The 72,089-nt window shown below is 34.3% G+C and overlaps 1 protein-coding gene across 1 annotated transcript; it reads left to right on the plus strand.

Annotated features, from left to right (window-relative positions):
* Nucleotides 1-4,789: 4,789 nt before the first annotated feature.
* C5H6orf58 (chromosome 5 C6orf58 homolog) lies at nt 4,790-19,547 on the plus strand. Its single transcript, XM_002817342.4, has 6 exons — nt 4,790-5,186; nt 6,392-6,478; nt 7,982-8,166; nt 8,899-8,999; nt 17,791-18,029; nt 19,270-19,547. Exons 1-6 carry the CDS (start codon nt 4,886-4,888, stop codon nt 19,347-19,349), a joined length of 993 nt encoding a protein of 330 aa, XP_002817388.2. The 5' UTR covers nt 4,790-4,885; the 3' UTR covers nt 19,350-19,547.
* Nucleotides 19,548-72,089: the final 52,542 nt, after the last annotated feature.

A 72,089-nucleotide genomic window follows, 5' to 3' on the forward strand; every position in this document is an offset into this window, starting at 1 on the left:
TAAGTTGTTAAATTTTGATTGTCTTACTTCCCCATTTTCCCCAAAAATATCTTTTAAGGATTTTTTTTCATTTTATTAATATATATTTTCCAATTTCTATTATGACATATCATTGCTTGCTAAGATTATGGTTATCTTGAATGGGGTCAGTTTAGGAATATCTGAAGAAAGGACAGAGGAAGAATGAACTAGTAAAGCCTACAGCATTGATTAAACACAGTTGCCCTAATAAATCTCTGTCAAATCTGTACTTATTTTTTCCACAATCTTGTCTCTCCTTAACTGTCTGAATCGATATATTTTGAATTTTGTCTGGGTAATTATCAGGATCCAGGTGTTTGGGGCAGCACACAGTAAAAGCCCTCATCTCATCAGCTCTTAGTTGTATTATGTGGTGACTTTCCCTTCTTTTCCCTTCTTTACCAAGTTGCACATCTGACAGTGTCCTCTCTCAAAGGGGAAAAATTACAGATAATCAGAGTCACACGTTGGCCTGATTTATCTTTCAATGAAGATTTTAAATCATATCTCTAGTATGATATTTTAAAATCACTTGTCTAGTTATATTCCATGTTGTGACTCTAGACCTGACAAAAAGGTAATGCATAACCTGTATTACATCAAGGAATTCAGTAAGTATCTTTGTCTTCATGTGTAGTATATTTTATATTATTTGATAAATATGCTTCATAGCCTGCGATTTTCAAATATATTCATATCCTTGTTCCAAGGAAGATGTCATCTTGGTGGTTTCTTTTTTGCTTTCATTCTCGATATTTCATCATAAAGAAAAGTGTGAAAATCCTTTTACACTGGAGTAAATAGGAACCACTTTCAGAGAAAAAGTATACCCATAGGATATTTAATCAGGAAAAATATAATTCCTCTAATATACTAAAATGTTTGTGTAAATACAGGTACTATAAATTCCCAAATTAACTGTAAGATAATACTGCTTCTTAAGTTTTAGCCAGTTAAGTATTTTGGAATATTTACCAAGAATTTTATTTTTATGTTAGGAAAGTTAACCATAGCTTTTCTTTTTGTCAATTTTTAAAAAAGTTTTTGATTCTTACCACTCTACATGTGTGGCCATGAGCTGTGTGTTTTGCATACAAAAGAATCTAAGCTTTTCTACTGTTACTGAGGATGGGAAAAGGAAGAGGATGATGACTGCCCTGAACTAATTCAATAATATAACCAAATCATTGATAAGTCAAGGCGCATATTTAAAAGAATATAGAAATGGATCAAACATATTCCAGAGTGGTTGTTTAATTTTAATGAAAAGCCTTTAAAATTTTTACATAGTTTTATACTATTTTACTCCTTCTGCCTACATCTTCTTATTTAGGTTTTTCCATTCCTCTGTGTAATAAGAAGGAATGGTTTTACTATTATCTTTTTGTAGAGGAGCAAATTTAGAGTCCTCAAATTCACGTTGCTAGTAACAAGCTTAAGTTGACATTACAGATCCCCTGTCTTCAATCTCCTGACAGTTGCCTCAACATGGCCATCTAAATATACACTTGCAATCAGCATTCTAGGAAAATGAATAAAATATCTTCAAGTGCCATAAAATGCAGATTTTTTTGAACACAATTTCTTCTCTTAAATAAATTAAAATTTCCCTGTAATATTATTTGCATCATTATTTTGTGGCACAATACAACATAGCCTACAAGTGCCCTAGCTTTGATATCAGGCAGGCCTGGGATCAAAATTAGGCTTTCTCATCTGGGACCTGTATATGATTTTTGGTAAGTCCTTAACCCTGATAAGTCTTAGTTTTATTATTGGTAAATTAGGATATTAGTATTTATTTCACATTGATCTTTTCAAGTTTGAGTAATTGTATGTGTGTGACTCAAACATATAATTGTCTATCCAATATCTAATGCTAATTATCTTCCCAAATATCACAAACTTACCTTGAAAAGAAGTTATAATTAGTGGATTTAGGAGCACGTCAAACTATTTCTAGTTTATAGTTAAGAAAAAATGAGGCACAGAAATGTTAAAAGACAAAATTAGAATGTCTGTTCAGATTAGGTTCTCCAAGAAATACAAATCCAGCAAAAAATATATTGCCTTAAGTTAAAATTTTATTTCTTTCATAGAGACAGCAATCAGAAGTAGACAATATAGGGCTGTAGAGACTAGAAACCAAAAGTCTTCTATTTTATTGCTCTCCTACCTTTTCTTGCTCCTTCATAATCTAAGACAGCATCAGTCTCTAGTTACATTTACATTCCAGCCAGCAGAGGAAGAAATAACAAAGAATAAAGGACAAGGCATAAAGGAGATTCCTTGAAAGCTGCAACTTAACAATTTGGCCACAGCTTTATCACGTAGCTACATCTAGCAGTGAGACTAAATAATATAATCTCTATTCCAGGAAGACTCTGTTGTGCTAAGGATTAAGGGTGTTCTTACAAAGAAATAAGAGAAGAGTGAATATCACGTTATCTAACTATCAGTGCATGCCATTATATGTTTTGTGTTCATTTGAGGTTTATTTTTAAGCGTCTAACTTATTTCCTCTTCTATTAATAATTTTTGCATGAGAAGATCCAGATTCTACTATTGACATTATTTCTTTTATATCTTTAACAAATATCTTTCCATCAAGATGTACTCTTACTTTTTTCCCACTGTATATGGGATTCCAATAACTACCCCACCAGTATATAGAAGCAGTCTAGATCTAGTTCCAGTATAGCTCCTCTTTAAATTCTCATTTGTATTTTGGTCTTCGTTTAAAATCTTTCTCTAATATAGTTCAATATTTCAGTTTTATTTAATGTGTAACTGGTCACACTATTACATCAATGACTGTGGTGTGTTACTTTCATTTTTGAGGGCTTGTGATAATCTTCTAATATCTGTTATGGAAAGTTTCCTTTCACTATTATTATCCATCATTATTAGAGTTTTTCTATTTTCTTCATAATTTATTTTTTAGGCAAATTTTAGCCTCAGTTCTAAAAATCTTTCCAGAAAGTACGTCTAAAAATCCTGTTAATATTTCTCATTTATTGTACAAATTTATAAATTAACGTGGATAATGTTGAGTCTATTGAGAAACATTAAATGACTTTAAAACTGTTCAATTTTTTTTGTAGTCTTAAAGATTTTTCCAAACAGATCTACCATAATTATACACATATGTTGGCCCTTTTGTTGACATTAAAATGAGGACTTTTCTTCCATTTTCACCTATTATATTTCCCAATTGCTTTTATATATAAAAGCTATTGATTTATATATAGTAATTTAGTTCTTAACCACTTTAGTAAATTTTTTCTTTGTAGTTACCCTTCTAGTTTATTCTCATGTTTTCTGAACATTGTCATATCATCTATAAAAGAAAGTACTAGCACATCTTCATTCTTAATTTTATACCTCTAATTTATTTATCTTTATTATTTGGTATCCTCAAAGAAAAGTTAAATGATTATAATGCTAGTGGTCATTTTTATTTTATTTCTGACCTTAAAGGGAGTGCTCTTAAGATTTCTCCATTAAGAACAATCTGGCATTTGGTTTTAAAGTAACACATCTTACAGTATATATTCACGTATTTATTCTTATAAACATTTAATATACTTTTAAAATTTCCAGAATGATTGTGTTCTTGATCTATAATAGCAATTCCTACCATTCCCTTTTATATTAATATATCTGGAAAATTTATTAATTATCAAATGGCTATTGGGTAAATAATATGACAGGAAAAAAGAGTGGAATCATGCTGTAGGATGTTTAATGTGGACCATGCCAGGAACAAGCAGTACCATTGACCTACTACTATGAAGCATATGGATCTAATTGTGTAAATAATTGAGATTTTCAGACGCATTACCTATTAATAAGGCAAGAATTTTTACTATGTGTGAATAAAACTTCAATAACAGTGGTTGAAACAAGAGAGCAGGGTGTTTCTTGGTCAGGTAAAACTCAGATATAGGAATTCAAGGACATCTCATGGCTCCACAGCCCTCTGGGACTCAAGCCACCTCCAGCTTTGCATTCTGTCATCCCTATGATAGTGCCTTGCGTTTAGGGGTCAGAATTGAATTTCAATCATCACATCAATAATCCAAGCCACAACATGGAGGAAGGGAAGAGGAATTGACATGTGCCCTTCATTTTAGGACATGTTCCAGAAATTGTGGATACTATTTCTGTATGTCTCTGTGGTCCACACTTAGTCACATGGTTGCTTGTGCAAAGCAAATTGGAAATTTAGCCTTAATTCTGGGAGACCATATTCCCAGCTAAAATTCTACGATTCTTTTACTAATAAAGAATGAAAAATAGATATTAAGAATTAACTAGCAGGTTTTTTCCAGCAGGCTGACTTTCATTATTGAATTGAGCTAATTAGATATTCTTTAAGCTTCTTTCTTGAAGCAGAACATTGTATTACAACTGTATCACACATATTTTTTAGTACACATTTGCAGATTATTATAAATCCTAGTATTTCCATCTCCAGCTACTTAATATTTTCCATGAAATATGTTAAGGTATTTTCATGAGAGGGAAGCATTCTAAAGCCATTTGTGATGTATTTTGTAATCACAATGTAGCCTGGGAAACTTCTGGAAGGTTTTTGTTGATAAATAGTTTTATCTAATACATTATAAACAAGCCTAACCTTGTATTTAGGTTCTGACACAGTATTCTGACACTGAAGAGGCTGGAAAATTTAATTGTCCTAAATGTTAGCTAATACATCAATTTCTTCTACATTTTCACCCTATCCAGGAAAACAAAAAAGCAAAGTGTTGATATGCTGTGAGGTAAGCAAATATCATGACTTCCTCTTCCATTCTCCAATAAAAGCCCTGCTACAATCGCAATCCCCAGCTCTGGCACAATGGCTTTTCTTCCTTCCTGGGTTTGTGTACTAGTTGGTTCCTTTTCTGCTTCCTTAGCAGGGACTTCCAATCTCTCAGAGACAGAGCCCCCTCTGTGGAAGGAGAGTCCTGGTCAGCTCAGTGACTACAGGGTGGAGAACAGCATGTACATTATTAATCCATGGGTATACCTTGAGAGAATGGGGATGTATAAAATCATATTGAACCAGACAGCCAGGTATTTTGCAAAATTTGCACCAGACAATGAACAAAATATTTTATGGGGATTGCCTCTGCAGTATGGCTGGCAATATAGGACAGGTAAGAATGACTCTTGTTTTCATTGTAATGATCTACCAATAGACCTATGAAGTATTTGGGAAATTGGACTTTGTATATACCCTACTATGTTTTAAAAAATTGATTCTTTATCTTGTTCTCTTTTCCCTTATAATCATTGTTTTTCTACCTATCCTTCTCCTTATCCACAAATCCTTCTTTTGTGGGTTGTGTGTTATTATTAGAAGGTTCAATGAGGCATAAGACATAGTTATCAACTGTGAAAAGACATCACATCTCATCTATCGAGCATTTCACAAATATTTGTTGAAATTATACTAAGTGCCACACTCCTTTCTAGCAATGAGATGAACAAAACAGTCAAGGGGATATACAAAGCGATGTCAAATTAGTTTGAATTTCTTAAAGTTCTAATTATGATATGAGGTTATAAAGAAGCATCACATTGTTCATGAAGATCTTTCTCTGTAAAATGTTTGCTTCCTCTTGGAAATAAGGTACCTTACAGTGTATAGACAGAAGTTACATTTTGGGATAAAACATACATGAATTGAAAGATACTTTTGTTCTGGTTGATAGAAGATCATGAGAAAGAGTGGTGTCTGTTGCCCACTCCCCGCTGATAACACAGCCAATAAAGAAATTATTTTGTGTGAGAGAGAGGTTAAGAAAAGAGCAATTTCATTTGGAAGAAAAACAATGATTATTTTCTAATATTTACATAATGCATATTACAGGTGAAACACTTTTGGTGCTTTTTCTCACCTCACATCACAACCTTATAATGTAGTTAATATTATTATCCCCATGTCATAGATGAGAAAACTAAGGCATTAGAGGTTATTTAGATAAAGTCAAGCTAGTAAGCGGTAGAGCAGGGGTTTGTTTTGACTCTCGACCATCTCTTTTCATCTGTATGCATATTGCTTCATAGTTTCGATTAGGAGGTAGAGGAGGAAATAGAAGAGAGAATCCTTACAAAAGCAAATAATATTTAGGACCTATAATTCAAAAGTAGAAAACTGTGTTGGTGTTAAGGAAAAGAAAAGATATTTATTAGAAACTAAAAAATAAAAGATAAAAAAAGAATGATGGGAATACAAACACATATCATTCAGAAATAAATGCTTTTGTACCTACAAACAAAATCTATGTGGTTAAGCAATAGTTACAGCCAGTTTCAAAATGTGTATAATAAATACAACTGTGCATCCTCTCTCTTCCAGGCAGATTAGCTGATCCAACCCGAAGGACAAACTGTGGCTATGAATCTGGAGATCATATGTGCATCTCTGTGGACAGTTGGTGGGCTGGTATGTTTGTTTAAGTGGCAAAATAGATATTAACCTTTCCTGAAAGAAAGCATTCAAACCTAAAATCTTAGGGACAGAGACAGAACTAAAACAATCCTGTTCCTATTTTAAAAAGGAGTCTATTTCACCTCGTACCTTAAGGCCTTTAGGTCACATTAAGGGATTTAACAGCCACAATGTCAATAATGATTCCTTAGGTCATATCCAGCTTTTCACAGAAGGACGAAAACAAGGTTCTGCAAAAGCAGTGGCCTCTGAGGGGCCAGCTCTGGCAGTCAGGTGGGAGGTCCAACTGATGACAAAGAATCTCCAGAATAAGGAACGATGAGAAGTGAGACACCAAGACAAATGAAGCTTTTTCATTTTGCTCAGACCAGATGTGGTTAATATTGAAACCCATAAACATGCCAGAGATTAATACCTACTGCAATTCATTATACCAATCAGTAATCTCAGGCTTTAATCATATGCTTAATGCTCAAATAACCAGAAAGTATTTTCTAATTCTTTCATTTAGTTTTATGCTTTAATAATGAAAACAATTTATACCACAAATCCTTAGAGGTATTTCCCGATAGTTAGAAACACGACCACATTAAATTTCACTTTTTCAGAGCAACACACATCATATGTATCCTTAAGCATTTTCGTCTTACTACCCTTAGTTGTTCTTTTAAAAGACTCACAAATAGTAGTGGCCACAGATCTAGAATTCAGAGTTTGTTATTCTTAGATTGGTTTAGTAGTTTGGAGGATTAGCCTGCTACACTGCGGCATGGGATTCCATTCACAAATGCCTGTCTAGGATGAAATATTCTACATCACTGATTTCTAGTGGAAATCAGTATAAGCCTAATATCCAACTAATGAAAATGTCTGAGTCTGCTGCAATAGGTTATATATAGGCAAAATTTTTTAAAATGTGAAAATAGTCTTGTTTGATTGTCAGTCCAATTATCCAATGATCTATTGTCAAAACTTACCCAAAATTTGTGCTTTAAAGGATAAAATAAGATAAAAATTTAGTGATACCATGGTTACAAATTAAACTTATGTGTATAAAACAGAAAACATTCATTTACCAAAGCTATGATCATGTTAAAATATTTTAGAGAAAAATACAAGTACAATTCACAATAAAACCATAATGAGAAGTTTTGTACCATTTTGTGGAAAAGTTGATAGCTTTCTTCCATTTTTACTTAATGCTTTGAAAAAATGAATATTATGATATCCATTAAAATTACTTTTTGTTTTAAAATATAGTCAACTACTTTAGCCAATATGTTATATATTTATGACTATAGGGTTATTAACAGAAATGCAATCAAAGTTATATATTTGACCCTTAGGGGGATTTTTGTTCAATATTTTTTTCCTAATGTTTAGCTTTTATCATGTTTCTGGGTCTGTGAATTTTTTTATTACTTATGCCTTCCTTAAAAATATCCTCTTTGAAATTTGTTAGTGCTTGTAGTAATAATAAATCTTTTGTTCTTACAGATTTGAATTATTTTCTGTCTTCATTACCCTTTCTTGCTGCGGTTGATTCTGGTATAATGGGGATATCATCAGACCAAGTCAGGCTTTCGCCCCCACCCAAGAATGAGGGGAAGTTTTGTTATGATGTTTCTAGCTGTCGTTCATCATTCCCTGAGACAATGAACAAGTGGAACACCTTTTACCAGGTTCCTTCTTTATACTCTTAGGAGATAGGAAGAGAGTTTATTTTGTCATATAATTTCGTCTAGGATTTTTTTGTGTATTGCATAATATTTTCCTTAGTATGCAAATGTAAATTGCTATGCATGATATATTAATAGTATGTTGTAGAGTGTTATGAGTCATTAACACCTACTGCCTCAATACAGTATTAACATAAATCTATCCATTCTTCTTGCTTCAAATACATTATACAAAAATAGTGAGCATACAGGATATTTTGCTGAATGGTTAATAAGCTATTCTGATTAATTGAATCTTCATGTCCACTAGGATATTGGAAGAAATTTGACTAAAATCAGTGAAGAAAAGATATATTTACTAGTACTTTAGTAGATTATTGCATTAGTTTAGATCTAATGAAACATTTTAAGAAGATATTTTTGTTACTCACGATTTTATGGTAATTTTAACAGTGTTAATAGGAAAAAATAAAGACCTGATCAGTATAAAATATAAACTCTGAAAATACTTGAAGTTCAATACTTATAGATGCATATGCTATTATTAAAACTAATGAATATTTTTGTGTTCTTTAAAGAGTGTTAGGCATTAAGGCCATATACATACTTTTTCTTAGAAATAAAATTCTTCTTTTATGTACAATATTGCTAAAATATATCTGAACTTGACTAAATTTCAGGGAGAAGGATTGTATAGTTGCTCAAATATTAATAAATTTTACCTCTTTACCTTAGTATTTGCAGTCACCTTTTAGTAAGTTTGATGAACTGTTGAAGTACTTATGGGCTGCACACACTTCAACCTTGGCAGATAATATCAAAAGTTTTGAAGACAGGTAAGAATGAATCTTTAAAGTATCTTTATTTAATATGATAAATAATTTTGGGCATTATTTATATGTTTTTCTTCTTCTTCTAGAGCGTTTTTCAATCTTTATATTAAATAATAAGCCTAACCATTGGAGATTATAGTGAGGATGTGTAAATATTTTAACATGATCAGGCTTAAAAAAGTGTTTTATGAAGAAGGGGAAAATTTTGAGAAAAAAAAGCCTTGCATGAAAAAACAAACAAACAAGCAACAGGCAATACATTTCCCTAAATGTAGAAAACAAAATATAATATAAATATGTAGATGACCTTTATTATTTAATCATAGACACTGTTACAAGAAAAACTATAGATAAGATAAATGTAGCAGAATTCGCTTAAGCAATGAGTGATTCATTAATCAGCATCATCCTGAACCAGTAGAGGTTCAGAGAGCTTCACCCAGTGATGCCGGCAGGCAGTATTTATAGACAGAAAAAGAAAGTGACATATAGAAACACCTTGATTGGTTACAGCTCAGATTTGCCTTATTTGGACATAGTGTGGTGAGAAATTTGCCTTATATAGGCACGGTTTGATCAGTTGGCAGCCTGTGATTGGCTGAAGCTCAGCTGCCATGATTGGCTGAGACTCATATTTGTTACAAGAAAATACTCAAGTTTGGTTGCAGTTTGTTTACAAACTACATTAAGTTGCAGTTTGCTACATATCGTGGCAATTTTAGGCCAAACTTAATTGAACAATTCCTCACCTTTTGGTCTGCCTCTCAATTTTGAGAGGTTGACCAAAACCTTGGGCATTGACACCACTCTCTGTCACTTTCATCATTGACTTACTTGGTATCAGTATGGAATTCACAGTTCACAAATCAGGACAGTTGACTGATTATTTATGTTCTCTTTATATTTTCGTTATTCTAATTTTAATGAGACCATTTGACATAGAATGAATAGCTGCATAAGAGGATTTAAGACTCTGGGGAGGTTAAGGTGCACCAGGGAGACTATTGTGATGGCTGTCAGGAGGCTGATACTAAAAGACAGAAGGAACCTCCATGAATTGAACCAACATAAATCAAATATATAAATAATAAGCCAGAAGAAAAATCTACTTGTTTTAACCAATTAGCTTGTTTGTTGATTTCTTACAACTGAGCTTCTACCCTACCTGATGAATTTACTTAAGTACAGCAGAGAGTGTTAGCTAGCGCACATATTCCTCCCTAAAGGTAGTCCAAAGCAATCCGGTTACCTAATATACCTTTAGCAAGAAAATCTAAAGAAGTTTGCTGGACAATTATAGCCTCTGCAGTAGAGTCAGCTGTAGTAACTAATATATGAAACATATTTCTAAGCATAACCTCCTTTACGTTTATACAAAGCCAGGGAAGGAATTTTCTACCCAACAATACCCATTAAGAAGAATTCATACTTGCTGGTAAATTCCTCTTTATTCCATAGTTCAAATTAAGAGTTGCAGACCAATATCCAGTTTCCAATTAGTTATGGAGTGACAGGAGTACTCTTGGAATCCCTTAATTGCCAATGGCTCCTTATTTTGTAATTATTGAGACATGGATTTGCCCACATATATGGTTGGTTGTTAAATCCTCCACCAATAAAAATATATTCTGGAAGAACCCTACAGATAGTCTCCTGTGTGAGATGCCTTGTGCATTATTAGTCAGCATTATGAGTCAGCAGTAGTAATATTTGTCTAAGGCCTCATTTTTTAATCATTGTATGGTTACTAACAACTAAAGGATTAGGGTTATAAATTTGCCTACAAATGTTGAATTATCTTACTTTTGTTTTTCAAATTCAATTCTGGCTTAATTTAATTACCAAACTCTCATTATAGGTTTTGCCTACTGTTAGATTTAAACAGGCAATCTGAATATTTGAGTCTAAAAGTCTAGCTGTTTAGAAAGAACTAGATATTGCACATGGAATATCAGTGAAATTTCTTACAGGGTGAACCAGAGTATCTCTAAGATCATGTGAGGATTTAGGTTTAACATGACATAGGCAATACTCAGTTACGTTCCATGCAGAAGTAATTGAGTATGAAATCTTCATTATCACATTATATTGCCATGTATAAACAGAAAAGAAACATGGGCCAAAAAGGAAAAGGAGAAAAGACTTCATGTTGACAGAGGAGAAAAGACTTTATTCATGATCTTGGGAAAGCTGTCTACATCAAGGATGCCATCTTCTTCTGGGGAAAAAAACGTTCCTAGTAAGCTTTACCTGGAGATCTCCAATGGGTGTACAGTCCCAGGGGTCTGGAGGGGCTCTCTCGAGTTGAGAAATGTGGATCCAAGACTCAAATGCCTGAAGTTGTGCTGCAGAAAAGAGCTTGATATGGTCCCTTCTGATGGAGTTCAAGGGCAGTCTTTCTTTGGTGTCGTTTCCACAAGAACTGATCTCTAAGTTCTAGATCATGGAAGATCTGGTTGTTATCAGCTGGTGGGCTACAAAGGGCTTCTTTTATCTGGTGAAAATATGATTTGGCAAAATGCATTGAAGCCTCACAATTTTGAGTCATATCAGAGTTTAGAAGAACATGAGATATATGAGATTTTATTATTAGAGACATAGGCCTTCCAAAAACTATTTCATAAAGAGTCAATCTGTCTTTTCCTATAGGAGTGGATTTGATTGCTATCAATCAGTAGGACCTTTGACCAATGCAATCCAACAAATTCTATTAACTTTGTCTAATGCCATTGTGTTTGTAATACCTTTTTAAACTGTTTTACAACTTTTCTGGTAAAATGAGTGCCTATATTGCTAGAGATATTTCCAGGAAGGCTCTATAAGGACATTTTCTAATAATCTTTTCACTATTGTCATAGCATTTGCCTTCCCGCATAGAAAAGCACTTATAAAACCAGGAAATATGCACTGAAGGTGGCAATTGAATTAAATATGTCTGTAGGTGTTCAAATGATCCAGCATGTGCCAAAAATGTATCACTTGAGGTTTTTATTGCCTTACCAGCATTATCAGTTTAACAAACCAAATATTAGTGATAAGGCATTTCAGAATAGTCACTCCACCAATATTTTCCTCATAATTTGGATTATTTTATCTCTTCCATGATGAGTATAGAGCTTTTAATAATAGAAGCTTTTAGGACCCAGGAATGACTAGGAGGCCTTCTGTGCTTTCCATGAGTCCATATTTAACATTGAATTTATATTTTTTAAACGTCAGTTTTGGCTGGCACACCCAGCACTTTGGGATGCCAACGCAGGCAGATCACGAGGTCAGGAGTTCAAGACCAGCCTGGCCAATATGGAAAACCCCGTCTCTAGTAAAAATACAGAAATTAGCCAGGCGTGGTGGTGCGGGCCTGTAGTACCAGCTACTTGGGAGGCTGAGGCAGAAGAATTGCTTGAACCCGGAAGGCAGAGGTTGCTGTGAGCTGAGATTGCACCACTGCACTCCAGAGACTGGGGACTGGGTGACAGAGTGAGACTCCATCTCCAAAAAAAAAAAAAAGTCAGTTTTGTATTTCCAAATAAGATCAATAGCTTGCTTATTAAATAGGTTAGCATAGGTAATTTGACTTGAGTCAATCTCATGATATTTGTTCAAACTGCTTATCTAAACAATTTCAGTTCTGGCTGACATAGCATGAAAATCTGCCAAAGCATTTTCTCAGTAATCAAGTAATTCTTGTTCTACTTGATGTTGGGTTAGAAGTTTTATGAATCAATCAGTCTCTTCCTAACAGTTCTGGGAATTCTCATTTGGTCCAATGGGAAGATCAGATTTATAGGAATTTCATAACATTTCTGGAACATATATTAATAACACATCCATACAAATACAACTTAAAGAAGGTTTAACATTACTTATTATTTGACAATGCTTTCCATATTATTTATCAAATAGGCCCAATTACTTTAACATCTCTCTTTTTATAAGGATGGATATCCTTTTGAGATGTCCCAAAGGCCCATCTGCAAAGCCCCCAAATTAATTTGAGGTCAATAAAAATACTTGATTTAGAATTTGATTTTTTGGAAGCTTGCCAAAAATATCAAAGGTTTAAAATACTGATCAAAACAGGATTACAGATCACTTGGAAATAATGGTCATCCATTTTAATCAGAGTGATAATTTAAAGACTTTAAAGGCAAATACAGAAAAATTACATAGTTATAGAAAAAGCTTCGATCTTTTATAGAGAGGACTCAGTTGTTTAAATGATCGAAAAACCTAATGAAGACAACACGAAGCACAGGAAATTATCTTAGTAAAATGCGGAATCTTTGTTTTCTAGGACAATTACTTCAAGGGTAAAGAAAAACTTTTCACAATGTCCTACTAAGAACAGACTAATACTCCAAGAAAACCTTGGCTTAACACAGGGAAACAAATTCTAGTTTTGCATCAGTGTACCTTTGATATTAATGCTCGATTTTTAGAAAAACGTATAAACAATTCTCTTCTAATTTTAGCCAACTTGATCAACACAAAATTTTTCTTTTCACAAGGTTTATCTTTCACACACCTTTTATAACTTTCTTATACATTCAGGTTTTGTCCTATACTTCTTCTCTTCTCATTTTAGAACAACCTGTCATTCTATACCCAGATAAAATTTGCTCTTCTGTTTCTTGAACAAAACAAAACATCCTCATATATTATAGCTTTTCTTACCAAAAGCACATTTTACCTGTCTGCTTGCATATAGCTTTGTTTTCCTTATTTCTAGTGATTTCAATTATATATAATTAAGAATCTTAACTCTTATTAACCTTAATTTCCAGTGAACAATAGGAAACAAGCAATTGTGAACTGTTGTACCAGTAATCTGTAGACTGATAAATCTATGAATTATACTTTCTAGAAGCATGTGTTTTCTCATGGTAAATTTGTCAGTGTGGCACAAAATATGTTTATTAACAGTCCCAAAAAGCAAAGGAAAAGTCAGGCACACAGACTTTCAGTCAGGCACACTGACAGGAAAAGTCAGGCACACAGACACTTCAAAGGGTGAGGGGAATGGAATTCATGGGGCAAAAAGGAAAAAGGAAAAATAATTCTCAGCAAACCAAGAGAGTCCTGCTAGCAGGTTTCTTACCTCACGGTTTGAACACCAGGCCACCACTCGAGCTGAAGAGAGCAGGCTCGTCCGGTGTGTAAGGTGCAAATTCCCTGTGGCTCCACCCCATGCTGCCAGTGAGCATGAGGGCATGCTTAGACAAGGCCCTGGGCAGGTTTCCTCATCTGCACAAAAGCATCTGATGTAAACACTTGTGGGGAAGGTTGGAGGATCTCTGGGGACCCCTTTTTATCTGCCTAGGCATTTGGCTGTCTCAACACTATGGTTCCAATAACTTCAAGTCTTTTCTTTTGAGCTCACCCAGTTTCCAGAAGAGACACTTTCAGTCACCTGCTTCAGAAGTGAAGGCTTGGCTGTTAGTATTATTGAAGTCAAGAGAGAAGGAAGAAGCAAGGGGAGAGTGTCTTTGCATTCAGTGTATCATTTACACTTATATCCCATTTCCAAGGTGGTGTTCCTACCTTCAACCATGTTTAGTTCACACAGTTCAAGGACCCTCTGTTCTACCCTTTCCAGGGCGAGGAGTGGCAGTTACCTACTATTTGAAATCTGGAAGGAAATCTTTGTATATGATTGCTTCTTTAAAGTCTTTTAATCTCCCTGATTTTAGCAATCTCCATTTACCCAGAAGGTATTACTCAGACTTAAATCGAGGAGAATTCTACAAATTATATCAGCATTATTTTTCTATTTTCCTCTCTGTTTACTTAGAATTTAATTTTCTTGATTATATTAAATCTTTTCAACTAGTTCTTTTCAATTTTCAGCTTCGAAAATCTTGTTGTTCCCCGCGTGTTCTGATTTTATTTCTTCTGTCATTTTTATGGAGATTTGGTAGGTTGCAAAAGTACAAGTATTTGTTAAAAACAGCATTTTTACTAAAAAACTCTTATACCTAAAAAATTCCCTTCTATTGTCTCTTTAATTGGGATCAATTCAGAATATAATAAAATATTGTGTTATGGGTAAATTTATATATAGGCACACTATTAAGAAAGCTAAAAATACATGTTTTCTATTAATTCACCTCACTGAAAGTTTAATAATAGTTCCTCAGGCAATTTGAATATTTTCAAAGCCTTATATTGGTGAAAGGTAAAGCTTTTAATATGATTATTATGGAAGATTTCAAATGCCTGCTTATGTGCTCTGATTTGTTAATCTACCTGTTTATGAGGTCTCTGGTTTGTCAAGGTCTATGAATTCGTATTACAAGATTCAAGGCTAATGGTTGTTTCTTGAAATGAAGTAATAATGTACAAATTAAGATGTTTTGCTTTGAAGTTCCACAGACCTGAGTTTTAAATCCTGGCTCATTTGACCTAGGAGTTCAAACAAGGAGAAACTCAATTTTCTTATTTTTAAAATAGCAATAACAATAGTACATGCCACATAGGGCAATTTTGAGGATTAATTAAGAAATCCATAAGTTATGCTTAACATACTGCTGGCATATGAGAAATATTCAATATAAAGTAACTATTATCATCACAACAAAAAGCAGTAGTAAAGAACATGGGTTTTAAAGGCAGATTGACAGGGTTTAAAACAGGGCCCTGCAATTTACTGTGTGTGTGGCCCTGAGTTAAGTTAGCTTTGTTTGAAAGAAAGCAGCAGCCCAATCAACAATCACTAAACTTCAGTGTTGTACAACTGTGTTTATTGCTCAGATGTCTGGGGTTTAGATATGCAGCTCTGGGGATCTTTCCTGGGTTCACTTTCATGTTGGCTGATTTTGATTGGCTCCAGCAGGGATGACTGGGGAAGCTCAGCTCTGTTCCCCGTCTCATTCTACATCAGACAAGCCTGGTTGTTTTCCATAGTGATGGCAGAATTGCAAGAAAGAATAACCAAATTGTGAAAATGCATTTCAAGTTTATGCTATGTCAAAATAGTTAATATTGTATTTTTTAAGTCAAGTTACATGACTGAGTCAGGAGTGGGAATTTCTGCCTATCACTTAGTATAGGAAGAACTGGTAATGAAAGTTACATAGCAGAAGACAGAATTGTAGGGATTGGTGAAGAACGGGGGCCATGGTTACAATCCATTACATGCTGTGAAACAACCCTAAAAGCTCATCAGTTACTTTCTTTGGGCAAATATATATTAAGGAGTATTTACTTGAGACAATACTGTATATTTTGTAGCTTGCATATACTCAAAACTCTGTGGCTCTGTATCCTCAGATTGGCTGATTTACGTATACCTGTGTTTCAACTTTATGTGAATCATTTCAAGTGTACTTTAATTCTTTCTTTGGTGACCGCATTCTATCTGATCATTAGGTGAACTGACCAACAAATCATTCAACTGATGCATTTGAAGAGTTTATTATTGAATTTCTTCACTGCTCTTGTGATTTCTGTGTATCGAACTGGTACACTCATCTCTTCTCTCCCAGTGATTCTGACTTACTTCCAATTTGTTTAGTACGTTGTTACTAGAGCTCTGTGGCCCTTGCTCAAAATCTTTATGACTTCACATTTCCTTTCATCTTTGCTTGGTAGGTGACTGTAATGTATTAAGGGGCATTGAATCCAGACCAAACACTTCTGTCATCAACAATCCAACTCTGCCTACCCTACCACTTCCAAGTATAGGGCAGGGAGGATCCCACAAGCATAGGAGTCAAACAGACAACAGGTATTATCTGGGTTATGTTATAGTTTATTTAATCTCAACAAGCATAATGCAAGCACCCTCTGTTTAATGTATCTTTTCTATGTTGCTGTCAAAATAAAATCAGATAATCGAATTTCTAGACATTATAATAGAATATAACTAGAGAAAAAAATCTTCAAATATGTGGATGATATGGTGTTACGGGAATATAGAAGAGAAGAAAGTGGTAGATTCCACCTCAGGTGGGCTGGAATGCCCTTCACCTTTGTGAAGAAGGTAATATCTATGATGAGACTTGAAACAGAATGTACCCGGTGAACCACATGGTGAGTATACAATGTCTCAGGGAGAACAAGTCTGTTTGCAAAACTACAAGTTATTTAGCATGCTTAGACAGCTCATAGAAACAGAAGAGATGACTTTTATAGTTCTAAAACTACTGAATATAACTTTAATCTTTCCATTGTAATTATTTGTCCCCATTTCTTAGGAGAAACTAAACTTTCTCACCTATTATGGGGACAAATAGTTACAAAGGCTTTTCTAAAAATTACAGAGTCTTTTCTAACAATTACAGAGGCTTTCTTTCTACCCGAGGCTTCCTGTGGTAGAAAAATGCCAATTATTTACAATTTAGATATTAAAAATCAGACATCTATTTTTCTAGAAATCTCAATGTTTCTGGGATCCCCTGGCTTTAAGAAATCAACAGTTTCATGAAGGATATTTGAGTCTAGCAAAAATTTTGCTTTAGACCTTTGATATTTATCTGTACGTTGGCAAAGAGTATGATTTAAAAATGCCTTACTTTCGGTTATTAGGTGGTATTCAAGTATAATGTGCTGAATTAAAGAAGATAAAATGCAATGTAAAATCAAACAATTAGTGAGATGATTCTTCCCAGATTTAGAATTTTAATGAGCTGTCTTCACACCTCCTGAGGGATGGAATAAAGTCATCAAAACTATTTTCTAAATTATAAAATTATGAATTGAGTTTGTTGGCAAGAACCAATATTTTCTGAAGGCAATGAGCTTGAAATTCTGAGGTGACTAATTATAATTAAATACTTTTCCGTTTGTCTTTTAGATATGGTTATTATTCTAAAGCAGAAGCGCATTTTGAGAGAAATTGGGTACTGGCTGTGGATCATTTAGCTGCAGTCCTCTTTCCTACAACCTTGATTAGATCATATAAGTTCCAGAAGGGCATGCCACCACGAATTCTTCTTAATACTGATGTAGCCCCTTTCATCAGTGACTTTACTGCTTTTCAGAATGTAGTCCTGGTACTTCTAAATATGCTTGGCAATGTGGATAAATCTATAGGTAAGAACCTTAAAAGGATACTTTTAAAAATCAGTATTATGTTGAACAAATAGAGGAAGAAATAATAATTAAATCAGTGATATAAACATTACAGCACTCCAAAAATAAAGTTAAGATTTCCCTGTGGGTATCCATTCTATTCCTTTAGCAATAATCACTCTTGATATATAGAACCATTTAATGAGCACACAGTTTAATCTTCTTACTCATGGTCTGTCCTTTCATCTGGAGACCATGTTGAAACTTGAAGTTGGCAAACCAACTGAAACACTTTTGTTTTGTTCTACATACCAATATATATTCCTTATTTTGCTCATCAGATCATTAAAAAAAAAAAAACCTTTCTACTTTGCTCTTAAATTTAAAGAAAATGAAGACATTTCAAAAGAAAACCTGCCATGATCAATGAAATTACTAGCAATTTGGCTTGCTTGAGTTCCCTTGATCCAATACTATTAGTCATGGAAGAAGGGTTTTATTCTAGCCCTTCAAATGCTGGATCTTCTAGTGAGGTAAAAAAAACAGAGGATTCTTTATCTACCAGTTTGAAAGTGACTATGTCATTCCAATTTGCCATACATGCACTGAAGCATTGAGCCAAACTTAAAACATAATTATATTATTAATGTTTTTCAAAGCAAAAACATCAAATCTGAAAGATAAAAATGGAGTAAATTAAACATGAATAAATTAAACCTATGTTTAAAAAAAATGTCTGCATCAGTTAGAGTAACAAAAACATCCAAACACCTTATAGACTTCATACAATTGAAGTTTTTCCTTTGGTTCTAGTGCAGCATTCTCTGTCAGTAGGCAGCTTCCCTTCACACAATGAGTAGCAGACCAAGTCTTCTTCATTCTGTGAAAATTTTTCTTGGAGCTTTTTCCCAAAAATGAGTTGATCCAACTTATTCTGTTTAATAGATGTATAGTGTTATTATTAGTTATTGCCAATAATATAACAATGACATTTTATATATATTTTCTTGCATAATTTATTATTTTACCACCAAATTCATAGAAAGAACATGAAGTAAAGTTGGTAAGTCAGATATTGCCAAATGGTATTGCCAATAATGCAATGAATGGCATGCCATGCTTACTTTTCTTTGTATAATCTATGATTTTACCACTAAATTAGTAGAAAGGAAAATAAATAAAATTATGAGCCATATATTGCCAAAAGGTACTTTAAAAAATTTGCAAGAGATTACATGTAATCATTTTGTATCTTTTACAGGTTATCTTTGTACAGAAAAATCTAATGTATATAGAGGTCATTCGGAATCTAGCTCTAGAAGTTATGGAAATAACTCCTGAAACATTTAACTTGAAACTTCAGGAAATGAGTAAGGAATTAAAGATTAAAAACTCGAACTTGACAATCAGTAATTTCAAAAAATTAACGTCATCATAACCATGTAGTTTATTCTTTCTGATGTTTTTGATTTATGCTTATTTGTTAAGATCTTGTACGTGTATTAAAAACTTAAATTAAATGCATTCAAATGAAAATAATGATTATTTTGCTCATGATTTTAAAATTCATTAATAATTAAAATGTTTAAGATAAAAGGATATTGCATTATGCTACCAAAAAATAACTGAGAAATTAACAAACATATTAAACTTGTGTAGCTCTTTTGTTGTTATCTTATCATCAAATTTCATGACATTTAGACTAATATATATTGCTGACTTATAACCAAAATCCAGATCATTTTGAAATAAAATACTGACAGGCAGTTCAAATTTTTAAAATTCATAAAACTGAACTGGAAAATAGAATACACTAACTCATGTGTCAGTTTTCTCTGTGTTTTTGCTGACCACAAGTTTACAGCAATTACACGATAGAGTTCCCCTCCTTTCACCCACACTTGATAATGAATTCATTATATATAAAATATATAATTAATAAGTGAGAATACACTGGCCAGGAGGTGGTGATTTCTAGAGCTGACATGAAGCTTTCATATGAAGGTTTTCCGGGTCCTCATTCACAGACTAAATCTACCCACTAACTGTTGGAAAATGAAATTGGACAAATTGGTTTGAATATACGGGTACTGGATTAGGAAAGATGTAGTTTAAATCTCAGCAATGGCTGGGTGTGGTGGTTCATGCATGTAATCCCAGCACTTTGGGAGGCTAAGGTGGGCAGATTACTTGAGGTCAGGAGTTTGAGACCAGCCTGGCCAACATGGTGAAACTCCATCTCTACTAAAAATACAAAAATTAGCTGGGCATGGTGGTGTGTACCTATAATCCCAGCTACTTGGGAGGTTGAGGGAGAAGAATCGCTTGAGCCCTGGAGGCAGAGGTTCCAGTGAGCCGAGATTGCACCACTGCACTCCAGCCTGGGCAACAGAGTGACTCTGTCTCAAAAACAAACAAACAGACAAACAAACACGAAACTCAAATCTGGTTTGCCAGTTGAGTTGACCTTGGGCCATTTTTCTAGCACTGTCTGTGCTTCAGTTTACTTATTTTTAGAATTAAGATTATAAAACCTACATTGCTAGATTATTTTGGGGAGTCAATAAAAACATAAATACAATGGTGGCTCGAGTTGCAGAAAAAACTGGGTTCCTGTCACATGACCAGGAAAGATTAAGCTTGCAGACACTTTGAAGGGGGAGGGGGAATGGAATTTACTGGGTGAAAAGGAAAAAACTCAGCAAAACAGAGGGGTTCCTGTTAACAGACCCCCATCTCACAGATTGAATCCCAGGTTACCACACAGGAAAAGGAGAGGCCAGGCTCCTACCCCCTGCAAACAGCATGAACTTCCCAAGGCTCCACCCTGTCACCCTAGAGCTCAGGACTATTGGAGATTCTCCGGAACCAGCAGTCTGGTTTTTCAGCCTTTGAGCTGTTTTAGGCTTGAGGATGGGGCTTCACCAGGGAAACCTTTGGCCGCTTCCATCTCTATCATTCCCCTCTCTACAAAAGTAAGTCTAACTGCCCTTAGAATAAGGATAAGGAAAAGGTTAAGGATAAAGATAAGAGAAGGATAAAGACAGATCTTCACTGCTTCCTGCTGACAGGGGGCGCTATTTTAGGGAAATGGCAGTCAGAGCTCCCTCAGAGGCCTATCTAAGGGTTCCTGGCAAAAGGAGCCATAGACAAAGGCTTTGCAAAGTTGCATGATGGTTTGGAGTTTGATGGCCTGAAGGTGAGAAGAGACAAACTGGGTTATTAGAAAACATATACAGAAATGGAATAAGGGAGGGGTAAGGACAGCTGAAAAATCCTGAGGCCTTTTACCAGTTTGCACAAGGAGAGGGATGCCAAAATCCTGACCAGTAAAAAAAAAAACTTTTAACCTTTTGTCAGCATGTTAGGTTTCTGGGTTCTCTTCCCCAGAGCCTAATTCTAAGCCAACCAGTTTAAGGTTTGGGAAATTAACTCTTCCCATTTTGGAGGATGCATCTGAGGGGAGTATCCTGTAGTTTGGAGACACAATTATCTATCAGCGAAAGGGATAGATGAAAATAAAGGAAAGAAGAAGGAATTTTTTCAGAGGAGTCCCAGGGGTTCAGGATGTATTCAAAAGGGGTACAGACTAAAGATTAATGGCTACTCTCTAGAAGGAGGGGAGCAGGTGTCCCTGGTTCCTTTCCTTTCCTAGCAAATGCCCAGGGCACATGGAGAGGGAAAATGAGACTTTCCTCTTTCTTTCCTCTGTCGTTGTGTTCCCGAGTCTTGGTGACCACAACAGGCTGCCACCCATGGGTGTTAAAGTGGCTTTCAACCATGTTAACAGGGGGGCCTAGGGGATGGGAGTATCTGCTCTTACCCATGTATGCCCTATCATCCCTGCTGTCAGTAGCCTTGAATTCCCTAGACCTCATTTATGCCATGGATATTAGTGTGATCTTTATCCATGGAATGAGAAGCTAGGCTTAATTGGCGGGAATCAGTCATGCTCACCTGTGTTGTGCCTTTTGACCTCTGTTATCATCTGTTTCTGGATCCCTTAGATCCACTTTTCTATTCTAGGGCTTTGATCCAAAGCTTGGAATTGAGTTTGGGACAAAAATGTGTCTTGTGGGGGTTGCAAGGACTCCTTATCATAAGCCAAATGCTAAAGTGAAGCTGTGGAATTGAGTCTTCCTCCAGCAAGGGAGAGAAAGGGATATCTTGTGACATGCCCAGATAACTGGTGGCTAAAGTTGTGCTTGCTAAGATTTCAGTGCATTGTGCTTGGCTTTGGTTAGCTCCCTTTGTCTTACTTTCCCAAAAAGGAATCCTCTGGGTAACGGGCACCCTATTTATTCCCATCACCTGGGAGGATTTGCAGGATAATTGCTCATAACTAGAATATTGATCCAGATTTTTATATTACCCATTCCCTTTTGTTTCTTCTGAGCTGCAGCTGGAGATCACTGGTTGGTTCACAAGAACAAGCAGGGTTAGTCTAAAATGTAGGTGAAAACTTAAAAAAACTAATGAGCTAATGAGTTTAGAATTTAATGACAAATATATGATGTTTCGAAACATAATTTCTCTCTCTCCAGTCCTCATTTTTGTTAAAAAAAATCATGAAAGGACTGAGTTGTTTGCAAAATAGTCTTTAGTCTTACACTTGGCCTGACTATTTGCCCAAAGTGCAGCAAGAATAATTATCTCTAAATAGGCATTTTAGATTGGCTTTGATGGGACTCTGTTCCACAAGGAATGTCAGATACGACCTTTTAAAGTGAAGCACAGCCATGGATTTGTATCTTCAAATACCTGTGATTTGGGTGATCTTCTTCCCTTAAGGTCCCAAGATAAACTTGGTACTCCTGGGTCTGTTAGAAAGTGACATTCTTTACTGACTGCAGGTCAGGAACCCTATACAGGGACTGTGTAGAGAAGAGTATGAGGCCAGTTTTTCCCAAGGGGCTTTTATCAGCTCTGCAAGTTAAGCTTGACTCTTTAAAGGGAAGCATACCCTTCCAGTCAAAACCTTAGTAAAACAACCAGTTTCTCCAATTGCATCCTGTTGCAAAAGAAAATGAATTCTTATTGCACTGATACAAACAACTATATTGCTATGAGTTAAGAATATTCACAACTAGTTTCCAGATTATAGAGGAAAAAGGCAGAGAGAAATGAACATGCTCCAAGTTTTGTTCACAGGACCATACTGGACTCTGAAAAACAAAACAAGGATCAGCAGTATCACAAGAAAATGTCAGAGAAATTGCTTCAGTTTTCTGAGTTCAGTCCATTCAGTTAGCTTATTTTGCTTGATGTTCATCAACATTTTAGCTCTTCATGAGTCCTGTACATCTTTCCTTTATTCCAATGTCACAATTTCCAAAGTTATCAGAAACCTATATTTGAGAGCACCTGTCAAATTTCTATAGCTTGTTATAAACCATCTTTTAAAAAGGATTAAAATAAGGCAACAATTATCTGTGAGTAACAAAATGTCCAAGGTAGTTACAGTTAGAAACACATTTGACAATGAAGTTTGGTTATCTCTGTGATTTACAATAATTTAACATAACCACCTTAATTATGATTGATAGCATGTATTTTAGACATTAGAATTTTTGAAATCCCATACAATTTTGGAACATATATTAGTATTATTCACAAAAAAGAAGATTGAACACCTTTTTGGCAATCCCATTTACCTAAATATGTACCTCCCTTTTGGATACTCCGGGGGCACTCTGAAGCCTCCAAAAGCCAGGCATCAGGAAAGACAGTTTTGAAACCAAAGTTTCATTTTGGGAAGCCTGTTAAATATGTTAGAGATTTGAAGCACAATGTTATCATTCTCTGGACTGACAGTCTGGTTTTTTTCAGCCTTCAGGCTGTTTTAGGCTTGAGGGTGGGGTTTCACCGGGGGACCCTTAGCTGCCTCCTGTCTCGATCACTATTGATTTTCCCCACATGTAGTAGGCATCCACAAAAAGCAGAAATTGTCACAATAATTGTGTTTAGATATGGATACCTCTTCTATTGGTGGAGCAGGAAAAGTATCTTTGATGAGCTAGGACCATGAATAAATTTTGTTGAGTTCACAAACACACAGATGATTTTCTACTAGCTGTAGATAATAGAGGCAGTGTAATAAACACTCTCCAAATGTTCCCAACCCATGTGAAATGTCTATACACAACTAAACCTTCATTATTACTTGAAGACAGACAATGCTGAAACAGCTAATAACTTGGATTAAAGGGAGAAAAATCAACAAATACCAGTGCCCCAGTCCCATTGACTTTCACTTCATCTTAGCAAGCAAGGGGGGACTGAGAAAAACTGCAGATGAGGACTCAGGAGAGAGAGACACTTGCAAACGGGTCTGAGTGTGGGACGGAGTGAAAGATTAAATCCACCAGAAAGATTATTTCTAAACTACCAGAAATCCATTCTAAACATACTAACATATAATAGGCAGATCAGAGCACATCAGAGCACAATTGTAGAAGACAGATTTCAAAGTAGAGCATCTTAAAGGGCCAGACCTGTGACTTAAAAGGAGGAACTTTATTTAAAAGGACAAGTTTTATTTAAAGGGAAAGGCAATTTCAAGTGACAGTTTTCCAAAAGCATAACTTCTATGAGAGGAGAAAGGCAAAAAGGAAGGGATGTAAGTGTACAAAACAGAAAACAAAAAGCACAATATAAAAGTACTTGGAGAAAGCATGGGTGAATTCCTCTTTAACTTTCGTTGGAGCACAGGCCTTCTGAAGTTAAGTCAAAACCTATAGGCAGTAAAAAATAATTGATTTGATCACATAACAAGGAAGAACTTTGCATCACAAAAACAGCATAAACAAAGACAGAATATAATTTATCTGGGATAAAATATTCAGAATATTCCAAACACAGACCATGTTTAAATGGCAAATATCTCTAATATATAAAGAACTCTGAAAGCTTGAAGAATAAGGCTGGGAGCAGCGGCTCATGCCAGTAATCTTGACACTTTGGGAGACCAGAATGGGTAGATTGCTTGAGTCTAGGAGTTTGAGACCAGCCTGGAGAACATGGCGAAACCCCTTCTCTACAAAAAGTACAAAAAAATTAGGTGCGGTGGCATGTACCTGTGGTCCCAGCTGCTCAGGAGACTGAGGTAGAAGGATCACATGAGTTCAGGGGTAGAGGCTGCAGGTGAGCTGTGATTGTGGCACTGTACTCCAGCTTGGGTGACAGAGTAAGAGCCTGTCTCAAAAAAGAAAAACAAAACACAACCAGAAACAAACAAAAAAAACTTGAAGAACAAATGCTAAAAACCTGATAGAAAAACTGGGAAAAGACATGAACAGGCATTCACCAACAAGATACAACAATCATATAAAAGAAATTCAAAAAAGATTAAAAAAACAGCCCTCATATGAATGTTTAAAATCACTCATAATTTTAGAAATACAAATTAAAATGTTGAGATACTATTTCTAAGCTATCAGTATGATAAAAATTAGAATATGTGATAACCATTCCATTGGTGAAGCTGTGGGGAACCAGGTCTTATGATATATTGCTGGTGGGAATGTAATTTGGTACAACCCTTCATTAAGGACAGTTGACAAGACCTAGCAAAACCAAATATGCACTTACCATTTGACACAGCAACCATATTTCTAGGTATTGATCTTGAAGACACACCTACATCAATAACAAAATAGAAAGATATAAATTTATGTGTCATACCATTACTTGTAATTGCAAAATATTGATAGAAAAGTGGTTGTATTAAAAAAGGGAGTATTATGCATCTGTAAAAAAAGAATGATGAAGATTGCTATGAACTATTATGGGATTATTTCCAGTATACATTGTTGAGAAAAAAAGGCACTTCAGTAAAAAAGAAAATAATCACCTTAAATAATGACCACGCTAAGTATCTTCAGTAAAAACACACTGACATTAAGAACCTCTTAATGGTGCACTGAGAAGGACACACAGCTTTTCTGTTGCATTCTTGTAAACAATGGATAATTTTAGTTAATAAGTTGTTATACCTGGGACCACATGCCAGCTTCTCTGTGTTTCTCTTTGACCATTTTCTTTGTTCATCTTTGGCTATCTCTGGTCTGTCATTCAGTGCTGTAGTTACACACCTGACTCATCATCACTGCTTTCAAAATGTATTCTAAACTGAGGAATTCATATTATGTATAAGGTCATATGTCTACAAGAATGTAGCCCACATGAGTAACCTACTATGTCAAAATCTAAATTTACATGATAGAATTGGTTGATCTGGAAGAAAACTATGAAATTGCTCTCCTATATCAATTGGCATCCCTTCTCAAATATGAGAAAGTGAAGTTGGAAAAGAGTTTACCAAAGGTATTCAAAGGGTGTTTTATAAATGTAACCACTAGAACATAAGATAGATAAGATTACATATCAAAAGATAGACATAAGCAGATGAGAAAAAGATGGGATGGAAAGTTGGAGTGGTTGCAGAGGGAGGGAGGAGGCGGGGAGAGAGAGAGAGAGAGTAAGATTACAAGATAAAAAATATTACAAAGCTAAAAACAAACATATAGGCATATCAATGAATGTTAAGAGACTTGACCCACCATAAAATGAAGAAAGTTTATTACATTGACTCACAGAGCAAAATCTAGCTCAATGATGCATACAATAGAAACATCTAAGCCCCACCAGACCATCTTTAAGGCAACTGTACCATGGAAAGGCAGGGTGGATTTTCTCTCTTGAAAAAATAGCCATCAAAACAACCTCCTTTCCTTTTCCTGAAAGAACAATAATATATTTATCTAGATAAAGTTATAATGTTTAACATATTTATGGTACTTCATAGTTCAGTGTGGTTTTGATCTGTATTTCCTTGATGGTTAGTGATGTTGAGCACTTTTTAATATACCTGTTGGTAGAATTTGGCTGTGAATTCATCTGGTCCTGGGCTTTTTTTGTTGGTAGGCTATTAATTACTGCCTCAATTTCAGAACTTGTTATTTGTCTATTCAGGGATTTGACTTCTTCCTGGTTTAGTCTTGGGAGGGTGTATGTGTCCAGGAATTTATCCATTTCTTCTAGATTTTCTAGTTTATTTGCATAGAAGTGTTTATATTATTCTTTGATTGTAGTTTCTATTCCTGTGGGGTTAGTGGTGATATCCCCTTTATCATTTTTATTGTGTCTATTTGATTCTTCTCTCTTTTTTTCTTTATTAGTCTAGCTAGCAGTCTATTTTGTTAATTTTTTTAAAAAAGCAAACTTTAGGATTCCTTGATTTTTTTGAAGGGTTTCTCGTGTGTCTATCTCCTTCAATTCTGCCCTGATCTTAGTTATTTCTTGTCTTCTGCTAGCTTTTGGATTTGCTTCGCTAGTTCTTTTAATTGTGATGTTAGGGTATCTATTTGAGATCTTTCTAGCTTTCTGATGTGGGCATTTAGTGATATAAATTTCCCTCTTAACACTGCTTTAGCTGCATACCAGAGATTCTGGTACGTTGTGTTTTTGTTGTCATTTGTTTCAAAGAACTTCTTGATTTCTGCCTTAACTTCATTATTTACCCAGAAGTCATTCAGGAGTAGGTTTTCAATGTCCATGTAGTTGTGTGGTTTTGAGTGAATTTCTTAATCCTGAATTCTAATTTGATTGCACCATGATCTGAGAAAACATTTGTTATGATTTCCGTTCTTTTGCATCAGCTGAGGAGTGTTTTGTTTCCAATTATGTGGTTGATTTTAGAATAAGTGCCATGTGGCACTGAGAAGAATCAGGATATTCCTTGCCAGTGCAGCCCAGAACCTACCTAGAACCAACCTAGGTAAAAAACAAAGACCACTACGGAGATAGAAATCCATCACACTATCAGGGGTTTCCCCAGGTTTCAAGTCCTACAAGAAATTCCATCTGATATGGTTTGCCTGTGTCCCCACCCAAATTTCATCTTGAATTGCAGCTCCCATAATCCCCATGTGTCATGGGAGGGACCTGATGGGAAGTAATTGAATCATGGGGGCATGTTTTTCCCATGCTGTTCTCATGATAGTGAATAAGTCTCATGAGATCTGATGGTTTTATAAAGGGAAGTTACCCTGCACATAGTTTCTTGCCTACCACCATGTAAGACGTGCCTTTGCTCCTCCATCACTTTCTGCCACGATTATGAGGCCTCCCCAGCCATGTGGAACTGTGAGTCCATTAAACCTCTTTTTCTTTATAAATATATATATATATGTATATATATACACCTTGATAAATGTGTGTGTACGTATGTATATATATACCTGTTGGCCATTTGTATTTCTTCTTTAGAGAAAAGACTATTCATGGCTTTTGCCCATTATTTTAATTAGATAATAATTATAATGGTAATTATTATTGCTATTGAGTTGTGTGAGTTCTTTATAAATTCTGGATATTAATCCCTTGTCAGATGTATGATTTGCAAATATTTTCTCCTATTCTGTAGGTTGTTTCTTTGTTGATTGTTTCCCTCGCCGTGCAGAAGCTTTTTAGTTTGATGTAGCCCCATGTGTTTGTTTTTGCTTTTGTCACTCCTGCTTTTGATGTTTTGTCTGAAAACTTCTTGCCCAGACTGTTATCATGTAGCATTTCTTCTATGTTTTCTTCTAGTTATTTCATAATTTGGGGTTTTACAATAAAGTATTTAATCCATTTTTACTTGATTTTTTTAATATGGTGAGAGGTAGGGGTCACATTTTATTTTATTATTTTGCACGTTGATATCTGATTTTCCCAGCACCATTTATTGAAGAGTTTGTCTTTTCTTCATTGTGTTCTTGGCAACTTTATTGACAATCACATGGCTCTAAATGTCTGAATTTATTTCTGGGACTTCTGATGTGTTCCATTAGTTTATGTGTCTGTTTTTATGCCAATACAATGATGCAATGATGTTTTGATTATTATAGCTTTAGAGTCTATTTAAAAATCAGATAGTGTGATGCCTCCAGCTTTCTTCTTTTTGCTATATATTACTTTGGCTATTTGGATTCTTTTGTATTTCCATGTGAATTTTAGGATTGTTTTTTCATTTCTGTGAAAAATGACTTTGAAATTTTGATAAAGATTGGATTGAATTTGTAGATTTCTTTGTGTAGCATGGACATTTTAATAATATTAATTTTTCCAATCATGAACATGGAATATATTTCCATTTATTTGTATCCTCTTCCCCCTTATTTCAACAATGTTTCATACTTTTTATTGCACAAACCTTTCACCTACCTTGGTCAGATTTATTTCCAAGTATTTTTTGTAGCTCCTGTAAATGGGATTGCTTTCTCGATTTCTTTCTTAGATAGTTCACTATTAAGGTTTAGAAATGCTACTGATTTTTGTATGTTGATTTTGTTCCTTGCAACTTTACTGAATTTGTTTATTAGTTCTAACAGTTTTTTGTTGGAGTCTAGTTTTTTTCTCTATATAAGATCATGTTGTCTCCAAACAGGGAAATTTTGTCTTTCTTCTTTCCAATATGGATGCCTTTTCTTTCTTTCTCTTACCTAATTGCTCTGGTTAGGACTTCCAGTACTATGTTAAATAGTTGTGAAAGTGGGCATTCTTGTTTCAGATCTTAAAGGAGAAGATTTCTAATCACCCATTCAGTATAATGTGGGCTGTGGGTTGATCAAATATAGCCTTTATCATGTTGGGGTAAGTTTCTTTTATACCTAATTTGTTGAGAGATTTTTCATAACGAAGAGATATTGACTTTTGTCAAATGCTTTTTCTGCATCTTTTGAGATGATTATGTGTTTTGAATCCTTTGTTCTGTTAATGTAATATATCACATTTGTTGACTTGTGTATATTAAAGCATCCGTATATTTATTGGATGAATCCCACTTGATCATGGTAAATAATCTTTTTAATGTGCAGTTGAATCCTGATTTCTAGTATTTTATCAAGGATTTTTTGCAGCTATGTTCTTCAGGAATATTGGTCTGTAGTTTTATTTTTTTGTTGTGTCCTGGTCTAGTTTTGGAATCAGGGCCATACTGACCCCTTAGAATGAATTAGGAGAGTCTACTCTTTTTCACTTATTTTGGAATCATTGCTGAAATATTGATATTAGTTCTCCTTACACATTTTGTAGAATTCGACAATGAAGCCATCACATCCTGAACTTTTCTTTGATGGGGAGACTTTTTATTATTGCTTCAATCTTGTAACTTCTTATTTGTCTGTTCAGATTTTCTATTTCGTTTTGATTCAGTCTTTATAAGTTTTATGTGTCCAGGAATTTATTCCTTTCTTCCAGTTTTTTTCAAATTTCTGATGTATAATTGTTCATAGTAGGTTCTTCTGATCTTTTGTATTTTTGTGGTATCAGTTGTAATGCTTTCTTTTTCATCTCTAATTTTATCTATTTGAGATGTCTTTCATTTTTTCTTAGACTGGCTAAAGATTTGTTGATTTTGTTTATCTTTTCAAAAAAACAAATCTTTGTTTTATTGATATTTTATACTATTTGTCTCTATTTTACTTATCTGTGCTTTGATTTTTTTTTTTTTTTTTGAGACTGAGTCTCGCTCTGTCACCCAGGCTGGAGTGCAGTGGCACAATCTCGGCTCACTGCAAGTTCTGCCTCCCGAGTTCACACCATTCTCCTGCCTCAGCTTCCCAACTAGCTGGGACTACAGGCACCCGCCATCACACCCAGCTAATTTTTTGTATTTTTAGTAGAGACGGGGTTTCACTGTGTTAGCCAGGATGGTCTCGACCTCCTGACCTCGCGATCCACCCGCCTCAGCCTCCCAAATTGCTGGGATCATAGGCGTGAGCTACCGCGCCTGGCCTGTGCTTTGATCTTTATTATTTTTTTCCTCTACTAAATTTGGGCTTAGCTTTTTCTTGCTTTTTTAGTTTCTTGAGGTGTTCTGTTAGTTTATTTGAGACATTTCTTCTTTTTGGATGTAGATGTTTATTGCTATAATTTTCCCTCTAAAAACTAATTTTGCTATTTCCCTTAAGTTTTAGTATATTGTATTTCCATTTTCATTTATCTCAAGAATATTTTAGAATTCTCCTTTAATTTCTTCATTGACCTGTTGTTTTTTAGGAGCATGTTTAATTTCCATGTATTTGTACAGTTTTCAAAGAAGTTCTTCTTGTTAATTTCTAGTTTTATACCACTATTGTCAGAAAAGATAATTGATACGATTTTGATTTTTTTTTAATTTGTTAAAACTTGTTTTACCATGGCATAACATGTGGTCTGTCCTAGAGAATGTTCCATTTGCAGCTGAGAAGAATGTGAATTTCTATAGCTGTTGGATGTTCTGTAAATGTCTGTTAGGTCCATTTGATCTTGAGTGCAGTTTGAATCCGATATTCCTTTGCTGATTATCTGTCTAGATGATCTGTTTACTGCTAAAAGTTGGGTACTGAAATTCCCTACTGTTACTGTATTGCTATCTCCCTCTTTAGATCTATTAATGTTTGCTTTATATATTTAGGTGCCCCAATGTTAAGTGCATATATATAGTTATGATTGTTATATCTTCTTATTTGTATTGACCCCTTTATAATTATATAATGGCCTTGTTTGTCTCTTCTTATAGTTTTGACTTGAGGTCTATTTTATCTGATATAGGTGTAGCTACTCCTACTCCTGCTTTCTTTTGATTTCCATTTGCATGGAATATTTTTCTCCATCCGTTCATTTTCAGTCTGTGCATTCACTTACAGGTAAAGTGCATCTCTGTAGGCAGCGTAAAGTTGGGTCTTATTTTTTAATCCATTGAGCAATTATATGTCTTTTAATTAGATAATTTAATTCATCTACATTAAGCGTCATTCTTGATGGGTGACAGCTTGCTTTTGCTATGTTGTTATGTGTTTTCTGGTTGTTTTGTAGAATCTTTGTTTCTTTTTCTCTTACTGTCTTCCTTTGTGATTGATTTTCTCTATTAGCATGTTTTGATCTGGCTTTCTATTTTTAGTGTATCTATTAAATGTTTTTGTTTTTTGATTAACGCAAGGCTTACTAAAAACATCTTATGGCTATAACAGGTTATTTTGAATTGATAGCAATTTAATTTTGATCATAAGAAGAAATCCACTTTACTTTTTAGCTCCATTACCTCCCCACATTTTGCATTTTTGATGTCTTAATTTATATCTTTTTATATTGCTTATTTCTTAGCAAAGTTTTGTAATTATTATTTTCATTTGTTTTGTCTTTTAACCTTCCTATGATAGATGTAAATGGTTCATGTTCCACAATTGTCTTGTTAGAGTATTCTGAATTTGCTTTGTATCTTCAGATGTTATTGTGCTAAACATTAGCATTTTTTGGTTTCAGTTTGAAGAACTTCATTTAGCATTTCTTATAAGGCAGGCCTGGTTGCAATAAATTTCCTCAGCTTTTTTGTTTGGGAATTTTTTTTATTTCTCTTACTTTTCTGAAATATACTTTTGCTAAGCACAGTATTCTTGGTTCTATGTTTTGTGTGTGTACGTGTGTGTGTTTTGTCAGCACTTTTTCTTCATCTAGTTTTCAATGTCTGAATTTGTGACCTTTCTATTTCAGTGGGCTTGTTGAGAAATTCTGAGCAAACTGGCTATTGTATTCTGTTTAAGCACTAGAGGGCACCTGATGACTAGGTTAGAAACAAATCTCACAATGACTCCACCACTAAAGCTGTTCCAGCTGGATGGGCTGATAGATTTATGGAGGGCCCTCCAGGCCATGTGGGAGAGCCAGTCAGGCTCTAGATTCCAGAGCATCTGTGGATTGTGCTTCCCACAGTGTGGCACCCATAAACAGCCTCTCTTGTGTGGGGTCTCCTCTGGCAGGTTCCACTGCTGGCTGCCCCTAGCCCCACCCCTCCCTTTGACTCGAGCTGACTTCTGGTGGTTCCGCCCTGCATCAGTACTTGTGATTCTCCCTGTGGGCTGATGCAGAGTGAATCTCTCACTGAGGGACCCAGGATAGTGAGGAAGCCTAGTGTTCACCTCCATCCAGCTCACTTTTTCACTGTAGAAACCGTGAGTCCAGGGGGATTTTCTGCATGTGTTGCCATAATGGCTTGCGGGGGACAAGCATCACGATCACAGAGAACCGATTTACTATCCCACCACAATTTTATTCATCTTTGCAGTCCAAAGGCTTCATAATCTCACTCAAATGTTCAGGTTCCCTTAGCTCGTGTGAAGGTTCTTGTGGATAGTGGTTCAAATTGACGTTCCTGTGGGAGTAAGATGCCTGGAAAGATCTACTCTGCCATTTTGCTTTGCCTGCCAACCAGAAATAGCATTTTTGAAGAGAAAATAATTTGTGCAAAAGTGTGGAGATACAAAAGATAATAAATTATAAGAAGTATTTTGACATGTCTAAGTCTATGTGCAGAAATTGTTATAAATAAGACTGTTAAGGTGGTTGTTAACCAGATCATGAAAGCTGACGTATAACTTGATGAGGAAAAGGGAAAAAGATTAAGAGTTTTAATGATGGGGCTGATATGAGCCAATAAAAGTATATGTTATACTTGGCCAATATATTGCAAATTTTATCTAGATCAGGGGATGGCAGTCTATGGCCCTGGGCCAAATCCAGTCCACCACCTGTTCTCAAAAATAAAATTTTACTGAACCATACCATGCCCATTCACTTACATATCGTCTATTGCTTTTTGCCCTACAAAGCTGGGTAGATTAGTTGATAGAAACCTAATGGGCTACAAAACTTAAAATATTGCTTAACTTGTAATTTTACTTAAACATTACAAAAAGTTGGATGCTCCCCAGTGTAGATTAATAAGCCTATAAGAAAACCCAGGAAGTTTTTCTCTTAAAAAAACCCCCCAAACCAGGATGGGGCTTCTCTAAACAGTTATTAAAATTTGTCATATAGCCACAATCTTTAGACATGCGAGCACTGAGTGATGCACAAGATGGACAGATTACTAGCTCATTGGAGTAGAATTTAAAAAACAGAATTTCTGGATGAAAAAATAATCTAGAGATAGATTTTTTGTTTTTTAAAAATAGTATATGATAAATGTACTTTGGAACAATGAGGGGAAAGGATTATTACATTTATGTAATTGGGTTCATTGACTAAATATTAGGAAAAAGAAATAAAGGTGTATCTTTTTCTCAACTTTATACCAAAATACATTTCATAAACTCTATTCAGTCATTCCACTTTTAATAACATAATTTAAAGATGTAAAAAGACCCATCGTATTACAGCTTACACAGGAAAGATATTTTGCAGCAACTTTACTGAATGTTCATTAATGAATTAATGGTTAAATAATGACATATTTATATGATGGAGCTTTATACAACTATTTTTAAAATGAAATAAATTACAGATAAGTAGGTGATGATACATAGACAGTTGATGGATAGTTAATAGATAGTTGATAGATCTAAAAAGGGAAGAACACATTTATAATAAATCTCTTGGGAGCCTTCCAGACCTGGGAAGTAACTGCACCTTCCAGGGCTAGCGAATTTCTGAGAGTGTTAGACAGCTTGCCTGAAATGTGGCTTTCAAATGCAGACAGGCCATTTCAAGGCCATCCCCACCTATGTTCTGATGTGACTCTTAAGCACCAAGCCAATGTTTTCCTGGCCCTAAATCCTTCTAAGGCCAGGTACCTAGAGAACATCCTTATAGTTCTGAGCTTGCCAGAAGTGTTCAAACTGGCCAATCCTACACTGTTCACTCTGCCTTCTTTGTGGCAATCCCACATAAAGCCTCTGGCCTTTGCCTTCTCCTTGCTCCTGTCATCTGCCTCTTGACCCTCCTCACATTTCCTTTGTGGCCCTGTTCCCTTCTCTCGGGTGTGGCATGATCCCTTGTCTCAGGAAATGTAAGTAATAAATTATTCTTCTAGTGCAACTGGACTTTCTGTATCATCACACAGATATACCTCTATAAATTAAATACTAGGTGTAATTTCAGATCAGAGGTGTCTGTGTAGAACCTATCCAGCCATTCTGGTTGGACAAGCCTGAATACCAAACAGATTCTAGCAGATGCCCGACATAGCGACAGAGGTATACATACCCAGGGAAGTAGGTAAGAGGTATAACGAGTGACTGAAATTAAACCGTCAAGTTGCACCTGCAGGAAGCAAGTCAAAAGCCTGCTTAAATTAGTCATAGCACAGTGAGGCCCAGAGGATTTAGGTTTGATGCACAGGAGATGGTTAATTCAGAACCTCTGCACTACAACCTGATTTGTGGGCCCAGCCCTTTCCTGGATGCCTGTGCTTTGTTTTTGTTCTAGTCACAATGAGTTTTCAGAAAACTCTGTCCAAGCCTCACACCTAATTCAACAGATATTTTTTGAGCAGTGACCTCATTCCTGGTGCTGTATCAGTACCGGCCTATGATAATGAACAAGGTGGAAAAGATCTCTGTCTTTGATATGTTTAACAAAGGATGACTATAAAAATTTAATCTCTAATGAAAGCAAGCAATTTGAATATGTAATAGAAGAATTTTGTCCTCAAGTTGACTTCTTATTGTAATTTTAAAAATAATTACATAGGGAAGAACCAAACACATAAGCAATCCTAGAAACCACTAAAGAAGAATACACTATTTTAATGTCAGTAAACCCTGTCATTGGCATAAGGGTTATGTTACATTAGCAGGGCAGTGAAAAATTTGTTGTTTTTATCATCAATTATCACATTTTTACTAATACTGACTTACAGCAGAAGTGGCAAACCTTTTTTGTAAAGGGCCAGACAGTAAATATTCTATTTTTGGTGGGCAACTCTATTATTGTATCCCAAAACCAGAAATAGACAAGATATAAACTTATGGATGTGGCCAAGTTCCAATAAAACTTTATTTACAACATGGACAAGATTAGGCCCATAGCTTGCTGACCTGTGCCTTTGAAGTCTTTTAGACAATACTGACAACACTGATATTTAGAACTCAGCCTGGCCTATCTAAGAACATGTTATCCTATCATTCTAAATTCAACAGAAAGCTCCATTTTATTGTTCACTGCTCTTGGAAATGATACATTGTATAACTTTTCATTTTTTAAAAAAACTGTTTACTGAATATCTGTTAAGCATAAAACTTATGTAGTTATCATGAATAAATAAAAATTTTCATTTTTAGGCAGATATTTTTTGAAAATATCTTAATATTCTTAGGGATATTTCCTTAAGAAAAGTATAGGTTACAAATTATCAAAGTTCAGATAAGACAGTCATATCTCTAGGTTTGGCATGGCAGCAGAATTAAGGGAAGATTTTATGAAGGATGTGGCATAAAGGTTGGAGCACATTTTTTATTTATACACACAGCTGGTCTTTCCATGTAACTTGTTCTATCCCAAATACTGGTATTCAAGAGGCACTTGGAAATGTATTGAAGGAAGACAACTGAAGCAATAGACACAGTCAGAGGCTCTAAAGTAATTGTTCCATGAAGAACAACTACTTCCAGCTCTTCTTATTGTCCTTTGAGCTCATTAATTTTATTTTTCCTATTTAAGTTTCACATTTCTGAGTTTTACATACCTAAAATAAAAGTTAATTTGTGTGGTATTTTTATTGAGTAAAGAAGTGTTTAGAAAATAATTCTCCATGAATATTTTTGCTTCTTCACAGTCCAGAGGCAGTTGGTGTATCTATTAAAGGATGAATTAAAGACAAACATGCCTTGGATGTTAGGTAGCATACTGCTCCAGAGAGTAGTTCAACTCTTATCCCTGCTGGAATCACTTGTTTACAGTACAGAGTAGCGATCACTCACCCCACCCTCTAGAGTAAAGATAAGAAGGATGAGATGTCTCTCATTTTGTTTCTCTCTCTCCCACCTTTGTCTCTCACATGCACACATGCAGAATAGAATGATACACCAGCTCTATATATGTTCCAAGTCTTACTTTAGGGTTCATCTCCTGTGATGCAATGCTACTGCATGCGAAAGTGAACATCTGTCATTTATTGCATTACCCTGTGAAAACTGAAGCATGGGCAACTGATGCTAAGGCAATCCGTCAGTAATAAATGGTCTGTTCTCTGATCCAGAGGCATCTTCTTTCCTGCTAGAAATTACATATATATGAAACAATGACCCCTGAAATTACATGCATATACATACATAAATATGAAATAATTTTTGTACATTATGAAGAAATTCTGTAAGAGGACAGAGGGCTGATGGGAATAGATAGCAGACAGGTTTTCCAAACTGTATAGTCAATTGGGCAATATATGAGACTTTGTTTCCTTTCAACATTTCAAGGGATACAATCACAGCTGCCAGGAGGTTATGAATCTTTTATGAAAGTACAAAGTTTAAGTTCATTCACCCTTCTCTAAATCATTGCAATAGAGTATTGTGGTTCCAAAATAATTAAAAAGCACAAACAAAAACTTATCAATAAATCACAGGTGCCCACTTAAATCCCCGTACACAACAATGTTATCTCTCTTAAATGAGCTTTAACTTGTCAACTTCTCCCTTTCTGAGTGTGGTGCAGCATTTCCAAGTTTTCTAAAGGAATATCTATGGAATCCAGGACAAATATGGTGTTACCTTTGACCATAGAAGAAATGGTGATGAGTGGTTGTATTCTGGATATTTGAATGTAGTACCAACATAGTTTCTTTATGGATCAGGTATAGGGTACAAAAGGAAGAAGGATTTTATAAGTGATTCCATGATAATTCTTTTTCTTCACTTCCCACTTCCCACTTCTTCACTTTTTTTTCTGAACAATTCAGTGAAAAATCTATTTGGTAGACAAAAGTAAAAAACTGTGGGAAGGGAGTCATGGTGACAAAACATGGAGATCCAGAGCCTAAGCAGGGTGAAGAAGTTGTGTTCACAAAAGGGGAAGCCATGTAGGAAAACAGAGTATAAACCTGGATAGGAAGGCATTGCCAGAGAGGGGAGGCCCAGCATGGGGAGTCAGAGGGCAAGCAGAGTGAAGAGGAAATTCAGCGATAGAGGCCATGTAGTATAAGATATTGGAGCCCAAAAAGATGGGTGAGAAGGCATCCATACATATGAGGAGGTTATGGCACAGATGATGGATGGATTTATATACAGAAAAATTAAACAAGTACATATTTAAAGCAAATGGAAGTCACATTCTTTCACTGTTAGAGAAGGAAGATTCAAACATTGAAAAGTGTGATAACTAAAGTAATTGCTGTGCTATTGGATTGGAATTAGCAATATTGGTGTGAACTCATAATTTGCAATATACATAGATTAGATAGATGATGGGTTCTAAATAGATAATGGTAGACACATAGATAGATGGATATAGAGGTGAATAGACACATCTACTGAGAGGGATGCATGAATATGAGCAGGAATACCCCAAAAGTCATCAACAAATCTACCACTCAGAACTTGACTTCTTCAAAATATTGTTTTTCAATAAATGAAACAAAAGTGCCTTAGAGAAATGGATAATTCTAGGGATAAGAGAGGTAAAGGATAAAAAAAGCTTAAGATACATTCTTGTGCCAGAAAGCAATGAAGTGTTCAAAAATAGATGGATATATTGTCAAAGGGAGCTTCCACTGGCCAAGACTGAAACAATGGAGTATCAAAATAAATAATGAAGCATGGAAATCCACTGAATAAAATGAAAAACATGAAGAGAGAGATATAAATAAATAAATGAATGTTTAAAATTTTAATGAGAAACAGGATAGATTCAAAGTATCTTCCACATATACATCTACAATACATATTTATGCCATATAATATATAAATACACATGCAAATACATCTATAATACATGTACATAATATATAGAATATAACAATACATGTATAACATATAAACATATTAAATATAAAGAAATATAACAAATATAATAACAAATATGGGACATAAGCAATAACAACAAATAATAATATACAATATTAATACAGATATAAATAAAACATACAGTATAACTGTAGTTAAAATATTGTTCTGCCATTACCTCTATAGTTCAGTCTCAACAGAGAAGCTAGATTTGGTCACTCCTCTGCTCAAAAGCCTTCTCTATGTTCTCCATTCTATTCCAAGGTTGAAAAAAATGTTCTTACAATGGATTACAAGGGCCTACCCAAACCTATTGCTCTAATTACATCTCCTAGTTATTTTTGCCTTGTTTAATGATCTTGCTGAAGAAGCCAGATCAACTCCTAGTTTCCAACTGCTGTGCTTCCTCTTCCTCTGCCTCAAATAATCTTACCTCCAGTTATCTTCCTGGCTCCTTCCCTCTCTTCCTTCACATCTCTGGTGAAATAACTATCCCCAGCAAGACCTCACTAACAAACCTTTTAAAATTGAAGGTGTTCAATATCTTCTAGTATTTCTTGTTGCTTTTCTTTAAATTGTTTTTCCCTTAGCATCGCATATTTACTAAGTCTTTCATGGGAGTATAACCTCAATGAGGTCACAGATTTCTATCTTTTTTTTTTTCCTGGTACAATATAACTAGGGCCTAAGACAGCGTGTCTCACAAAGGAAGTACAAATTAGTATTCATTGAATAGAGAATATTTTCCAGATTAAATGGGATAAAGTTTCTTATGTGTAAAATATATTCAAAATATTAAAAACAGCTTTCTGTCTAATCTCCCTTCTTTATTAAACTATAAACCAAGGGATCATGTATTATTCATTTGTTTTCCCCACAAAACCATTGTCATTAGAGTCACATTGTAGCATTCAATGAATGTGTATTTTAATTGATCAATCAATCAATAACTTCCTGAATTAATGACTTAATGAAAGGCAAGTCTGAATTCTGTAACATTTAATAAGGTTGCCTAGCTGTGTTTTCTTATTTAGTTCTTACCTCCTTGATACATGTGGTATCAGTGAGTGTCCAGAGATTTTTCCTGCAATTGACAGTTAATAATAATTTCATTGATATAAAAAATAAATCATTCTTTTTGCTTCCTTCCTTCTTTCTTCCTTGCTTCTTTTTTAGTTACTTTCTCTCTGCCTTATTTAATTTTCACTCCCTTAGATCCCTTTCTTAGATTGTCTTCAACTTATTATGGCTTGATTTAAGATTTTCCAACTTTACAATGGTGCAAAAGAGATACATGTTCAATAGAAACCGTACTTTGAATTTTGATATTTTCTTGGGCTAGTGATATATGGTGCTATAGTCTTGCCTGTTGGGGGTCAGTGGCAGCGAGCCTCAGTTTCCAGTCAGTCACACAATCACAAGGGTAAACAGCTGACATTCTACCGTGTACTATGTTACCAGTATTCAGTTTATTAAATATTGTGTTCTGTTTTTGCATCGCATAATGTCTAGAAAATGCCCATCTGTGTACAGTATTCAATACTTTATTATCAAATAAACTTTGTGTTAGATGATTTTGCCCAGCTGTATGCTAATGTAAGTGTTCTGAGCATGCTTAAGGTAGGCCAGGCTAAGCTATGTTGTTAGGTAATTTAGGTTAAATGCATTTTTGACTTATGATATTTTCAACTTATAATGGATTTCTTGGGACATAACCCCTCAAGAAGCATCTGTGCTAAGTAATTTGATTTATAAATTCTATTAATTTTTTAGTCCGGTTAATTTTTGTTATGAAATAGAATAGGCAAATATGTTTTTATTCAGCCATATTAAAAATGGAAAATAAGTTAAAAATTTTAAATTTAAATTCTGAAAACATTTTGAGTTGGGTATTTTGGATTTACATACTGAGATGGAGTTTGGTGCAAGATGTATTCATAGAGATTGACACCCTGGAAGGAAGAGGGGGAAAGAAGTAGAATTGGACAAAGGCAGAAGTTGCACTGTGGTGCAGCCCTACAAGGCCTCAGCCAACTTAGCAGGGAGCTCTGGAGGAATACTGCTGAGTGTGAGCTAGCATGAGGAAACAGCATGACAGAGCCACACACATAAAATCACTTCTTAAAATAACAGTTGAATGTTCCTCTCCATGGATCTTACTGGGTATTTGCTGGAAAGTTCACGGACATGTGAAAAAAAAGCTTCCTTCTTGGTGTATACCTGGAGGAAGAGAAAAAAGCTGAAACGGTGCACCCCACCTAGATAATTCTCCCCACATCTCCTCGATGGTACAAAGTATTTAAGCTGCTCATAATAAGGTAGCAAGTCTAATTGCCCTACTTCATCTGGGAAAAGGGTACAGGAAAAGAAAAATCCTAACCCTGGTGGAGGGGCAGGAAGCCAAACAGAATTCAGATAATTAGAAATCCTGTACCTCCGGAATGGAACACAGTCACTGTTAAAGTCCTGGGTTGGAGAACTAGTGATATATAGAGCCTGACTGTGACTGAGGATGAAGTAATAGAACTGAAGATGAACAAGAAAACAGAGGATGACCCTGACTACCTACTCCAGGCCAGCAAGCATCAAATAACAAGTAACAACCTTCTAACACTGGGAGAAGAGGAAACACCATGGAGAGAGACCCTCACTGAGGCATAGGCTGATGCAGAAAAAACCTGAAGCTGAGGGTGGAAAATGAGCGTTAGAACAATCCTCCAGCAAGCTAGATTTCAACGTAAGTGTCAAAGAACACAAGAGACAGATTAAGCTAGTGATGCACTGAGAGTAATAATAGCAGCAAAACACAAAGCCAGCTTGAATCTCCACATGATTTTCTCATCCCTTCCAAACTAAAAGCCCATCAGAATAAGACACCTGCCCCTTACAAGCACAAATATTCTTTACCATGGTTTTTACTGTTCTACATGTGTTGACTGGCTTTCAACCAAAAATTATGTGTCATATAAAAACATTAAAAAATTAATAACCTACTGTTAAGAGACAAAAAAAATTAGCAGAACCAAAGTCATATATGACCCAGATGTTGAAACTGTCTGGCAGGGAATTGAAATTAGCTATGATTAAAATATTAAAGGTTTTAGTGGAAAAGGTAGATAGCAGCATGAATAAATGGAAAATTTCAACAGAGATAAAAAACTATCAGAGAGAACCACAAAGAAATGTCAGAAATTAATAGTAAGACCCTCAAACAGAAATACAGGTGAAAAATGTCTTTAATGAGCTCATCAGCAGACTCTACATAGCTGAGGAAAGATCAGTGAACTCAAAGATAGGTCAATAGAAATTATTCAAAATAAAACCAAAGAGAAAAAAATAGTACAAAACCAGAACAGAGAACAAAGGATCTATAAGATAATATCAAACAATTTAGCATTTGTATAATTTAAATCTCAGAAGAAGAAAGGAGATAAAATAGGGCAGAAATATTAAGAAAAATTGATAAAGATACTTTTCTAAAAATAAGGAAAGATTCTAATCCCCCAGAGCTAGGAATCTTGGAGAACACCCATCAGGATAAATATCTTCTCCCAACATAACTAGGTATATCATACTCAAACTGATATCATCTAAAGACAAAAAGAAAGCGTTAAAGGTTAACAAAAGACAAGTTACACAAAATAAGTGATAGCGTTTCAACAGATATCTCATCAGAAACTATAGACAGCACTAGACTATAGAGTAATACCTATGTACTAAAAAAAGAAGAAAGAAAAATTTAATGAGAAATACTTTTTCAGTGAAAAAACAATGCAAACACCACCACAACTGCTACCATGAACATCATCAATATCAAAAACAAAACGAATAATTTGCTTCTTGCATAAACATGTTACAAGAAAATGTTAGAATTTCTTCAGGAAGAAGAAATTTAGTACCAGACAAAAACTGAAAAAACTGAAGAATGCTAGGTATAATAAAAAGCAAAGTAAATATAAAGCTCACATACTTATAATTTTAAAGGCCATTGACTATGTAAAGCAAATATGATAGCAATATGTTTATTTCCTATGCAAAAGTAAAAGTAAAATGTTCCACATATAAAAGTAAAATGCTGCAATCCAGACAACCAATATGTGTTTTTAAAGTGACCTGAATGACAGCAAGCTACTTAGATAAAAGGAAATAATAAAAATTACTCATTGCAGAACAAGGCAAAAAGAGAGAAGGCGATAATAAAGGGACTCTTTGTTGTTGTTAGATTCAATCTAAACATATAAAATTAGATTAAATATAAATGACTTAAACATACAAGTTAAAGCCTGTGATTGTTTGCATAAAAAAATTAAGACTCAATTATATATTGTAAGTATAAGATAGCTATAAACATAAAAACAGGATAATTAGGAGATTAATTTTGTGAGAATTCCAGTCTCTAAAATTTTCTACTTAGAAATTTAATTTTCTGAAAATAATAGTTCAAATATGAGAACACAAGACACACAAAAAGCATTTTTAAACTCATCTTTCATGGATTTTTAGGCTGTATATCCTATAAACGTAACTCTCATTATAAAGTTTAAAAAATAATTTGTCCAAACAAATAATTCACTTCATAATTTTTCATTATTTGATTTGAACCTCAGGTGTGGATGGGCATCCGTGAACAGTTCGGACATAATTATTCAGTTTGCATATTCCTCCTGAAAACAGTCCATAGATTCTCTGAATAAAGTGGGGCATTACGGTCGATTTTTCTAGTCTGTGACTATATGAGTGTTAGTTCTTCTCCACAGCTCATTGGAGCCAGTGTGCACACCAAACACAGGGAAACTAATTCAGAGGCTACATTCTGAATTATCTCCAGGGAATTTGTGTTTTGAAAATGATGCGTCATTTTTGGGCTGTGAGCCCATAACTTATAAACTGATGTGGACTCTAGGACTTTGGGCAGAAATGATGCATCACATGCATATAGAGCAAAGGAAGACAATCTATATATATATCAGTGGAAGAATAAACTCAACGCACAGAGAGAAGTGAAAATGAATTTTCATGAAGCTCGAGAAATATAAAGAGTATTTTATTTTGGTTCCTGATGATTTTTCAGCTTTTGGTTATAATATCCAGTGAAAACTGTTTGCTCTTTCATCCTGTTGTTCCCATGCAATATTATTGTAATCTTCGCATAAATTCTCTCCTTTTGTTTCCTAATTTGCTTTACTTATTCACTTCATTAAACTAAATTACTGTAATCTTTAATTTAATTTAATTACTAATTTAGATACTGCCAACTACTATTTCCAATACAGAAAGAACAATTCCTATTGTCTTAAAGCCATAGTAGAAAACACATACTGTTGACCTTGAACAACATGGGGTCAGGGTTGCTAGACCCCCTGCAGTCAAAACCTATGTGTAACTTTTGATTCCCCCCAAACTTAACTACTATAGCCTATTGTTGACCAGAAGCCTTATCAATAACATGAACGGTTGATTAACACATATTTTGTATCTTATATGTATATGTTTTATATGTTGTATTTTTATAATGAAGTAAGCTGAAGAAAAAATGTTATTAAGAAAATCACAAACAAAAGAAAATATATTTGCTATTCATTAAGTGGAAGCAGATCATCATTAAGGTCTTCTTCCTCATCATCTTCATGTTGAGTATGTTGAGGAGAAAGAGGAAGAAGAGGGGTTAGTCTTTCTGTCTCAGGGATGACTAAGGTGGAAGAAAATCTGCACACAAGTGAACCCATGCAGTTCAAACCTGTGTTGTTTAAGAGTCAACTGAATATTACTTTGTAATGAGACACTCAGAAATTTGTCATGTTTATTACAGTGCAAGTACTAAAGTACCATTTATTTTCTTATATCTATCCTTGAATATATACCAAGCAGAGATAATCTTACGAATGGTTTGGCAGCAGCAATAATGGTCCCCAAAAGATATCCATGCCTAAATACCCAGAACACATGATATGTTAACTTACATAGCAAAAGAAACTTTGCAGATGTGATTAAATTAAATATTATAGGGGGAGATCATCCTGGATAATTTGGGTTGGCCAATTATAATCATGGTAGTCCTTATAAGTGAAAAATGAGAGGCAATAAAGTCAGAATTAGAGAAAAATCTGAAGATGTTTTCTACTGGCTTTGAGGAAAGGGATCATAAGCCAAAGAATGAGCATGGCCTCTAGAGGCCACAGAAAGCAAGAGAATTGATTCTCCTCTCAAGCCTCCAGAAGTATCTTAACCTCATCAACTTTTTGATTTTCATCCAGTGAACCCATTTCAGACTTGGGATCTCCAGAACTGTAATATATTGAATGTGTGTTGTTTTAAGCCTCCAAGTGAGTGTTAAGTTGTTATAGCAGTGAAAGGAAACTAATACAAATTTTAAAAGTCATTAGGTTTCTATTAATAGTGAAGCTGCTATAATTTGATATGACTGTTTCATGTTCTTTAATTCCTAGAGTTGAACGCTATAGTAATAACTGATTTTTGATTCAACACAATTATCTTATTGGTATCTTGTTCATCAAACGTGTACTCTGTGTAACAATTACTATATAGTATGTGTTACATTGGATGCTCACTACCTTCTGATTATTGAACTAGTAATTTTTTATAATTAAAATCTTGTGGACTCTTCAATAATGTTAATTTTTTCAATAAGTATGTTGAACTACAGGCAAATTTTCTAAGTTGCTTAGGTTTAACCAGCTGACACCAGGTGGAAAATGGCAGAACATTAATGCAAATCCGTCTTTCTGACATCAACACTTGTATTATTTTACCACACTATTTACCCTCAGGCTCAACTTACCCTTTTATTTTTTCCAAATAGTTTGTTAGCATATTTTGCCTGTCCTTAGGGCTCTCTGTGTAAGCAAGCTTTGTAATAGCTATTGAAAGAAAGTTACCAAGAAGACAAGAAAGAGAAAGAGCTACCTTTTTGTCAGTGGACACTGTCTCTTCTTAATGGAGAGAAATTTTGCCCCCTGTGACTCTGAAGTACTCCAAAAAATATGTGTTAAAAAAGCATATATTCATAACATAATTTTTGGAACTTTGAGATAACTGATGATACAGGCAGAAGGCAGCCAAATGCCACCCAGGTCATTGTGCACAAGGGACTCGCCTAACATACCCATGGTGAAAAATTCCATCCCTTAACTTATGCTCAGTAAGGGAAATAAATCAATGTGGAGTGGCTTAGACTAAGGGCCTGCATACGCACTGGGAGAATAGGTGGAGCCACCAGGAATTCCTGCTTTATGCTGGGGAGGAGCTGGGCCTTTTCAGCTTGTGTGTGGTGTTCTGTTATTCAGTTTTGTGAGGTGGAAACCCTGCTTGCAGGACCCCTCTCTTTTTTGAGAGTTTTCTTTTCGCCTAATAAATCCACTCTCCTAACCCTTCAATGTGTCTGCACGCCTAACTTTTCCTGGTCATGAGACAAGAACCCAGATTTTAGCTGGACTAAGAGCAAAAAACCCTGCATCACTGACAACCTCACAAAAATAGTGATAAATCAGGTGACAAGAACCCAGATTTTAGCTGAACTAAGGTGCAAAAAATCCTGCATCACTGACCATCTCTCAAAATATTGATAAATCAGTAGTATATTCTAAACTAACAGTTCATTTTTAAGTGTTTTAGAATCCAAGTTCATCATCCAAATTTTTATTTAAAATGTGCCTTTTGACTCATGACCATAAAATCTATTCCTCCAAATTTCATGAAATTAATTTAGGCAGAATAACACTGCAAGACCCAATTAGGTTTTATGACTTTATTAATTTATCAGCACTTGTGAGTTATCCAATTGAATCAACTTTGGATAGCAAGCATTTTATTTATTATTGATGTTAACTCAATAATTATTAATTGTGCAAATTAACAGCAACATCAGTTTTAATTTTAAAATACAGGCATAAATAATGACAAAATTACCTAGACATGAAAAGCCAAGGACAAATTTTTGTGAGTATTATTCCTCAATAAATTACCTTTGTGGAGTTTTATTTCATTATAGATTTCTAGAAGTATTTAGTTTAAAAATTGAAGGGTAAATTCCAAAATTGCTAGAGAAAGTTTTCTTGCAACTGTTAACTTCATTAAAGTTTTCTATATGGTGAGAACAATGTTTCTAGAAAATTGGTAAATTTATTTAAATGTTGTAGGAAAAATTTCTATTTTGATCCCAAATATTGTAATTGTTTACAATAAAATTCAATGTAATTAGTATCAAATTAATATATATTCATATACATTCTGTAATAAAACATAAAGTGTTTTGCTCTTTTAAATTATATATTATGCCTTAAAATTCAAATTGATAAGATTCATACGTAGCTAAAAGGAATAAAAGATGATAAATACAGTGATGATTAAATAAAAGAAAACCTGTAAAAAATGAAGTGCCTTTTTTCACATTTTAGATTGTTGCAAATTAAGATAACTGTGTGCAAATTAGTTTGCTAATACTAATTTTTGATATCTATGTAGACATATAAATCTTAATAAACAGTTTGCATTGTTTTGTCGTTTGTTTTTTTGTCAAGAACATAAACTGTAGCATAGTCTTTAATTGCCACTTGGCAATACCTGATCCATGAACTCATTTTTAGTATTTTACTGTGTCATTATTCCAACAAGTTAAGCTAATAAAAGTACACAGTAAATGACAATTTCCATTGCCTCAAAGTGGAAAAATATAAGTCCATTCAATAGAAAGTTATGTATCATTTATGAGAATGATATGTGTAAATATTTGCCAACTTACTAATATTCCAAAGATACATGGTTAATGAAAAAATTATAGCACAGAGCAGTGCCATATATATAATTTATTTTATGCAAACACAGAAGTTTTTATCAAATTATTTATTCTCTTATTTACATTCATTAATGCATATGAGATTTTTTGTAGGAGTGAGCCCCAAACATAAAAAATATATATTAGTCAAGAATCAACATATGAAAGTTAGGAGGTGATGACAGAGATGGTAAGTTTTATTTGCATTTAATAACTTTCTGTAGCAATTAAATTTGTGATGTCATATATAGAATATATTTTTGAAATAAGTAAACTTATAGTCATAAAATGAAATGTTATTAAAATATGGGGAAAATGTATTTAGTAATGGTATGAATTTTGAGTAGAAGAAGTGAGGGTGGATTTATCAGTCAATCTGTAAGAAAGAAAGATACGGAATTCTCGAGCACTTCTGGTCCTGGGCCTTTAAAAAGATGGGCTCCCTTCTTTAACGTCTCTAACTCCATTTAAGTTTTGCAGGCGTTATGCAATAGTGAAGCTGTGAAGACTGATGGAACCACAAATAGAAGGGTCCTAGGTCTCAGAATTACCATGGAAGAAAGTCTCCTGCCAATTGGGTAAACATCATGAATAATTATGTGAGCCAGAAAAAGAATCCTAATGAGTTATGCCATTAACATTTGAAGGTTTATTTATTAAGACAGCAAATTTTGCCCTAAGTAACACACACAACTGTTAAATTTAATGTACAATATATTCATTTTAATTTTGACTTATACCTTATTTCTAAATTTTGCTTTAGGAAATAGAAATTATACACATGCACACATACCACATACACACACATATTTTATTCCCTCAATAGAGAAATGGGTGAATGATATCTGGAGAATCTAATGAAAGTAACTTTCAAGTTTATTATTATGTTTTTTCTTTTGCGTTTTCTATAAATAATTTGTAAATTTTGGAGAAATGTAACCTTTTCTAAGACAAGAATTTTGAGGGTTTTTTATTTTTGTTTTTATGTGTGCAATCAGGAGAACTGGATAAGGAAAGTCACATAACAGAATTTATTGTGTGGTTCTGTTAGTCGTGGGGAGTATCATTGTTTTGCTTATTATATTTTTCATTTAAAAATAAGGAATGAAGTAGAATAAAATAAAATAAAACTTGTCCAAGAAAGCAGTAAAAATTCCCATTATCTCTTTGCCAAATTAACATGCTGTGATATTGATCAGCTGTATTTGCACAAGAACCCTGTAGAAAAGTACCCGCCAAGTCAGGAAGGGTCCATACTATAAGCCCATTATATGAAACCTATCATAAACCCGCAAGAGTTATTGTTAAAACCTTGAAACAGATACCTATAGCAACTTAACATTTCCTTCTTTAAACAGCCTATCATAATAATTTATAATTCTGATTCCAAGGCTATCCCATCAGCTAAGATACCAACACAACATACAGAATTTACAGAAAATAAATTATCTGTGTCTCTTACCTGTATGCTTATGCACTTTGTGTAGGAAATTTACAGCAAGCAAGACTATGTTCTGAAAGCTGGAAAAGTCACCGATGAAGTGGGCTTTATCCCCACTAACAAGTATTCGTGGTGGCAGGTCCTTCTGGAATTCATTCATTCTAATCAAAGTTGTAGGAAAGCGTGTTGGAGCTAAATAATCCACAAATAAAACCCAGTTTCTTTTACAATCTACTTCTTGCTTAAAATAATACTTTAACCTAATAGAAATGTAGGGTACAAGTATGCATTTAAAATTAGTCTACTCAGAGTTTTGCCAATTCAATTTTTGAAATGGATAATCTGTCCAAAAGCTACCTTATTCTACTTTTTAGAATACAAATTGTATAAACTTGCTGTTGATTTTAGCCCCTAGATTTGAAAATGTGAAGAGACATTACTAGAATTTTAAACTTGGAAATTACCATCCCAGAAATTTTGTAGTTTTTAGCCAAATATTTTTCCCTTTTCAAGCATGTTATCCTTGCACGTACTCTGAAATGTGACCAAATATTATTTTAAAATGTGAAGATGAAGATCAAAGGTGATGAGGCAAAACTTCTGCTGGATTTGGACACCTCTTGAAGAACAGATGATTTTTATGTCAGGTGACCACTGAAAATGAAATAAATTAAAATAGCTTTTCTTGATTTTTAGGTAGTTTGGTATTTTTTTCTTCATGAATTATGCTAGAAAGCCAACTCCTCTCATCTTATTGAGGAATAAATTTTAATTTTATGTTTGTAGTGAATAGTTTTACATCTATACAATCCACACCACCTGTTCCAATCAATCTTCTGAGCATGTAAACAGCTTGCTATTTTGCAGCATGCTTGTTCCCTCCAAAATGATTTCCACCTCTTATTTTGCTCATTATGTCCTATGTCCTTCAAGGCCTGTTATGGAAATTATATGGTTTGTTAGACTTCCCTTGGTATTACTCTACATATTACAGACATAGGGGGCTAGTTGTTATGGATTCAAAAAACAATTAGAACATATCCTCTGGTCAACACTGTGAAAGAAACACACCTGTATATATGTGGTTCCCATGGAGTTACGGTAGTATAGAGTATGAAATTATGAAGCCTGTCCTGGATTACAGAAAAATTGGTTAGAACTTCACACTCTTATCAAAGCATCATAACCAATTCTTAGGTTTAAGAAAGAGAAGATCTGAGGAACAAAATATAAAAAATAAAAACAGTTGTTACTGTCTGTCTTTTAAACTTTAGCCATTCTAGTGGTTGTAAAGTAGTAGCTCATTTTGGTTTTGATTTATGTGTCCTTAATGACTAATGATTTCGACCAATGATTTTGAATATCTATGTACTTACTGGCCATTTGCATATCTTCTTTAGAGAAATATCTGTTCAAATCTCCTTTTTCTACTAAAATTTTTTTATATCACTGAGTTGTAAGAGTTTTAAAATATATTTTAAATACAAGTCCCTTATCAGATATATGATTTGTAAATATTTTCTCCCATCCTGTGTACTATCCCTATCTTTTTCAATAGTAACATTTGCAGCACCAAAGTTTTAAACACTTTATGAAGTTCATTCTATTTTTCTGTCCTTTGTGCTTTTAGTGTCACATCTTAGAAAAAACATGTCTAACCCTAAGTCAAAAAATTTATTCTCAAAGTTTTATAGTTCTAGCTCTAACATTTAGGTTTATAATGCATTTTAAGTTAATTTGTTGTGTTGTAGAAGACAAACTTCATTCATTAGCATATGGATTTTTAGAAGACTAATCCATTTCCATTGAAGACTAATCTTACCCACTGAATTGTCTTGCCCCCTTGTTAAAAATCAAGTGACCACAAATCTAAGGGTTTATATCTGGTCTCTCAATTTTATTCCATTAATCTATGTCTCTATTATTATGCCCTTACCACACTTGATTACTTGTATGTCTTGATTACTGTAGTTTTGTACTAAGAGATTAATAGGGATTGCATAGAATCTGTGGATCAATTTAGGGCGAATTTCCAACTTAACAATATTAAGTCTTCCAGTCCATGAACACAGGAAGTCTTCCACTTTAAATGGATCTGTAATTTCTTTCAACAATATCTCGTATTTTTTCAGGGTATCTAAGTTTTGAATTTCTTTCTGTTAAATTTATTCCTGTGAATTTTTTCCTCTTGGTACTGTTATAAATGTATCTGTTTTCTTAGTTTTATTTTAGAATTTTTTTTTCATTGTAGTGTATAGAAATACAGTTGATTTCTGTATGTTGATCTTTCATTTTGCTGGGTCAATGAACTCATTTATTAACTTCAATAGTTTTTTAGTGGATTTCTTTGAGAAATAGAGAAAGTATTATTTTATCTTTTCCAACTTGGATGCTTTTTATATCTTTTCTTACCTAGTCTCCCTCAGTAGACCCTTCAGTACAATGCTGAGCGGCAACAGTGGAGAATCTTGTCTTGTTTCTCATCTTACAGGGAAAAATTCAGTGTCGCACCCTTATCATGTTAGCTGGGGCTTTCTACATGCCCTTTATCAAGGTGAGACACTGCTCTATTCCTACATTTTTTAGTGTTTTTGTTTTTTAATCATAAAAATGTGTTGGGTTTTGTCAAAGGCTTTTGCCGTGTCTATGTGATGATCATGTGGTTTTCGTGCTTTATTCTTTTAATATGTATACTATACAGGTTGATTATCAGATGCTAAACCAACATGCATTCTTGGAATGAATCCTATTGGTGATGGTTTATAATCATTTTTATGTATAGTTTGATTCTGTTTACCAATATTGTGTTGAGAGTTTTTACATCTATATTCACAAGAAATGTAGGTCAGTAGATTTTTTTTCTTGTGATGCCTTTGTCTTATTTTGATATGATATTTGGTATAATATTACCATTTTGCTATTTGTTCTTGTGTCTTATGTCTTTGCTTCTATTTTCCTTTGTTACTGCCTTCTTTTGTGGTAAACAAATACTTTCTAGTGTAACTTTTTAATTACCTTGTGGTTTATTTTACTATATACATTTTTAGTCTACTTTGCTATTGCTCTTAGCTGATGGAATTACAACTACCATCTCAACTTGAAACAACGTATTTCAGATTAATACCAACTTCTTTCAATAGTTTACATAAACATTTCTGCAATATAGTACCACTCGTGTTTCTCTCTCTTGTGCTATTATTGTCATGCTAATTACATCATTCTACATTATAAACCCATCAGGACAATTTTATAATTATTGCTTTATGCAGTTGTATTTCAAATAAAATAGAGAAGAAAAGTGACATGATACTATATATTTACAATCTATTTTATATTTACCTATGTAACTCCTTTGTTAGCACTGTTTATTTCATCATGTGAATTTGAGTTACCATTTAGCGTTCTTTCATTTCAGCCTGAAAAACATCTTTTATTATTTCTTGAAAGTATGTCGGCTAATAAATTCTTTCAGTATTTGTTCATCTGCAAATATCTTAATTTCTCCATTTTTAAAGAATAGTTTTACAGGGTATATAATTCTTCATTGACAGTCTTTTCCTTACAGCACTTCCAATAGGTCTCCTGGCTTCCGCGGTTTCTGATGAGAAATCAACTCCTAAACTTATTGAGGATTCCTTGTACATGAGGGTCGTTTTTCTCTTTCTGCTTATCAGATTCCCTCTTTGTCTTTGGACACTTTGACTACAATTTGTCTAAGTGTGGCTCTTGTTGAGTTTATCTTATTTAGAGTTCACTGAGCTTCTTGGATATATAGATTAATGTTTCTAAATTAAGTTTGAAAAGTTTCTTGCTAGTTTTTTTCAAATATTATTTCTTCCCTTTTTTCTCTACCCTTACTTCTGGGAATCCCATTATGTATATCTCATATACTTGATGATTTCTTGTGGATCTGTGAAGCTCTGTTTATTTTTCATCATTCTTTTTTTATTTCTGTTTCTCAAACTGTATAATCTCAATTTACCTTTATTCAAGTTCAGTGATTCTTTTCTCCTGCTGGCTTAAATCTGCTTTTACATATCACCCCCTTGGATTATTCATTTAGCTATTACACTTTTCAATTTCCGAATTTCTATTTTTTTCTATAGATTATATCTGTTTAATGATATTCTCTATCTGGTAAGATGTTGTAAGTTTTCATGTTTTTTTTTTAATTCCTTAGACATGGTTTCTTTTCTTTCTTTCTTTTTTTTTTTTTTTAAAAACTTTTTTAGTCATGGTATCTTGTTATATTGCCCAGGTTGGCCTCAAACTCCTAGGCTCATGTGATTCTCCTGCCTCAGGCTCCTGAGGCAGGGATTACAGGCATGAGCTATTACACCCAAGCTATTTCTATATGTATGTTCATAATAGCAAATTTAAAAATTTTATCTAGTAAGTCCATCATCTGGTCCCACTCAGGAAAACTTTCAATTGACTAGTGTGTGTGTGTGTGTGTGTGTGCTCACATGCACACATACACGTGTGCAAAATAGTTTTCCAGTGCTTCACGTTTCTTTTATCTTTTTCCCAACACTTCCCATTTCATTTCATTTCATTTCAGAAAATATAAAGTAGCAACTCTGAAAATCAGATACTGACTCTCACCAGGGTTTGTTGCTTGGTTCATTTGTCATTGTTTGCTTAGTAACTTAGTAACTTGCCTGGTCTACTTCTACATATTCACTGTATATTCTCTGTAGTGAGTCATCATTGAAGTCCCTGCCCAGTAAGCTTAGTGGTCAGCTAATGATTGCTTAAAGATTTCTTTAAGTTCCTTGAACACATCTTCAAGGCCTTTTGCATCTTTGCCTTAGCCTTTACTTTTCACTTGTTCAGGCCCTCAAGGTCAGCCAGAGGTGGGAGATTTGAGCCTTCTCAGTTCTTGCTTAGCTTTGTCCACAGTCCTGTTCATGTGAGTGGCCTTATAGATCCCCGGGAATATTTCAGAGCTTTCCAAGTTCTCTTTGGACATATTATATCACAGATTGCCCTTTTAAGCTTTTAGTTCAGCTCTTGTTTCCCCCAGCCGCTATGGCAGTCTCAGGTAACTGAGGTTTAAAAAAAAAAATTGATGCTAATTGTATCCTTTTACAAATACCTTGGGTATAAGGGTTTTCCCACAGAATGAGTAGTTCAAATAATTACCACACCCTGAGAAGGGAATTTTTCCAGGTAGCTGTAAAACAGGTTAAAAAGTGACTCTAAAGTGCTGTACAGATAGGGCTTTTAAAGAAGCTCCAAACACAAATATGCCCTTTTGATGGCTGCAAAGCCACAGGAGTTGCAAGAAGCTGGTTTTCAAGGCTATTGCAGAGCTCGGTAAAGTGGAATGAGATAAGCCAACTTAAAATACCACAGATCCTGTTCTTACCTACATTCATCATTTCTTTGAATAAATGTTTTTGACAATTTTTGATTGATATAAACCATTGGCTAATTCCAATAATTCTTAAAATGTTTATTTTGATCATTTTTGTTAGTGCTTTGTTGCTTTTATGGAAGAGTGAATTTAAGGATATCCCCACTCTGCTATTATGGAAGCACCAACCAAATTAAAAGATATATTAATAGATGAAGAAATGGAATCACAAGAAACAATTATCCAATTTTCTATAATATGCCAATCCAGGATCTAAGACTAGATGTTCTGGTTCCAGAGTCTTATACTTAACTGCTACCTTATTTCCTCTTAAAATAATAGAAGCTATTTTGTATTGATTTGTTATTATATTGTAGGTGTTATGTTATAAATGCTATATATATTGCTCAAAACAACCTCACAAGTTAGGTGCTGCTAGTATTCCCATTTTACAAGTGAAAAACTAATAAGAGATTTCACATGTCCGATAATTCAAGATTCATTATGCAGATTTGCCTGACCCTTAATGGAAATAATCTTAAATTCTATAAAATTATTTTATATCAAAGAATGATTAATATTTTAATAAATATCAATATGAGGCCTCCTAAGATTGTAAACCACAATACTCATTATCAGGATTTTGATATTTTTATAGTATTAACATGCAAAATACCTTCCTTCCATTAAGGGATACCTTTGGAAGGATTCTCCTTGTCAGGACAACTGTTTTTCAGTGAGGTAAAATTCTGGTGATATTTTAAACAAAACTAATACTAAATAACTTCATACACTTATTCATGTTTCAAAAATATTACTATTAAATAAATTTTAGTATATATTCTTAAGTATAAAAATGACAGAGGATCTTTCATGTAAAGTTGGGCATTTGAATACACGCACTTCTTTTTTCTCCCTTACCATATCAGAAGCAATAATACTGTGAGTACATTTGGAGAGGCAGCTACAACATTTTGGAAATCAAATGGATGAGTAGCAAAGGATTTAGCAGACCCAAGAAGTCTGAATCCTAAACTAGCAATGGGGAAAGCTAACACTATATACTGTGTAGAATTCTCCCAACAATTGTGTGTTTGGTTACAAGCATTTCTGGAAATTGGGATGAAAGGTATATTCCTGAAAACGGGAACTGTTGCTTGAAAGGCTGATAAAGAAATAGGCAGATTCAAAGACTACCTCTGATCCTTCACACGGTGATGAGTTAATTATCGACAAGGAAAAGGAGAGAGTTTTTGAACTCTAGTAAACTGAGCGCAAATGAAGGCAACAGTACACCATGCTGAAAACAGAGATCTTAAGTGAAGACCTGAATACTGGATACTCAGACCTCCAATATTCTTCTCTCACTAGACTCTTAAAATGCTGCAAGCCACGCCTTCTTTCTTGAAGCATAACATGGAAAATTTCTGGTAAATTCAACCAGCTTGAGAAGATAGGCATACACTTAATAAAACAGGAATTAACCAATTAAATTGCCGAGTCATGTGCTCTGCTGTACAGCGGTAAGCAAGCATTAGTCATACCCACAGAGTTTCAAATTAGCTCCTTACTGCCCCAATTTTAAATACCTATATATGACAAAGATTACAAGGTAATTAAGAATGGTATCTGAATAAGAGATACCATGAATAAGACCAATTACACAAAGCAAATGAAAAAGCCACTTAGAATATACTGTAGGATAAGCAGCTGTGTTTAATATTCTAATACTGGCCGTGCGCAGTGGCTCATGCCTGTAATCCCACCACTTTGGGAGGCCGAGGTGGGTGGATCACGAGGTCAGGAGTTCAAGACAAGCCTGGCCAAGATGGTGAAACCCTGTCTCTACTAAAAATACAAAAATTACACTGCACTCCAGGCTGGGTGACAGAGCGAGACTCTGTCTCAAAAAAAAAAAGAAATTCTAATATTTACAGAGAGGTGAGAAAATGTATTGCAAAGAAAAAGCAGTAAGAAGATACAATAAGAGGATTCATTGAAGATCAACTTCGTTGATCTTAATGAAATCATAGAAATAGTATAGTAAGTAACCATCAGCAAATAGATTAGAAGACAAAGTTGAGGAAATTAGATAGGAAGTGCAAAAAGCAAAAATGTGGAAAATAAGAGAAATAAAAACTATAAAAATTAGATCTGTTGTGTAGGAGATTCAACATAGAAATAATAGGAATTCCAATAATGAAACAGAGATAATGGAGTTTTAGATAGACTATGTGCTCCACAAAATGAATGAAAAATAACATAGTAAGTCACAACTGCTTGAAATTTAAGAAACTTTGTGGAAAAAAGCACCTTACAATATTTCAGAAAGATAAAAATTATACCCAAATATTATGATCAACATACACAATAATTCAGACTTTGGAGCTCAAAGAGACTGTCTCTGACCCTTTTGGTAGGAAGCAATAAATTCAGTGTTGACTTTTTATTTTATAAAACTAAAACAGTTTTATTATGGAAAAGCTGCTATTTTCTAAAGCAGTTTAGTTTTGCATATGACTGGGAAAATCCACAAATGAAAAAATAGTATTTTTGAAACTATTTTCTGTGCTTCTAATGACTTGCTCTCAGTTGCCATCTTGATGTTGACAATTCTCATTCTACCAATAAGTTGTTATGATGGTTATGATCCTAATTTATCTGACAGATATACCAAGGGGATGAACTCTTCCATCATCTCATAAAAATATCGGGCCTTGAAGCAACATAAAGAGAGAAAACATGCAAGGCAATGTGTCTCCCATCTCTGATTTATTCATCTCAATTGCATATGAGGTCAGTGGGAAATATAACAGCAGATATTTAACAAGAACTCTTCAAAAATATAGGCCTGTGTTTATATATGTTTTAAAGCCAGTCACTCATTCTTTCTTTCTTTCTACCACATGCCTCACTCTGGATGGCAGAGTTGCATTTACATTTATTATAAAACACAGAGTATTTTGACATTATTTTTATCTATCTGGCATAATAAAAAAGATGTGTGCTAAATATTTTCTTCCAAATATGTGGTAAACAAACCATACTCTTTGATAAAAATGATGCAGAGATCCTGTATTACTTGTCACTACATCCTTTTGGTTTACAGACATGCCGGTTCACGTTAAAACATCTCTTTAAAAAAACCCTCTCGTTGTTCTTCTGGTTAAATTTTGTTTGATTGTTTTAATTTTGCTATGCTTTATGGTACAAGCCTATTTTTCTTCACATTTTTACCTGCCTACTTACAAAATATGTTTTGAACTTTATCCAGTAAAACGTTTTTTTGTCAGTTTTCCTTTTATCATAGTACTGCCCATGGTTGACATCTTGGTAAATAGGTAAACTGAAAAAGATTTCAATAAAAAACAGCATATGATGGAAAGATTGTTACCATATTAAAACAAAATAACTTTGGATTTATTCTTACCTATTGTGAAAAATTTTATGAGCAGCCTTCAGGGATGAGACATGTGCAGTCCATAAGTACTTCAACAGGTCATCAGAGCTACTAGATGGTGACTTTACATGCTATCCAGGAAGGAAAATGTTATTCATATTAAACAATTATTACCATCTCTCTTCCTGAAAATCAATTGTATTTGTAAATATAAATTTTTCAACATTCTAAATGAGAGGAGAAAATTGTTTGTAAGAGTTAGGATATGAAGAATATAATGTCTAATGCTTCCTGGAGAGCTTAATATTAGTTATACTAATTACAAGTAACACTGAATGCATTTGAAAGGAATAAACCAAGTAATTTTTTGGTTTTTGAAATACTCGTAATTTTATGTTGTTCAGAACTAGAGCTTTAGTATTCCATTTGTTTATTTGTTTTTCTCCTATCATGCAAAGAGCTTTCTATAAAGCAGTAAGAGTCAGAAATGAGGACAGGAGAGGAGTGGGAAAAGTAACAAAATTTGATCTAAACATATGCAATATAATGAGTAGGTTCTCTAAAGGGAAACTTTATCTTTGGTCATTTACTCTTCCACCTGTGACATTTGACTTTGAACATCAATATTTGATTCTGATTGTCAAATGATCATTTCAAGCAACTCATATGTAATTGCCTATGAAGACAGTTGAAATAAATGGATCAAATTCATCACGATCTATTCCATAATTATATTTCTATATAAGTTATTAATCCATTGACCCAAAGTGAGGATTAACCAGAACATTTTCTACACCATTAAGCCAAATTTCTCTGTGTTCACATGTCTGTGTATAATTTATTTGTTGTGAGAAGAGTGCATAGGACTGACTCAATACGTATTGGAAACAAAGGTGCTAATAAGATATGATGTCATGTGGCAATCTACTCATATTAATACTGCTAGCATCATAATAGACATTTTCATATTAGGAATTATTTATTGGAAACATATTGTTCAATGCTTTAAAATTATACATAAAGTATTATACAAAATTATCTGGCTACCTTCAAAGGTTATTAATAAAAATATTAGAGAAAAACTTGGTAAAATTCATGCCACATTTGTATTGTTTCTGGAAAGGATGAATGACAGCTAGAAACATTATAACAAAAATTCATCTGATCCTTAAATGGTGGTAGAAGGACGACATTGTCTGATGATATCCCCATTATGCCAGAGTCGATCACAGCAAGACATAGCAGAAAGATAATAATTGAAGTCCGTAAAAACAAAGAGTTATTATTAATACTATTACTATAGAAAAGAGGTTGTTTTTGAAGTAAAGAAATCTATCACAAAAGTAAACCCCACAGATTTAGAAACATGTAGTAAAACTTAAGCAATAGCTCTGGGCACTTATCCTTAACAAATTAACACAGAAAGAGAAAACCAAATACCACATGTCCTCACTTATAAGTGGAACCTAAATGATGAGAACACATGGACACACAGAGAGGAACAACACAACACAACCTGGGGCCTTTCAGAGGGTGGGAGGGGAGGAGAGAGAAGATTGGGAAAAGTAATTAATGGATGCTAGGCTTGATACCCGGGTGATGAAATGGTCTGTACAACAAATTCCCATGCACAAGTTCACCTATGTAACAAAACTGCACTTTTACCTCTAAGGTAAAATAGAAGTTAAAAAAAGATTTTGTTAGAAATTTCCTTGAGGATCATTTGGAACTCAAATATGCTTTCCTTAAAAACCCAACTTTCATAAAGCGAAATTGATTTATGTTGTAGATATATTATTTTAAAACTTAGATAACAACTACACTGAAAATTTAAATATGAATTAAATTCCAAAGCACAAAATGTAAAAAGGAAAAAAAAATTAGTAACTCTATAGAGTGCTATACTTTTCTTTTATCAGAAGGTATTTTTTTCTAAATTTGAAAGTCTGATATGTCTTTAAAATATTTCTACTATTTATCTAGATGTTTTTCTTGTAAACAAAGTTTTATTTTATAACATGAGATAAATTCCTACTTCTGTCTTAAGCATCTAAAGCAAGGTTTGAGGTTACTAGTTTCTTTCAAATGGCATTTCAAAAATTGGATACACTGATTAGTAGATTTTAAAAATATGCATCTAATGACATTTGAAAACATTTAGGTTTTAGGGTCAGAAGATTTAGGTCAAACAGATTGCTTTTGTAAAAGCACTAATTCTGGTTTTTGTTTTTGTTTTGAAAAATGGCATTTTAGATTGATTTAGTCATTTGTGAAAAGGTAATCAATCCAAGGTTTATTATTAAAGCATTAAACTCACCAGCCCACCAACTGTTCATGGAGCTGCACAGATGATCCCCAGAGTCATGGCCACCATATGTCGTTTGGGTGGGACCAGCTAATCTGCCTAGTAGAGGGAACATGCAGAGTCATAGTTATTAGGCCATTTCTAACCTGAATACACAAAAACTTAACTAGATGCTTTTTTTTTTCAAAAATAAGGAAATTCGTATTCTCTGAAAAATTGTTATTTCTCACCACTTTCTTTCCTTCATGACTTTGGCTTCCCATCTGCCATTCTTATTCTTTCATTTCCTACAACATCCCTACTTTCTACTCCCTCTTCTCGGCCTTAATTTGCTTAACCTCTGTAGCTGTTCTCTCTTTTTTTTATTATTATTATACTTTAAGTTCTGGGGTACATGTGCAGAACGTGCAGTTTTGTTATGTAGGTGTACACATGCCATGGTGGTTTGCTGCACCCATCAACACGTCACCTACATTAGGTATTTCTCCTCATGCTATTCCTCCCCTAGCCCCCCACCCCCTGACAGGCCATGGTATGTGATGTTCCCCTCCCTGTTTTCATGTGTTATCATTGTTCAACTCCCACTTATGAGTAAGAACATGCGGTGTTTGGTTTTCTGTTCACTAACTCTTCCTCTCTTCATGAACACAGAGTTAGGAGTCAATATTCATGCACGTTAAACAGGATCTATACTTTGCCTAAAATCAAATCCCTATTCATTACTTATCTATTGTGTGATGCTGGATAAGCAACTTCTGTAAGCTTCAATTTTTTAATCTACCTACAAGGAATACTAAAAATAATTACCTCATAGAAGATCGGGAAGTGTTAAATAATGATAAACATGGAAAGTGGTCAGTGCAGTGGACACATACTCCATAAATATTAGTCATTATTCTATCTTATCCCCCTTTCTTTCTGAAATTCTCTCTTATCTCCTAGTTTCAAAACTTCCCTTCCTGTTTCATTCCATATTTAACTCTGGTACCTTCTATGTATACTGCCCACATAGTATGTCCCTTCAGCTATCTTATGACCCTGTGCCCATTTCTCTCTCTCTCTCTGTCAACCATTTTCATACCTGGCATATTCTCTCTGCTCTTGCTACCCTCCTCTTTTCTCCACCTCCTGGTAGTGTTTTGACTCTTCCTTTGCCCCTCCAGCCTCTCCTGTCTAGTCCTTACGCACTGACTGGGGACATTCCCTTCTTTTCTCCAAACCACCTTTTTCTGCAGTACTCGAGCTTTCTTCCTTCTCATTCCCCTCCCTTACACTCAATGTTTCCTTTCTTTTCACCAGTCCACCTGTCTGTTCCTCATAATTCTATTTTGTTTCCCTTTTACTTTCTTACTTGAATTTCTCACTTGGTTATTCTTGGTGGCCAACAGTATGGAGGCCAAAGATATGGAGTGGTCTGTTAAAAGATTTACATTTCCCAAAATCGATATTGCTTTTTTAAAGCTGTCATCATATTCAGTTATGTAAAGCATCCCTCTTTTAGTTCTTAGGTTTTGTCTCATTGGGAGTGTTTTATATCTGCTTCTGAGACTCTCTCCTTTTAAAGCCACTCATGCTCTGAGAATGTTCATCTATTATACTCATCTAAGAACTGCTGTATGTTGCTGACTTCCATATCTTATGCCTTGAGTCCTCACTGTGCTCCAGTTCCATTTTTGTTAAATTCCCACAGAGCCCTTCTATTGGTGATTCCAAGCCATCTCCAACTGAGCATGCCTGAGACTGAGCTCTTGATATTGATAGCCAAGCAAGGCTGCTTTACACACTTTCTGGTGTCTTTTCTTTTCTTGTTTCTTTGGTGAAAGAGTTTTATTACTCTTTTTGATATCTTCCGCACTTCTCCTTTATAGCTAACATGAACCTACCTCCTGTTGTCTTATTCTCAGAAGATATTTTCTTGTCTTCCCATGCAAAACAATACATCTATCTCAATAAACTGTATCAAAAGCTGTATTTTGTCCTACTATTTTTGTCAAGAACACAATTTGTGCTATATTTATTGCTATTAAAACCTAAATTCTTGCCTTGAGTTTAACTTATTTTTTAATTATATTATTCCCTGGCATAAGTTACGTGTGACCTATACTCCCAACATTTCTTTCTCTCTCCCTTTTTCTCTCACACATGCCTTCTCAATTTCAAACTCTTCCCTTTAGTTCATTCTGTTTATTTCTTTATGGGTTACTTTTATTTTAAAAAACTTTTCTGCTAAGCAATAAAAGGGAATGAACTATTGACATATGCAATCGGATGGATGAATCTCAGAATAATTATGGCTACTGAAATAAACCAGAAAAAAAAGAGTACGTAGCTGTTGATATGAAAATTCTAGTTAATGCAGTCTAATTTGCAGTGATTAAAAAGCAGATATATGGTTGCCTGTGAAGCTAGGAAGTGGGGTGTGGTGAGTGGTTGGAGCAGTGTGGGAATGGTGGGGACGGGGAAAATAGACAAAGGAGGTAGGGAAGTTCCTGAAGATGAGAATATAAAGAGAAAAAGAATACAAAGAGGAAGAGAAAAAGAATACAAAGAGGAAGAGAAAAAATTTTTAATGTGTATGTGGTTGTTACTGAGGTGATGTGTTCCAGGCCACATATATAATTAAAACATACCAAATAATACGTTTTAAAATGTGCAGTTTATTATATGTTTATGACACATTAATAAAGCTTAAAAAAAAACCTCTTCTAAGGAGGCAAGAGGCAAACATTTAAGTTGCTTAAGTATTGTGCAAGCAGCAGGCCCTTGCTGCTAAACCAAACCATATTGCCTAAGCACCCAGTCAAAACTCCTCAGTCTGACTTTGAAGATATCTCTTAAACTGGCCCTAACTGATTTTTTTCAAATTCACCACTCATTACTGTTTCACATTTTAATTCTCCTGCCAGTCTGGCAACTTGTTCCCAATATACCCTGTTGCTATCGCCATCTTTGTAAATATTATTCTAGCAACACTCTCAGCAAGCTCTTTGGCCCCACTCCCTTCCACCATTATTTCAGCCCATGGTTGTCACTCTTTTTTCTCAGCTATCTTTGTACTTATGGTCTTTATCTTGTCTTTGAGTCTTAACCAGTGTTGAAAAATATTTTTGTGGATGATTTTCATAATTTTTAATGCTGTTTTGATTTTCTGTTTATGCCATAGAGCTCAACTCAGTTAAATATGAAGTAAAATCAACCACTTAAAAAAGGGAAGCCCATGTATTGTGCTGTTGAATGATAATGAAATTTTGAAAATGTCCAAACTAACATTCCACCTTCCCATTTGCTCACCCCTGGGCCCAAGGTCAAAAACTCTCCTAGGTGTTGGCAAGCATCCTCTTTAGGTGAGTTGTTTATTGTTCAAAGTGGACCTTATGTTTGGGCTTCTCCAGAATCATATCTAAGAAGTTCAGATATTCCTCTTCTCCATGCCAAGACAGCCTATAAATGGGAATTATACTGGGTGTCAGAGCATTCCCTTGACAGGCCCAGATGCAATGACAGCTCAGGTGTCCTCACAGGATCTCCTCCTCTATCTTTTCCACAGCAGAACTCATTTTATCATTGGTTTCTTTCTTCCGATACTGTTTTCTGGGGGGTGGTGGTGAAGGTCCCTTATTTCATGAATGCCATTTTTAGCTTTAGATTTATGATGTTTTTGTTCCAAAACAAATCTCTACTAATTCTAAAGTATAGACACTATTTTCAAGAAGAGAAGACTTGAAAGAAATATTCTCCCACAAAGTTTTTTTTCTCCTGTATCATTCCAATCTACCTAATTATCTAATCACATTTAGAACTGTAGATATGTAAGCTAATCTTATACAACCTTGTATATTTAATGCATGTTACCTAAACTGTAATTTTCAGTTCTAAGTTAATTGTTTTATAGAAAATGGCTACATTCAGACTTCATGTTCATTAGGTCTCCTTATTACATACCAGTTCCATAATTCTTAAAATAAAACTTTATTTCCTTGGCACTTGTATTGGATAAAGACATTGGCCGTGGAAGGACTGGCTAATATTTATTGACCAATTCAATATATTTGTCAATATATTGAATTTACCTCAGAAAATAAAGTCAATGCTTTGTAAAATGGTATAAAATAGTGATATTATTGAATTATACTGACACTGAAGCAGAAGTAGCCAAATAATTATTTAAGGATATCACTGTACTCTTCCAGAACATGAAATGGTTGAGCATGTCATACAATGCAGGCACAAAGCTTCTTTCACTTTGGTTGTAATGTCTGCTATAAAATCTAATAAAGATAATATAAACAAAGTTATGAAACTACTACTAATTGTGAAATCTTCCATCAAAGACAATCTCAATTTTTGGCTTTTTAACCTATTTTTATATAATTACATTTTTAATGTAAAATATTAACATTTCAAAAGCAAAGCTATATGAAAAAATATGCAGTTTCATTCCTTTCCCTATCCCTTCCCAACCCATTTTCACTCACATTGATGGGCAACTAATTAAATAGTTCCTCGTTAATCCATCCTGCATTTTCTATTTGTTGGCTTGTTGTGTGTGCTTTTTAAAAATAAGTATATCTACATTTATATTTACTCTACCTGATTCTCCATATTTATTTATCCCTTATTTGTTCCTAATTTCTTCCAGAAAAGTTAGAATACTATATATATTCCTTGGTACCCAGATTTTTTTTTCACTTATTTTTTTTCCTGGGAAATTACTATGTATGTCCTCTTAGAGATATTTGTCATCTTTAAGTTTTTGTTTGTTTGTTTGTTTTTGCTAACTACATAGCATTCCTCTGTGTGGATGTTCAGTAGTTAATTCAACCAATAGCCTATATGTGGCCATTCAAAATTATCCAATACATTTCAAATACAAATAATATCACAATGAAAACCACCACCCCCATATTTCATAGCAGATGTATTTTTAAGGTGAATTTCCAGATGAGAGATTGCTGGTTCAAAAGATGATTGCATAGGATGTGTAGTTCTGAAATAAAATGGTCTAGACTCACATTTCTCTGCTTTTCCCCCTTAAATGCAACTACATTCCCTAGAGACTTTTCTACAGTGATGACAGGACTCTGAATGAGGAGAAATAGATACATAAAGACTGGCTAGAGACCTTGAGACTTTAGAAATGTCATCATAAACGGTTCTCTGGGTTTTCTTTTATCTCTAATATAATCCTTGATTGGGCACCAGAGAGGTCTGCAACCTGGAACTGTCAATAGGAATACACAAGAACACCAAGAAAAATTACTCTTTCTGGCCAAAGGACAGGAAAGTGGAAGATCAGCAGAGAACTAGTAGGGAAACCAGCTCCCATTCCACAACCTGAGCACTTGTAGGCAGTCTAATGCATTGGCAGGAGTGGCAGCAGCACAGAAGGAAACCCTAGGCCATTCTAGCTTCCACTCTACAACCTAGGCATCAGAGAGTCATGCCATCTGCCTACAGGTCAGCAGTGTAGGTGACCTTCATTCCCTGCCCTCCATACCTGCAAATTTCACCCCACTAGAAGGTCACAGAGTGACAACAGGTGGCCCAGAGAAGTGACTTCTGCCCACTTAGATGGCTCCAGCAGACATTGAGTGAGAGCTCAATAACATCAGAAGAACCAGAACAGAATAACATTGTAAGGGCTGAGAAAACTAAACTGTCATTGGAACTGAGTCCCACAAAAGTATACCAGAACCTATATGCTAAACAGGGCTACTGCGTACTATGATAGAAAATTTATATAGGATCCAGTGATTTACATAGGATCAAGCATAATAACCAAAATGTCCAAGATACAATCAAAATCATTTGGCATACTAAAAGTGAGACAAATCACAATTTGAATGAGAGATGACATTCAACAGGTGTCAAGATGAAGATGAATCAGATGTTAAAATTATCCGCTAAGGATTTTAAAACAACCATCTTAAAAATGCTTCAATATCTAATGGACATTTATAGAGCACTTCACTCAACAACAGCTGAATACAAAATTGTTTTAAGTGTCCATAGAACATTCACAAAGATAGAGTATATCCTGAACAATAAGATATACCTTAACAAACCTAAAAAATTAAAATCATAAAGAGTATCTTCTCTGGCCATAATGAAGTAAGCCAGAAATCAATAAGAAAATTCTTCAGGATACAAAATGAAAAAACATTAATTGCATTTCTATATACTGACAAATGGATACTAAAATTTTAAAAATAGGACTATTTTTAGTAACTTTAAAGAAAATGAAATACTTAGATTTAAATCTTATAAAACAGGAGTGATGTCACCAAAATGGCAGAGTAGAAGCAAGCTGGCTTCACTTTCCCTTGACAGAAAACCTAAAACAAAAATACAGCACTAAGATTATCATCAGCAATATTCCAGAACTCAAATATGAAAATGAGACAGTTCCGGGTCCACAGAGAAGTGAAAAAAACTCTGTTCAGAGGGTAAAAAGAAAAATCAGACATTTACATCTGAAATTCCTGTTCCTTGGTCTGCCAGGCACAAAACCCAAGGAAAATTTCTCCCTGACTCATGATTACTATACAGGAAGAAGTGAGATCAAATTGGACAACCAGCTTCCCCACCATCTTGGGTTCCTTGGCAGAAGACCTGTCCCTCCTCAACCGGTTGGAAACATCACAAATGCCCAAAGGGAGAAAAATTCCTGAGGACAGCTAGAGACAAAGCAGAGAGATGGGACTAGCATCCACAAGTGAAAAACACTGCTCTGTATTGAGGCCAAAGGAGATGCCAAATCAGAGTGGCTGTTCAGCAGCACAACGCTTTAGGGGGTACACATGGGTCTTCTGAGCATGAACTTTTAGTCAGCCTTCCTACACTGCCAGGATGCCAAGGTATTCTCTTTGGGACCTTCCCCATCCAGGACAGGCAGCACTCTGAACTTTGTTAGTGCTGAAAAGGCAAATCTGGGCTAAAATGCCATCTAGTGCTGAAAAGGGGTAGTGACCCAGCAAAAAGATATCGAACAGCTACATCACAAATAAATATCTAAGCAAACATACTCAATAAAAACCCAAAGAAGCCAGATAGAGTAGAATTAATAACTAATTATTCAATGCAAAGACATAGATATATATCCGAAAGAAACAACACTAGCAAACGGTGAACCATGACCTCCTCAAACAGACAAAGAAGGGAGCCAGTGATCAACCCCAACAAGAAGGTAATAGGTAAACTCTCCAATCAGGAATTCAAAATAGCAGTTTTAAGGAAACTCAAAAATCTCCAAAATAACACAAATAAGCAATTCAAAAATTTATCAGAGAAATTCAATGAAGAATTTGAAATAATTTTTAAAAATCAAACAGAAATCCTAGAACTTAGAGGTATATTTGCTTAACTAAAATGTTCATTAGAGGCTTTTAACAGTAGAATAAATCATGCAGAGAAAAGAATCAGTGAAGTCAAAGACAGGCAATTGAAAAACACACTTTGTGTGAGAGAGAAAAAAAAAGAATGAAAAGGAATGAAAAATGCCCACTGTAAGAATTAAAGAAAGAGGAAAGAAACACAAAAAGTTGCTCCACAGTCAAGGACAGGTTTATTTTAGAGAAAACAAACCTGAGAGGGGCATCTGGCTGAGTTAGGTCATGCCCACTCTCTTACTAAGAGTTTTTAAGGATTTAGGGTGGGAGAGTTTATCAAAGGCTTGGACTGCTTCTGTGTCTCTTTTGTGTCTTTGTTGTGCTTATCTGGGAGGGAGAGTTGTGTGTCTGTTCCCATACATCCCTGCAGCTGAAGGCATACCTGCGGAGTCTGCTTTTAGCTTCCCTATCTTAGTGCACCTACAGGGAAAGGAATGTGCTTATTAAGGCCCACTGTTTTGCTTGGGCCCATTGTATGAGGGTGAGGTTTCGCAGTTACCCAAGAGACATTCCCCATGCCTCCCTCTGTGCCCAAGCTGCCTTATCTGTGTTTTACTGTCTGCTCTTTCTGGCTGCTTGTAGTTGGAAGAGAAGTGATTTCCTTGAAGTGAATGAGGCTAGAAAGGGAGTTGGAGCTAAAAATGGTGGTGTTTGTCCGAAATGATGGTGCTCCTGCTCTGTCACCCACAAGATATAAAAAAATTACCTTAAAAGACAATCTAAAAATTATTGGTATTTAAGGGGGATCTGAGCAAAAGAAAAAGATAGAAAGCTTATTCAATGAAATAATAATATGAAACTTTCCAAAACTTGAGGAAGATATAAATATTCAGGTATGCAAAGGTCAGAGATCACCAAACAAATTAAATCCAAGTAAGACTACTCCAAGTCATGTAATAAAATTCTCAAAGGTCAAGGGCAAAAGGGGATCCTAAAGACAGCCAAAGAAAATAAGCATAAATGTATAAAGAAGCTCCAATTTGTTTGGCAACAGATTTTTCAGTAAAAATCATATAGGCCAAGAGGGAGGAGGATGACATATTCAAAACAGTAAAAAAAAAAAAAATGCCAACTGAGAATATTATACCCTGAAAAGTTATCTTTCAAACATGAAGAAGAAATATAGTTTTTTTCAAAGTAAACAAAAACTAAGAAAATTGATCACAACAGACCTGTATGACTAGAAATCGTAGAGAGAATTTTTCAGTTTCAAAGGAAAAAGACTGACATGCAAAAATAAAACATAAAAAGTCATAAACCCACCTCATAAATAAGTACAAAGAAGAGCTCAGAATACTATAACAAGATATTGATATGTAATCCAATGAACTCTAGTATTAAGACTAAAAGACAAATCTACCAAAACCAATAGGAGCTACAGCAACCTGTTAAGAGATAGTCAGGATAAAAATATGTCAATTGAAACAACAAAAGTAAAAATGTGGGGGGAATGAAGTTAAAGTGTAGAGTTTGTCATTTTTCCTTTATTTCTATTATTTTCTTTGTGATAAAAGATAAGTTGCCATCTCTTTAAAATAACTTATTATAATTATAAGATTTTTGCAAGCCTGATGGCTACCACAAAGCTAAAACCTATAAAAAATGCACTAAAAATAAAAACAATAAACTAAAACATACTACAAAAGAAAATCACCTAATCACAGAGGATGACAGCAAGAAAAGAAAAGAGGAATTACAAAACAACCAGAAAACATGCCACAAATGGCGGTAGTAAGTCCTTACTTATCACTATTAACACTGATATAAAAGAAATAAATTCTCCAATGAAAAGATATAGAGTAAATGAATGCATAAAGAAACAAGATCCAATTATATGCTGCCTATAAGAAGCCGACTTCACCTGTAAAAACGCACATAGACTGAACTTGAAGGAATGGAAAAAGATATTCTATGCAAATGGAAACCAAAAAAGAGCAGGAGTAGTTGTATTTATATAAGATAAAATAGACAACAAATCAAAGACTGTAAAAACAAACAAACAAAGAACACTATTTTAAAAAGGAGGTCAACTCAGCAAGAGGATGTAACAACTATAAATGTCTATATACCCAAAACAGTAACATTCAAGTATATAAAATGAGCATTAATTGATCTAAAGAGAAAGATGAGTTGCAATACAATAATTGTTGAGACTTCAACACCCCACTTTCATTAATGGACAAATTATCCAAACAGAAAAATCGACAAAAAACATCAGAATTAAACTACATAGTCGACCAAACGGGCCTAACTCACATTTTCAGAACATTTCACTCAATTACTGTAGAATATGCAGTCTTCTCATCAGCACACGAAACATGCTTTAGAACAGACAGTATGTTTGGTCACAAAACAAGTCTCAACAAATTCAAAAAAGTCAAAATTATATCAATTATCTTCTCAGACAAGAATGGAATAAAACGACATCAATAACAAGAGAAAGCTTGTAAACTACACAAGCACATGGAAATTAAACAACATGCTCCTGAAGGACCAAAGGATAAATGAATAATTTAAAAATTAAAAAAATTCTTGAAACAAATGAATATAGAAATACAATATACCAAAATCTATGGGATATAGAATAGGGAAGAGGGAAGTTTATATCAATATGTGCCTATATAAAATAGTAGTAAGGGTTCAAATAAATTACCTAATGACATACCTCAAGGAACTAGAAAAACAAAAACAAACTAACCCCAATGATAGTAGAAGGGAAGAAATAATAAATATTAGAGCAGAAATAAATGAAAGCGAGACTAAAAGAACCCCCCAAATCAACAAAACAAAAAGCTGGGTTTTTGAAAAGATATACAAAATAGACGAACCTTTTTCTAGACTAAGAAAAAAAGAAAAGACTCAAATAAATAAGATCAGGAATAAAAAAGCAAGCATAACAACTGATACCACATAAATACAAAGAATCTTTAGAGGCTATTATGAACAACTATACACTAACACTTTGGAAAACCTAGACTCAATGGATAAATTCTTGCACACATACAAAATACCAAGATTGAATCAAGAAGAAATAGAAAACAGACCAAATGTGATTTACAAGATTGAATCTGTAAAAAATTTTCTCATCAAAGATCAGCTTAGAACCTGATAGTTTCACTGCTGAATTCTGTCAAACACTTAAAAAAGAATTAATATGAATTCTACTGAAACAACTTGAAAAAATTGAAGAAGTGACAATACTTTCAAATTCATTCTAAGAGGCAGAATTACCCCAATACCAAAACCAGATAAGGTGGCAACAAAAAAAGAAAACTGCAGACCAATATCCCAGATGAACATAGATGCAACTATTCTTAACAAAATACTAGCAAACTGAATTCAACAACACGTTAAAAGGATAATTTATCATAATTAAGTGGGATTCATTCCAAGGATGCAAGAATGGTTCAATGTATGCAAATTAATAAACATGACATATCACATTAACAGAACCAAGGACAAAAACCATATAATCATTTCAATAGGTGCTGAAAAAGCATTTGATAAAATTCAGCATCTCTTTATGATAAAAAGTACTCAACAAAATGGGTATAGAAGGAATATACTTCAAAACAATAAAGGCATATATGATAACCCCACAGCTAACATCATACTGAATGGGGAATGCCTCTAAGCTCTGGAACAAGACAAGGATATTCACTTTCACCATGTTTATTCAACATAATACTATAAGTCCTAGTGAGAGCAATCAAGCAACAGAAACAATAAAGGGCATTGAAACTGGAAAAGAAGAAGTTAAAAGATCCTTGTTCACAGGTGACGCTACATTTAGAGAACTCTAAATGCATCACCAAACACTGTTAGAGTTGTTAAACAAATTCAGTAAAGTTGGATGATATAAAATTAACATACAAAAATCAGTAGCATTTATACACACCAGCAACTGAAAAAGAAATTAAGAAAACAATTCCATTTATAATAGCAAAAAAAGTAAAATACTTAGGAATAAATTTAACCAAAGAAATGGAAGATCTTTACATGGAAACTATAAAACATTGATGACAGAAATGAAGAGGACACAGGAAAATGGAAAAACATTTCATGCTAACGGATTTTAAGAATTAATATTGTTAAAATGTCAATATTAAAGCAAATTCAATGCAATCTCTGTCAAAATACCAATGCCGTTCTTCACAGAAATAGAAAAAATAATTCTAAAATTTACATGGAGTCACTAAAGCCTCCAAATAGCCTAAGAAATCCTGAAAAAAGAACAAAGTTGGAGGCATCACACTGCCTGACTTTAAAATATACTACAGAGCCACAGTAACCAAAACACCGTGGTACCAGCATAAAAACAGACACAGACCAATGGAACATAATAGAAAACCCAGAACCAAATCCGTACATTTAGGATCAAATCATTACTGAGAAAGCCTTCAAGCATTGTACATTGGAAATAAGACAGTCTTTTCAATAAATGGTGCTGGGAAAACTGCACATCCATATGCAAAAGAATAAAATTAGACACCTGTCTGTCACCATACACAAAAAATCAAATAAAAATTGATTAAAGACTTAAATCTAAGACTGGAAATGATAAAAGTAGTAAAAGGAAACACTGGGGAAATGCCCTAGAACATTGGTCTCGGTAAAGATATTTTCAATAAGACCTCAAAATCACAGGCAACAAAAGCA

Source organism: Pongo abelii, chromosome 5 (genome assembly GCF_028885655.2).
Source record: "Pongo abelii isolate AG06213 chromosome 5, NHGRI_mPonAbe1-v2.0_pri, whole genome shotgun sequence".
NCBI classification, from domain to species: Eukaryota; Metazoa; Chordata; class Mammalia; order Primates; family Hominidae; genus Pongo; species Pongo abelii.

Bases quoted from the DNA above. Each gene is read 5' to 3' on its own strand.
- C5H6orf58 (XM_002817342.4), top strand. From the start codon at position 4,886: ATGGCTTTTCTTCCTTCCTGGGTTTGTGTACTAGTTGGTTCCTTTTCT. The intron at 5,187-6,391 runs GTAAGAATGACT...TCTCTCTTCCAG, and splicing joins TGGCTGGCAATATAGGACAG to GCAGATTAGCTGATCCAACC. The intron at 6,479-7,981 runs GTATGTTTGTTT...TTGTTCTTACAG, and splicing joins TGTGGACAGTTGGTGGGCTG to ATTTGAATTATTTTCTGTCT.